This window comes from Heterodontus francisci, unplaced genomic scaffold, assembly GCF_036365525.1.
Source record: "Heterodontus francisci isolate sHetFra1 unplaced genomic scaffold, sHetFra1.hap1 HAP1_SCAFFOLD_106, whole genome shotgun sequence".
NCBI classification, from domain to species: domain Eukaryota; kingdom Metazoa; phylum Chordata; class Chondrichthyes; order Heterodontiformes; family Heterodontidae; genus Heterodontus; species Heterodontus francisci.
The window spans coordinates 5,095,567-5,167,655 of record NW_027140940.1 but is presented as its reverse complement, the minus strand read 5'-3'; the positions used below and the strand labels follow the sequence as shown (position 1 = coordinate 5,167,655).

The following is a 72,089-nucleotide window of genomic DNA, read 5'->3' as shown; positions in this document are numbered from 1 at the left end:
CAAGTTCACTGTAAGAAAGAGACGAGATAAATCATGTTTTAGTGGCTATTTGAAATGTATTTGGCAATACCTCTTGATAGCGTTTTACTCCATTCAGTCTGATTATATAGGATTAGCTGTGGAGCCATTTCCTTGGAAACCTGACCATATATTTTAATAAGCTGCTGTAGAGCACACTGTGCATGGGTGACACTTGATTGTTTGTACAGGACCTTGAAAGAACATTGTAACATCAGTAAAGCTATCATATTAAGGGAAACAGCAAGTGTGGACACCCAGTTCAAAATTAGTTGCAGTAAGCAGCGACTGTGTAATGCTAACACCAGGGAAACACTTTTTCTTATTCTACCTGTTGCATAAACAGCAAGATTGTCAACACAAATTACAAATAAATAGTTTATAATGGCTCACCAGGGACACCCACGGCTGCGACAATCGGATAGTAAATGTCCTTCATCACCAGAATAGCTGGTTTCCACATTTTAACTAAGAATAGATGAATCCTGTATGAGTTGAAAGACTGGTGCACGTCTGAGTGAATGTGAGAGAACCTACATTTATACAGACATTTATCCTCCAAGGAGTTAATCAGCTTTAATCATAATTAGCATTGGTTGTAGTCATTTAACAAATAGATGTAGTAAGTAATATTTTTCTTGGCAACTCAGAATTCGTGAAATGGTTAATGCTAAGATAGTTTTGAAAACACAAAATTAAAATCCAAGGTTAATACATGAATGTGGATCCTATTCCCACAGGATCAGCCAATGTAATTCTCTTACCATGAATCGACCTGACACTGTCCTTCTGTCCAACATTGATTCAAAACCTGACGATCAGGCAGCAGAAGAAATCCTGCAATATTGTGATGAAAATAGTCCTTTAGCAACACTGGTGATTTTAGTCTTCTGAGACTAATGGGACCAGTACATGTATACAGAGATTTGTATGCGTATCCTTGCTGGAGTTATACCATATTCACACTGGCGGTGGTCATATTCCTCCAGTACTTGTGGTACCCTACAGTTATGCAAGAGGTGAGCAGGATATCACTGTAATAGTGGTATAACATCATTTACTCCAGAGGTGACCAGGTTCCTCTGAGACTAAAAGCACTTACGATTACAGTAAATGTGTCCATCTTCCTCTGTATTCGTGGCACCTATACTTAGAGGAGATGGGATCATGCTGCTCCAGTACTAGTGGTTCCCTACACTTGCATTAAAGGTAATAGCCCTTTTCTGATACTTCTGATTCCCTTTATTTACTCCAGACATGGCCACTGGTGCTAACCCTACACTTACGTGAGATAAAACAATACTCCTCTGGTACTTGTGCTCAGCTATAATTGCAATGGCGGTAACAGCACCCCTTGGCGACTAATGGTTCCCTGCACTTTCATTAGAACAAAAGAACATAGGAAATAAGAGCTTTCAATGATGGCGCTCCACAATCCTGTGGGGTACAGAATTCCAACGATTCACAACCCTGTGAGTGAAGAAATGTTCTGCTTCAATGAGATCAGTTTACACAGTCTGTCATCATAGGACAACACACTCATCCCAGGAACCAATCTAGTGAACCATCACTGTCGTGCTCACAAGGCGAGAATATTCTCCCTTAGATATGGAGACCAAAGCTGCACAAAGTACTCCAGGTGTTGTCTCACCAAAGCCCTGTACAATTGTAGCAAAGCATCTTTATTATAGTGCTCCAATCCCCTTGCAGTAAAGGCCAAACATGCCACTTGTCTTCTTAATTGCTTGCTGGTCCTGCATACTTTTTTTTTGCATTCCTTGTACGAGTATAGCCACGTCCGTCTGAACATCAACATTTAGCTGTTTCTCACCTATTAAAAATCAGCTTTTTTTCTTATTACCAAAGAGAATAACCTCACACTTCCCTCCATTATACTCCATCTGTCACCAGGTTGCCCTTTTACTTAACCAGTCTTTATCTCTTTGCAGTCTCGTTGTGTCTTCCTTACAAATGAAAGGTGAATCTGTTACTCCAGTACAAGTGCAGCAACCACAATTACACTGGAGGTGATCGTGCTTCTCTGTACAAGTGACACTCTACACTTACACTGAAAAGGTTTTCTTACAGTTTGAGTGGTAGATCCGCACATGAAGTAGAGGAGATCATGCTGCTCCAGTACAAGTGGTGATCTAAACTCACACAGTAGAGGCACCATTCTTCCTTCAGTACTAGTGGTAATCCAACATTTACAACTAGAGGTAAAAATGTTCCTCTCGTACTGGTGGAATACAGTAGAGATATTTATGCTGCTTCAGTACTAGTGGTATCCTACAATTACACTAACGATGACAGTTTTTCTCTGGTAGGAGTGGTAAACTGAACGTTTATTGGAGAAGATAGGGCCCAACTTCTGTTACTAGTGGTGCCACATCAACTGCACTAGATGTGACCATGCTGTTCTGGTGCTAACAATTCTCATACACATAAACTAGGTGTGGCCGTACGACTGGTGTCTCTACATTTCCACTGGCTGTGAGCGAGGCCCTAAGTTACTAGTGGCTCCCCCCCCACATGTATCATAACTGACTGTGTTCCTCCATAACTTGTGGTTCCCCTACAAAAACACTACATGTGATGGTATTACTCTGATGCAAGTGGTATCGTAGACATGCACTATATGTGACTGTATTCCTGTGATAACAGTTGTAGCCTGCACATGCATTATATGCAACCATACCCTTCTGGTATTAATGGTACCCTACAAATACACTATATATGACCATATTCCTCTGGTGCTAGTGATGCCCTACACATACACTACATGTAACTGTGTTCTTGTAGTACTAGTGTTGCCTACAGTTATGTTAGAGATGACAATGTTCTCTCTTTCCGGCAGATGCTTCTATTCCTTTTCTAACCCCCGTTGTGTTGATCTGACTGTGACCAAACTACTACAATACTGCTGATGACCAGTTTTGTAGCTCCGTTGTTGCACTTGTTGATGGAACACAAGTATGTCAAATTTTTCAGCACTATTGGTACGCTTACGACTGGATATAGAGCTATGCCTCAGCCTCTGCAATGCGGACACTAATCTTGCAGCTCCACTGTAATACCCCACAGAAAATCTTTGTAATCCTTTGCTATCTACTATTGTCGATCCTTGAATGATCCCTTTCCCAATGTAGATTAAATATGAGTTCACCTCAATGGCTCCGAATCAGAATACCCAAAAGATACTGAATGAATGAATTACTATGTTGTTGCTAAATCTTCAAAGAAGTCAGTCTATCATGCACTACCGATTGTTTATGGTCTACAAAATCATAATTGCTACTTTAGCATAAATAATGATCTTAATACTTAGATATTAGTTGTAAAAACCTAGCAATTTCAATAACGGATAATTGATAGGCATTTGCTTGATGAAATTGATAACAGTTTATAAATGAAGCTCAGTGTTTCACCGCACTTCAGTATTAGTTTGATTGCTGATTATCAAATTGTAGTAGAGATCATTTTCAGAGACTTCAATGGAAATGATCATCGGGTGGTGTAAAAGCGGGCAGCCAATCCGCCGCTGCCCATTTTGTAACATTACCCAAAACGAATTTCTATTCTAATCTTTGTATTGACAGTTGGCAATATCTGCAGAGCTTATTCTGCATCATGATTTTGAGAGGCGTCTTTCAGTTGATCTACTTCATGCCCTGGGCTGGTCTCATTAGTTTCCAGAATGTTGGCTTGAAAGGGTTAGAGTTTGTCTCCTAACCTCTGCTCCTGACTGAATCCACCATTTGAACTGACAGATGTACCTGTTGTGTTGCAATATTCTTATGACAGATAATCGTTCGTGTTGAAGTAGGCTCCTCGAGTTAATTTCTTGGTGAATACTCTAAATTTGATATTATCTATTTTCGCACCAGTGTCAGTGTCAGTTTCTGAATTCTAATTCGGTAATGGCGGCCCAGTTGGTTTGTCAGTTTTATTCTTTAATTAACCAACGACAGTGAAGGTGAATTTCACTGCATTTCTCAGCTTCTCTCGGAATTTAGTCCGTGTTAGCGCATATATGCAAGAGATTGTCCAGCAGCTGAGAAGCTGCAGCGCGAGAGACTTTCACTGAGGACAAGGAATAAGGTTAAGTTCTTGAAAGTGAATTGTTTAATTGAACTGAATATCATGATATGCACCATCCGCAGAAGTATAAAACTTCTCGATGTAACACCGAACCAGCATTGTGTATGTCACTGTTCCATTACAAGCAGAGCCCTTCGCATTGTCTACTGGTGATTGCTGTGAAAATGACTGTTACCACGTGAAACAGCAACACCAGCAAGAAGGGAATTAATGGGTTTAATAAACGGTCATTGGTTCATGTAACCAACATTTTGCTTCAGCTAACAGTGCTTCTTTCGAGTGTAAGCATTCCTGTGTGTAAAATAAAGCTGGACGTTTTTAAACACACAGCAGCAAGCACAATATTACCGGGACAGCAGCCGCAACTTTCTCACTGTAATGTTTCCTTTTGAACTGCTGGGAGCAAAGGGGAAGAAAGCGACCGTGAACCAGACAGAGCAAGCGATGGTGGTACAGCACAAAACCAGATGGATTGTGCACTGCGGAGAGTGAAACAAGGGAGTAAAAGTGTAATAAATCTAACTGATGTGCCACAGTAATACACAATGAATAACGTTCGTCTGATCCGCTATTCCCATTGCTACCAGTTAACCAGTGAGGCATTTGGAGAAAATACATTTTCCTCGGGTCAGGATGAGAATCACCAACTAGATGACTGTGAAAATGAGAGAGAGAAAATAGTCCACAGACGAGAGAGGGGAGGCGGGGTGGAAATCACAGGCAAAAACAACTTGATTACAACAATCTTTTTCGAACAAAAAGGCACAGATATTAAATATGTGGATTGACAGGCTTGCTCGGCAATTTTAGTGGGCAGTAAAGATTCAACAACGTTGCTGTGGGTCTGGAGTCACATGCAGGCCAGACCAGGTAAGGACGGCAGATTTCCTTCCCTATAGGACTTATATTCGCTTTTGTTGAAAAGGGATTGGTGTAAAAGAGTAAAGAAGCTTTACTAAAATTACACAACCCTTACCTAAGGAAGGAAATACTTGCTGAGAGCGAGTGCAACTGAGGTTCACAAGCCTGATTCATTCGTGTTGAGCTACAGATTGTATAATCATACTGGTTTCATCATTCTGGGATTATACACTGTTTGACCTCACTGGGCCCATTGTCCAAGGGCCCATTGTCTGCCTGTGTGTTCGGTTTGAAGGTTTGTTTTTCTCTCTCAGTGGAAGTGTAGCCATCTGAGACTGCAGCATTATTACTCATGTACATAGAAATGTGCCATTGGCTGTAAACTGCAAACTCACACTTCTCAACCCCCATTCCCAGGTTGTCCTCTACATAATGAACCGATTCAGCCCATCCCCTGAGGTTTATATATCATATTGTGTTCTGTGTTATGGACCTGTATTGTCCATTCCCTGTGGTTTCTGTCCCAAATCATCCCTGTATGTTGGCCCGTTTCAGTCAATTTCCCCTCGGATCAATATCGTGGATCATCACCTTTATCGTGATCTGGTTCAGTCCGTTCCGTGGGGTTGATAGAAATGTAAAACATAGAAAAAATACGGTTCTGATGGAGGCCATTAATACCATGGATTCGTCTGATTTCACAGTCTTTTCGTTTAGGACACCAAACAAAAAACACCTTTCTTACAAAAGGATCTCAATGAATTAGAATCATCATTGGATTCACAGCACAGGATATTTTCCGTGTATCTGATGTTGTGTACGGGCCCCATAAATACAACAAAAAATTCTCTGTTTGTACTTAAATAAAGCGCAGATATCTGGGTTGTCAGTTTTGACTTGCCATAATAGGACAGCATTGCTGGCTATCCCGTTAAAAACGGTCAGGATAAATTTGCAACTTTACACAATAACGTCTTATCATTTTCTTGTTAAAGAACATCAGAATCTGGGAAAGCCTGTCACTGCCATGGCTGAAGGTTCAAACAAGGGTGTAGATTCAACATGCGCAGGACAGGGTATAAGTAGAAAGAGAGAAATGAGTGACCATCTGGAGGGACATCACTGTCTCAGGTGGAGGGAGCCCCTGAGTACTGGAACTGTCCGATAGATACCTGGCATTGCAGATTGAAAGGTGGATAGAAACGGATCTTCCTGAGCAACAGTGTGGCACCATGGAGCAGGAGAGAATTCCTGGCATCATCTGGTTGATGGAAATGAGAGGAGCAAATGGCCATGGTCCGAACCAATAACCCAGTTAGAAGTACATTTATAAGGAGCATATGAGGGTTTTAGCTCTAAACTAAAACAAGACATCATGGTGGTGATCACCAGACTAGTTTCCACTGCGCTGCTTGTGGAGGGAAATATAAGGCAGGTGTGGTAGCAGCGCTGGAGCAGGAGGAAAGGGTTCACCTTCTTCAGGCACTAGAGTGAGGTTGAGGGGGAAGGGAAGGGAGGGGATCACCGTGATCTGAACCGATCAACAAGAATGGTTTTACAGAAAAGGTGCATGGAGTAATGGGAAGAGCATCAGCTGATATGACTGGGTGGGTGGGGGAGGTCATATCCGGATCTGAGACTAGAGCGTGGAATTAATGGTATTGTTGGAACAAAATATAAAATCTACAAAATAGTGAAAATTTATCAGCAGGTGTAAGGACGTTGGCTTTGAAATAATGAGAAAGCAATGCTGGTTACTCTAACAAAGTCAACATTCCTGAAAATTGGAGTCATTGCTGAGTGTTATGTTTTTTTTTATTATTCGTTTGTGGGATGTGGGCGTCGCTGGCAAGGCCAGCATTTGCTGCCCATCCCTAATTGCCCTTGAAAACTGATTGACTTACCAGGCCATTTCAGAGGGCATTTTAAGAGTCAACCACATTGCTGTGGGTCTGGAGTCACGTGTAGGCCAGACCAGGTAAGGACAGCAGATTTTCTTCCCTAAAGGACATTGGAGTTGTCTGACATTTGGAATGTCAGGAGCACGAGAGATGTGAGTTAGTATCTATTTGTTACAGCCTAGGTTTTCGCAGGACTCAGACAGAAATGTTCCTGTTTTCCCGACATTTTGAGGGAAAATAATTGTGAACCCTTGTATTATTCCAGCGTTTCATGACTGAACGAGAAAAGATACAACAAACATACATTTATACAACAAAAACAAAATACTGCAGATGCTGTAAATATGTAATAAAAGCAGAAAGTGCTGGAAATACTCAACAGTTCTGGCAGCATCTGTGGAGATAGAAGCAAAGTTAACGTTTCAGGTCTGTGACCTTTCATCAGAATTGGTGCATTTATACAGCACGTTTCACATAGGACAACGACCCAGGGCGCCTCACAGGAGCATCAAGCAATATTTGGCACCTACTCACATACAGAGATATTAGGACAGGCAACTAAAGATTGGTCAAAGACGTCAGGTTGAAGAAATATCTTGAAGGATGATAGAGATGTAGAGAGAATTTCCAAGGATTTGTGTCAAAATATAATCCAAACTATATGCAGTTCAGCAAGAGGAAGGGTAATGGTACAATTCACGGTGGGCTTTGCAGGCCAACAAGCAGTGAAGGTGGAATACAGGGAGAACGCGAAAAAATAGTTGTCGAGGGTGACGTTTTGGATAGATTAAAAAAAACCTTTTGTTTCGTAAAATGATGGTGGAAGTGACAAAGTTGGTTTGCTGGAAGCAGATTTGGTCCATACTTAGAGATAACTGTGGAGAAGAATGTCAATCTAACAAAAACAGCCTAAGTGGATAAGACACAGGGACCAGTGATAATTCGGACCAGGCTGTGACAGGAAGTCAGAGAGGTGACAGCAGGGACTGTGAGCACAGTATTTCAATCCTTTATTAATATCAATATATTCAACTTAACTTGGACTGAAGGAACCCAAGTAATGACTCTGTTAAAATAGGGAGACGGGATGAACTGGGTAACTGGATTAGTCTACGTCCATTGTGGGCAAACGCCTCGAATCTGTCAATCCAGGTGGAAATAATAGAGATTTAGTTATACAGGGGATGATGAGGGACTGTCAGAACAAATAATCTGTTGACATTTCGTAGTTGACAAATGTATGAACATAAGAATATTGAGGAAGAAGTAAAAAGCCTTGGATCCACCCAGCCTGTCCCACACATTTGCGAATAGTTGTGTATCACAACATATACACTCCCCACTCCAACCAAAACCTGTCATCCCCTGGGAGAGGGGAAAAAGCAGACTCGGAAAACAGGCCAATCTTTGGGAATATACCTTTGAAATTCCTTTCTGTACCATCTATGCGATCACAACTAGTTCTTGAGATCACCCTGACTCCGAATTTCCTGGAATTTTTGTAGAAACTAATGTGCCTCTCAGCCAGAAACAGATTCAACTCTCGCTTGAAGGATTTCAGGGAGTCAGTGTTCACCACACGAGATGACAGTCTGTTCCAGCAGGTCACTATTCTCTCGGATAAGAACCACCTCCTGACATCTAAACTAGATCTGACATTAATCACTCAAACAATGTGAACCTACTCCTCCATAACCTATTTAATTGGAATGAGTTGTTCCACTGGAACACAACCTAATCCCTTCATCACATTGTGAACCTCAATCAGACCAGCCCTATTTCTAGGCTTCTCTGATGTGTAGAATCCTGACTCTGTTATTCTACCTTGACAACTAAGATACTGTATACTGCGAATTAGTTTACTTAACATCCTCGGCACACTTTTCAAAGCGTAAATATTACCTGTCATATGAGGAGATTGAAACTGGACACTGTATTGCCTGTGAGACCTGGCCTATATCTTGTGCCAGGACAAACAGAATGCATCGTCTTATGATCAATTGTCTATTAATGCACCTTTATATCCTATGTACTCTGTCACTTCATGGCACTGACATGTACCTTTGTAGATCTATGCTCTAGAATGCCCACATCTCTTCCTGTCTCCAACTTCTTGAATAATTTTCCCTGAAGTGTGCATGAATGCTGAGAATTCGCCCTGCCCACTGCCCACTGCACATATCCATCGTTTGCCAGTCATGAGCCCAATATTCCAACACATTAAGATGAAGGTTTGTTCATACAGGTTATGTAGATTGTTTGAACGTCACACATTCAGTGTTTTTACACACCACTTGGGCCTCGTTAGATGGGATCTGTGGTCTCAGAAAACGCCATCAGTCTATTGGGCTGATTCTACAATAATATAAAAGAAAAATAGTCCAGATTCTGGAAATCTGAAATAAAAACAAGAAATGCTGGAAATTCTCAGCAGCTCTGGCAGCGTCTGTGGAGAGAGAAGCAAAGTTAACGTCTAAGGTCAGTGACCCTTCATCAGTTCTGAAACGTTAATTATTGCTTCTCTCTCCACCGATGCTGCCAGACCTGCTAAATATTTCCAGCATTTCTTGTTTTTATTATGAGTTATTTTATGGCTGATTCTACAACCTGCCCTCCAGTCCAATGAGGCTGCACCAAGAGCAGGCCTGGTCACGTGACCCTGTAAAACCACAAGTGGGCGGGGCTTGTGCTGACTGCTTTGTGATTGGTTCCTGGCTCCATTTGTGATGTCACCTTGAGACAGATTTCAGCCCCTGGTTACAATTCATCAGTTTCAGTTCCCGTGGGCAGGAGCTGGAGTTGGCAGCTGACACTGGGAGTTCAATCCATATAAAGAGGAGAAAGGGAAGTATAATTTAATGTTAAAGTACTTGAATAGCATGTTATTAATTACAAAGATGGTGTATCAAACATAAGCAAAGTTTCTAAACATAGTTTTATTGTATTCCAGGTACAGATTCTTATTCTAACCAGCCGCTAGCAGTTGTAGGACAGGCTGCCCAGTATCTCTGGTTCTCCTATTCCTCCAGGTAAGCACCTTCCCATTAGAGTTACTATTGTGAAGAGGAGGCTCAGGGTGAACCCAGGACCTGCCACCCCACGGTTTGGATTTTAGCACATGAACGCCCTGCATCAAACGCAACTTCAATCATGGTAACTCACCTTTGTACAGCGTTCTGCAACATAAGGAGAGATGTCTCAGCAGACTTTATCTTGCAGGGAACACAAACTGGGCAGCAAGCTGACAGAGAGTAAAGACGCATAGAGTTCTGAGTGTCCAGTCAGAGAGCCGGACACTGAGAGAGAAAGGGCACCAAACGAGGGTGGGGATTGAAGTTAGGAAATATTAATACACACAAAGGTTCATTGAAGCTTGGAACGCTCTTCACAAATTTCAGTTGATGTTAGGTCAAATCGTAATGTTAAATAGGGGATTGAAACAAATTAGTTAACGATATGGGACAAAGGCAGTTATGCAGAGTGAGGTCACAGATCATACAAAATCTCAATGAATGGTAGAACGGACAAGAGCCTATTCCTGACCGTATGTTCCTATGAGCTCCAGATACCCCGGGTATAGTTTTTTATTAACTAATATTTGCTGAGGTCGGAGCAGAGAGGAATAATCTTGTTCCACAGAAACATCCAGTGGAGTGGAGAGTATGTGCTGTGATGCATGGCTGGAAGGGATTACATGGAAAATATAGCAACATAAAAATAGGAGCAGGAGTAGGCCATTTGGCCCTTCGAGCCTGCTCCACCATTCATTATGATCATGGCTGATCATCCAACTCGGTAACCTGTTCCCGCTTTCACGCCATACCCTTTGATCCCTTTGGACCCAAGAGATATATCGAACTCCTTTTTGAAAACATACAATGTTTTGGTCTCAACTGCTTTCTGTGGTAGCGAATTGCACAGGCTCACCATTCTCTGGGTGAAGAAATTTCTCCTCATCTCAGTCCTGAAAGGTTTACCTTGAATCCTAGGACTATGACCCCTGGTTCTGGACTCCCCCAACATCGGGAACATCCGTCCTGCATCTACCCTCTCAAGACCTGTTAGAATTTTATAGGTTTCTATGAGATCCCCCTCACTCTTTTGAACTCCAGCGAACATAATCCTAACCGACTCAATCTCTCCTCATATGTCAGTCCCACCATCCCAGGAATCAGTCTGGTAAACCTTTGCTGCACTCTCTCTATAGCAAGAGCATCCTTCCTCAGATAAGGAGACCAAAACTGCACACAATATTCCAGGTGTAACCTCACGAAGGCCCTGTATAATTGCAGCAAGTCATCCCTGCTCCTGTACTCGAATCCTCTCGCTATGAAGGCCAACATAACATTTGCCTTTTTTGCTGCCTGTTGCACCTGCAGGCTTACCTTCAGCAAATGGTGTACGAGAACATCCAAGTCTCGCTGCATATTACCCTCTCTCAGTTTATAGCCATTCAGCCTTCCTGTTTTTGCTACCAAAGTGGATAACCTCACAGTTATCCACATTATACTGCATCTGCCATGCATTAGTCCACTCACTCAACTTGTCCAAATCACCCTGAAGATTCTCTGCATCCTCCTCACAACTCACCCTCCCACCCAGTTTTGTGTCTTCTGCAAATTTGGAGATATTACATTTAGTTCCCTCATCTAAATCATTCATGTATATTGTGAATAGCTGGGGTCCTAGCACCGATCCCTGCGGTACCCCACTAGTCACTGCCTGCCATTCAGAAAAATACCCATTTATCCCTACTCTTTGTTTTCTGTCTGCCAACCAACTTTCTTTCTATCAGAATACACTATCACCAATCCCATGCACTATATCTTTACACGCAAAAGGAGATAGGTAGGGAATCAGGCACAAAGGATTTGTAATAGGCAGGCAAGGATCTTCAAACAAATTTACTGGCGCAATGAGAGCCAGCGAAAGTTGGCACAAAGGCAGTGAACAGGTTTGTGGGACTTTATCCAGGACAACCCTTGCCCTCTGACATTGAGAATCGGTATAGTTTGTGGAGTGGGGAAGTGAGATGTTGGTAGAGAGAGCTTGGGGAGATTAATCATCGAGGTGATAAAGGATGGAATTCGGGTTCAGGCAGTAGAGAGGTTGAACAGGTAATGTTTTGATGGTGGCTGGTAGTGGATGAGCTGTAGGAGAAGAAACTGAAATCGGGGTCGAATAGAGCACCAAGGATCCACGCATCTGTGTTTAGCCTGGGTTTTAAGTAAGGAGACTGATAGAGTCAAGACAGTCTTTGTGATGGTGTTTGTGGGAAACAGAGAGCCTGGTGCCAGTTTCGTCAACATTTCTCTCAAATAAATGTTGTCTCATCCAAATCTCAATGTTAGTTAGACAGTTGGAGAATGGCAACACCCTGGGGTCAATAGAGGAGGAGGAGGGAGTGACATTGGTCTGCTGACAGAAACTGATCACACTTCCTGATGGGCTGAGAGGGTTCATATATCAGGTACTAATAAAATACCTAAGGCTACATCTTACATGGACAGGAGAAATCGTTGAATGAGACGAATGCCCTGATAAGCCTCTTCGATGCATCTGGCAAATGCTTTGTTCCCATGTCAAAGCAGAGGAAAAGGAAGTGCAGACTCACGATGCTGTCTCTCCACCTGTGGGATATCCAAATTGCCCTGTGGAAGTGTGGTGTAGAGTTTGTGACTTGACATCACAACGGCAGTGTGATTAGAGGGGTGGGGATGCTAACAGTGCCTCCGAGTAGATGTTTCTTCAGGTAGGAATATTTTGAAAGGCTGCATGAGGAAGTTATCAGCAGCTCTCTTGGCTCGCTCTCTCTGATTGGGGGTATTGTGAGTGATTGGCAACAAAGTATAGGAGATCTAAAAAGGTCGGTAGTAATCCATCCGCACCCCTGCAGGAACCTCAGACGATCTTTACAACTGTCCAACCAAGAGAATGGTGACAGATAACTGTAAAAGAAAAATACTCTACCACATAACAAAGAGAATCCTGGCGCCAAATTATAGAGTGGAGCAAATTCCGCTAATTGCAAATTTATTTTTCTGCATTATTGCAGCTCATGCCTGGCAGAATTCTTTTTCTTTAATCTTACTACTTTTATAGTGTTGGATGTTTCCCTACTGGTCTCTGGGTTTTATGTTGGAATCAGCAAAATATCTGGATGCTCCTGGGATTGGCGGACTCATCGCTGTTTTTTTCCCTTTCTGTTCTACAGGTTCATAAAATAAATGCTCAGTGGAAAAAGTATACGAGGCAAAAATCTCAACAGAAGTTGTTAAATGTCTTGCCACATCGTCAAAGGATGAATAATAGGTGGTGGAGATTGCTGTTTGGGGTAAGTAGTTTCCTTCTTGATTTAAATTGTTTTATCTGACTGACTGATACGATGATTGACCATTTAGTTTATGTACACGTATTGGCTTGTAATCTGGTACATCCCACACACTGGCAGAGAAGGGCATAAAACAACGAAAATTCCCATTCACAGGAACTGACCCTGGAAGAGTGTAGTAAAAAATCTGTGACTCCATTCGCAACCTCTGGGGTTCATCCCTGTGTGTCCTATTCGCACCTATTCTGCATTTCCTGTGATTGCTTCTGATGTACTGCGAGTGTATGACATGAAGGACAGGTAATATTCCACCGTTTTCCTCTTCAATTTTTATTTTGGCTCCTTTTCGATGACCCCGTCCGTCCTTCAGATGTCATATATTTCCTGACTGCACATTTTCAGAGCAGAGAAAAAAGACTGATGTCAAAGAGGTCAGACTTATCCAATCACGAACATCAACATCCATCTTGCTCATTTAAATCTAAATACAGCAGCACTGCCCTTGGAACATTTTTCTCTATTAATTGCTGCATCCTGTTTTGAACAAAAAAAAATCATCTTGCCATTTCTTTGGTTCGATCAAGCAACAGGTGGACGTGTGGTGGGGCAGACATTGGAGATTGAGGTTTCACATTAAAGTCGTGAGAGAAGATTGATAAGGCTAATTATTGAAGGCTGTATTCTTTACAAGGGCCATGTTTAGACAGGACCTGGGGTAGCTGACACAGCCTTCACTGTATTGGGTTGATTCTGTAACCTGCCCGTCAGTCCAGTGCGATTGCAGCAGGACCAGCCTGGTCATGTGACTCTGCAATACAGTGAGAGGGCGAGGCTTGTGCTGGCTGCTGTGTGATTGGCTTCTGTTCTTTTCGTGATGTCACCTGCAGACAGGCTTTAACCCCTGGTTGCAATTCATCAGCTGGAGTTACCATGGACAGGAGCTGGAGTTGGCAGCTGACCCTGTGAGTGAGTTTAGTCCATATAAATAGGAGAAAGTATAATGTTAATTTGAACAACATTTTATGAATGACAAAGATGGTGAAATTAAGTATAAACAGAGTAGTGTAAACGACAGTGAAGGCAAGAGTTCCTAGAGTATGTTCAGGAAAATTTTCTCCAACAGAATGTTGTCAGTCATTGTATCATAAGGTTTAGACTGACTGTGGAAAAGGACAAAGAGCAATCCAGTGTAAGAATAATTAACTGGGAGAAGGCCAACTTCACGGGGGTAAGAATGGAGCTGGGGTGAATAAATTGGAGTCAAATGCTGACAGGAAAACCAATCGATAAACAATGGGTTACGTTCAAAGAAGAGATAGTTCGGGCACAGTAAAGGTATGTTCCCTCGAAGGGGAAAGGTAGGGCAAATAAATCCAGAGCTCCCTGTATGTCAAAAGAGGTAGAGATTAAGATAAAGAAGAAAAAGCGTGCTTATGACAGATGTCAGGTAGAAAATGCTATTGAAAATCAGCCTGAAAATAGAAGATCCAGAGGGGAAGTGAGAAAGCAAATGAGAAAAGCAAAGAGAGAGCATAAAAAGAGACTGGCAGCTAGCATTAAGGGAAATCCCAAAGTTTGCTGTAGGCCTATAAATAGTAAAAGCGTGGCAAAAGGTGCAGCGGGCCCGATTAGGGCCCAGAAATGGGATTTACACATGGAGGCAGAGGGCATCGCTGAGGTATTAAATGAACACTTTGCATGTGTCTTCACCAAGGAAGAAGATGCAATCCAGGCAATGTCGAAAGAGGAGTTACGTCGGACACTAGATTGGTTTAAAATTGATAAAGAGCAAGTATTAGATAGTCTCTCTGTACTTAAAGTGGATGAGACACCAGAACCAGATGAGATGCATCCAGGTATACTGAGGAAAGTGAGGGTGGCAAGCGCAGAGGTACGAGCCATAATTTTTCAGTCTTCCTGAGACTCTGGGGTGGTGTCAGAGCACTGGAGAATTACAAGCGTTACACCATTGTTCAAAAAGGTCGGTAAAGATAATCCCAGTAACTACAGGCCAGTCAGTTTAACTTCGGTGGTGGGAAATCTTCTAGAAACAATAATTTGGGACAAAATCCATCGTCATATGGACAAATACGAGTTAGTTAAGGAAAGCCAGCTTGGATCTCTTAAAGGGAAATCATGCTTAACTAACTTGCTTGAGTTTTTTTGAGTAGCTAAAACAGAGGGCTAATGAGGGCAATATAGTTGATGTGGTGTACATGGTCTGTCAAAAGGCGTTTGATACAGTGCCACATAACAGACATGTGAACAAAGTTATAGCTCATGGAATAAAATGTATAGTGGCAAAATGGATACAGAATTGGCTGAGTGACAGGAAACAAAGAGTGGCGGTGAATGGATGTCTTTTGGGCTGGAGGAAGGTTTGTATTGGAGTTCCCCAGGGAGCAGTGTTGGGACCCTTGCTTTTCCTGATATATATTAATAGAACAAAGAACAAAGAACAGTACAGCACAGGAACAGGCCATTCGGCCCTCCAAGCCTGCGCCGATCTTGATGACTGCCGAAACTAACACCTTCTGCACTTCCAGGGCCCATATCCCTCTATTCTCTTCCTTTTCATATATTTGTCAAAAGATGTCTCTTAAACGTCGCTATCGTATCTGCTTCCTCCACCTCCCCTGGCAGCAAGTTCCAGGCACTCACCACCTCTGTGTAAACAACTTGCCTCGCACATCCCCTCTAAACTTTGCCCCTCGCACCTTAAACCTATATCCCCTAGTAACTGACTCTTCCACCCTGGGAAAAAGCTTCTGACTATCCACTCTGTCCATGCCGCTCATAACTTTGTAAACCTCTATCATGTCGCCCCTCCACCTCCGTCATTCCAGTGAAAACAATCCGAGTTTCTCCAATCTCTCCTCATAGCTAATGCCCGCCAGACCAGGCAACATCCTGGTAAGCCTCCTCTGTACACTCTCCAAAGCCTCCACGTCCTTCTGGTAGTGTGGCGACCAGAATTGCACGCATTGATCTAGAAGTAGGTGTACAGGGCACAATTTCAAAGTTTGCAGATGATACAAAACTTGGAAGCATTGTGAACTGTGGGGAGGATGGTGTAGAACTTCAATGGACATAGACAAGTTGGTGTAATGGGATTATAAGTGGCAGATGATGCTTAATTCAGAGAAATGTGAAGTGATTCATTTTGGTAGGAAGAACATGGAGAGTCAATATAGAATAAAGGGTACAATTCATAAGTGAGTGCAGGAGCAGAGGGACCTCGGTGTATATATGCATAACTCATTGAAGGTGGCAGGACAGAATGAGAGACCAGTTAAAAAAAAACATTCAGCTTCCTGGGCTTTAGAATTAGGGACATAGAATACAAGAACTGATATAAGACATTATTTCGGCCTCAGCTGGAGTATTGCATCCAGTTCTGGGTATTGCACTTTAGGAACGATATGAGGTTATTGGCGAGAGTACAGGAAAGGTTCACGGTAATGGTTCCAGGTATAAGGAATTTCAGTTATGATGATAGATTGGAAAAGTTAGGACTGTTTTCCTTGGAGAAGAGAAGGCTGAGAGGTGATTTGATTGAGGTATTCAAAATCATGAAGGGTCAGAAAGACTAGATATGAAAAAAACTTCCCACTCATGAATCGATCGAGAATGTAAAAGTAATTTAAAGTAATAGGTAAGAGAAGCTGAAGCAACATGAGGAAACCCTTTTTCAATCAGCGAGTGGTTGAGGTCTGGAATGCGCTGCCTGAGAATGTGGAGGTGACAGCTTCAATTGAAACATTCAGAAAGGAATTGTACTGTTATATGAAAAGGAGGAATGTGCAAAGTTATAGGGAGAAGGCGGGAAAATGGTTCAAAGTGAATTGCTCGTTCGCAGACCCAGTGCAGGGACGATGGGCCGAATCGCCACCTTCTGTGCTTGTATGATTCTGAGAGAGGGATATCAGTAGAGACAGATAGACAGAAGGAGACTGAGAGACAATAGAAGAGAGAGGAGGGGATTGTACAAGTGTGTGAGAGAGCGGCCTCTGAAACTTTTAATTTGATCCATTCTCCCTGTGATATTGAAAGTTATTGGTTCCTGTGAGATGAATGAAGATGGTCCATCCAATAGCTATAAGGATCTCAGAAGGTTAAATATAAATGGTGCTCCTTTGTAAAATGTCCTTACGACTGCATTCTGGCATCAATCAAGAAAATTAAACTTTGAACGCAGAATGAATACAGAGGGATTAAAGTGTCTCTCGTGGTGGAGACAAAATAAAACCATGACAGTGGATGAAGGCATCGCCTCATCATTGTGAGGAAAGTAAACACAATAAGAATCCTTCCGAGCTGCAAAAGGGATGGTGGGTGAGGTTATGGAACTCGCCAGTCTGTATGAAAGCAGTTACAGTTAAAAGTCTGCGAGTTGGATCTTGGAATGGAGATGCTTCTCGGCAGTGAGACGAGCTGCCTTCTTTTGCAGCTTCTGCTAATGGGGACACCCTTAAAGCTCTGAGCTGAATGGCATGGGATTCAACGCCTTTCACTTATAATAAAGTTGTTAATGTGGGCCAGTCATCTGAATACTCCAACTGGAGTAGCTTCATGGCCAATAATATGGAGTAGGGGTACTACCTGACATGTAACAGTGGGATCACCAGTTATAATGTTATAATAGAGTCACCAACAGCCATGTTGGAGTATGATGACCACCAGCAATTTTAGAGTAAGGTTACCATCAGTAATGTTACAGTAAAATCACCACGTTAGAATAGGGTCACTATCGGGAGTAGAATCACCACCAGCAATAATGGAGTGGGCTCGTCACAAATAATGTTACAATAGGGCTGCTAATATTACTGTTTTGTAAAGGTCAACAACAATACAATTAGAATAGATTCACAATCACTGACGTTCGGGCAACGTAACTACTATTGATGTAAAAGGATCACCACCAATGATGTTAAAGTAGGGTGATCGCCAGTAATGTTAGTACAGGATCACCATCATTAATGACAGGATGTGGTCATCACCATTGATATCAGTGTATAGTTACCTTCAGTTATGTTTGACTGGGGGCAGTATTAGTAATGCTGAAGTAGGGCATCACCAGTACTGTTGGTGTGTGGTCACTATCAGTAATGTTAGATTAAATTCGTTACTGATAATGTCTGAGTAGATTAGCAACAGTAATGTCACACTAGCATTACCATCATGAAGGTTAGAATATGATCATTACTAATAATGTTAGAAGTGAACCACAATCCACAATGTTATTGAGAAGTCATCATCAGTGATGATAGAGTCCAGTCATCGCTACTAATCATCCAAGTGTAGCATAAATCTAAATTCTACAATGAATCAGTGAAGACTTAACAGAACTGATATAAGGCTTCGAGAACACAAAATAGTTTCCAGGTGCAATGTTTCGTTGAGCGTTCAGAGGGCATGCGCAGCACACATTCCCTCGAGAACTACTTGCTGTTGATATAATTTAATGGCAGTAGTTGCAAGGACTGAGCGGCACAATTTCCCCATGGCTTTCCAGTTTGTGAAGTGACTGTAACAAATGCTAATTATTGTGTCACCTCATTTTCTCACTTGGGCACGGATTGTTCTATAAAGGGGGAGCATTGATGGATTTCGGATATAGTGCAGTCAGAATTACGAAGCTGGACAGAATTCGCACCTTCTTCGACAAAATGCAGTGGCCAATAATTCTACAGGTAAAGGACGTTTACTACCCTCTTATTGCTACCTTTGGTGCCCCAGGTAAGTCCTGTTGTCCAATAGCTGTTGATTATCTCACTGTTAATGGTTATTTAACGGATCACGAGAATGTCTTCATTGCAGAGCCGGAATGTCAGCGGGAATTTCACCAGATTGAACAACGGTTGAGGCACTGTTCCAGTTGGTGTTTCGTGAATATAAGACGTTTAATTTTCTCGTTATACTGCGGGAGGGCAATGTTGTTACCGTTTCTCGCCAACAGCTCACAGAAGAATGTGTTCCTTGGAGTCCAATGTAATTATTTATTTTGTAGCGTTATTCCTTCTCTACTTAAGTTGACAGTTCTTCGGACTACAGGCAAGTCCAACTAAGAGAGATTGGGAAATATTTTTTTTCTAACGATTGCAGCTCAGGGAGCCACTCCCCTTCCCTCGGCTGAAATAACCTTTCTTCTTCCACCAGCTCCCGCTCCGTTCCCGAGCAGCTCCTTAGAGCCATTAGAAATGGAAAACGTGCCGAAGATTGAACTAAATTGAATGTTTTGTCTCAGCTAAAAGTTCTTTTTGAATTCATGTCCTTGCAGTAATGGTTTGGAAATTGTACTGAATACTGCATACATCTGATGCTGTTAGCGAGATTCCTATCTCCAAATAAACTGAAGAAGTTAATGTAAAACTCCATCTATCGCCGCATGGGACCGCACTGGTATCATATCAAACTGGGCTGTGGAATCACACGGCACAAGCCTCATTGCAAGATGGCTTTACTGTTGAACACAGGAATAAAATATGTGTTTGAATTTATGTGTGGGAATCCATCAATTTATTGACAGCTAAATATTAACAATTTATAAAGCCATCTAAAGTTTCCCCCGAATGGACTATTATTTACAACAGTACTGTCTGTCTCTGTGAGGTACTCTGCCTTGACCTGGGCCGCAGATTATAGTAATGGAGCTCAATCTGCTGTGGAAATTATACTGGCAGAGAAGAATGATGGACACTGATATGATAACTCTGGTTTACACTCCCGCCCAAAGTCAATACACCCTCTGTGACTGGGTGGTGGTGGGGGTTGCTTTCCATTGCCATTCATGCTACGGCCTCTGGGCAAACCTCGTCCTGTGGCCTTGATATGGTCTGAATGAAGTATGCTGGAAGGGTAGTGAGGTTATAATCATTTATTGGTTTGAAAGAAAAGCTGTCAATGCTTGTCAATATTATAAATAAGATTCAGTCTAAGTACAAACACACATATGTCATTTTGCTCACAACATGCTCTAGAAAGTGTCTGCCTGTCTCCGTAACTTAAATCTTCTCCCTCTTTCTTGCAGCAAACCTATTGACAATTGTAATTCTCTCCAGAGGAAATTGCGGCCTCTCCAAGTGTATTTCTGTCTACATGGTGGCCATGGCAACAGCAGATCTACTGGTCATGCTCTTTAATATAATCGGGGTTAATATTTTGAGTAAACGCTTTCCACATTCATTCCTCTCCTACACTGCCGTCTGTAAGTTCATGATCTACATGCTTTGTACCAACCACGGTATGTCGGTGTGGTTTACAGTCTCCTTCACATTTGATCGACTTGTAGCTCTATGCTGTCAGCAGTTAAAAAGAAAGTATTGCACCGTGAGAACTGCAGTGGCAGTATTAACAACCCTTTCCATCCTGATATATTCACAGACCATCCCCTTTTGGTTTGTGTACGAACATAAGCAAATAATTAACAATATTCACTGGTTTATCCGCCCCAGTGTGGCTTTTATTTCATCGCCTGCAGGTGCAGCGTACCTCCTCTTACAGAATATCATTTATACATGGCTTCCCTTTGCTCTGATATTACTGTTAAACGTTTTGACAGTCAGACGTATTTTAATAACTAGTAGAGCGCGCAGGGGACTCCGGACTCACAGCAGTGAAAGTCCGAGAGATCAAGAGATGGAGAATAGAAAGAAATCCATTATTTTACTGTTCACTGTATCGGCCAGTTTTATATTGTTAAATCTACCGTCTGCCGTGAGCCATGCAACGAGCAGCATAGCCGTGCATTACCGACCCGATTATACATCTCCTGCATACATCGCCGATCAAACCGGAATTATGCTTCAGTATTTGAGTTCCTGCACAAATACGTGTATTTATGCCGCTACTCAAACTAAATTCAGGGAAGAGCTGAAGAAAGTGGTGAAATCTCCGTGGACACTGGCTGTGAGATTGTTTTCAAAATGAAAAAAAGAATCCAAGCAAAACGTCCTGTCCTAACTAGAGTTTAGTTCGACCCCGTGTTCAGTTTTAGAATGACATTCTTTATGTTTTACGGAATAGGATTGTTGTTATGAAAATGAGCAGGTATAAGAAAACATTGCTTCCATTTTCTGCCGTGTGTTTGATGTCTTCTGCTTTCCCCGGATGAACAGAATCGTTTCCTGCTAAAGCAGCGAATATTCCTCTCAGTCTTCAAAGATAATATTCAGGATTGATCTTCAGCAGAACAGCGTTACCATCCTCAGACCGCAGGCACTGGAATGAGATACATCTGTTTAATTGAATGAAAATGTTCCCTTTAGTGAATAAACAATGTATTACAGTCGTGGCTATGGGAAATGGTTCTAAGTTTTGGTAAGAATATTGCTGACTCTGGTCTCCCCATCAGATTCACCACCATTGTAACCTGGACCAGTAGAACGGGCCACTGTCTCCTGATACAGGGCTGGTGCTGGAAGACTGGAGAATTGTAAATTATACATACTTGCTCAAAGAATGGTGCAATGATAACCCCAGCAAATACAGGCCAGTCAGTTCATCTCGGTGATGGGAACGCTTTTAGAAAAGATAAACCGGAAGAAAGTTAACAGTCACTTGGACAACTGTAAATTAATTAAGTAAAGGCAGCAAGGATTTGTTAAAGGCAAATCGATTTTGACTAGAGTGGATAAATATATTGATCTCGTGACCGAGAGTAATGAGGGTAATGGGGTAGATGTGGTGTACATGACATTTCAAAATGCGTCTGACAAAGTACCACAAAACAGGTTTGTGAGAAACGTGACAGCCCATGGAACAGTGGCAGCATGGATATAAAGTTGGCTCCGTGGCTGCAAACAATATACCGGTGGTGGTTGCTTTTCGGGCTGGAGAGAGGTATAGAGTGGCGTGTCCCCAGGGGTCAATGCTAGGATCACTGCTATTCTTGATATATGTAAATAACTTAGACTTGGGTGTGCAAATCAACATTTCAGAGCTTGTTGATGACATGAAACTTCGATGTACTGTGAACTGTGAGGAGGGCAGAGAGAGATTTGAAGAGGACAAAGGCAGTCTGGTTGAATGGAGAGACACGTGGCAGATGAAATGCAATGCAGAAAAGTCAGTAAAGTGCAGTTAAGGTCTTTAATTGTTAGTTTTCTCTGGGAGATGGTTGTGTTCTTGCTTTTGCTGAGCAATGAGAAAAATATATTTGAAAGCTTGCCCTCTACTGGAAACATCAAGTTCATCCAGCAGAGATTGTAATCAAACAAGTTCAGACCCCTGGATCTGAGAAAGATAACCAGAAAGGAGAGGAAGGACGTGTATCGGATGTCTCATGCTGGATGATCTTGGGAATCGCTGTGTGCAGTAGTGCACATGAAACAACCAATCTGAGACATGCATGGTGAGGATGCTCCGAAGAACGGGCCCAAAACATGGCCAGTCACGCTGACAACACCATGACAAGAAATCTGTACTGTGGCTCTGGGCAGTTCAATATGTAAAGACCTGGGTAGGGATCTGTGCAATAGAATATTTCGAGATTGTCATATGATGTTGATGAAATGTTGTTTAGAGATGTCCTTAAATATTCTAAAGCCATGTGATTGGGACACTTTGAGCTGATGGTTAATCATACCATGCTGAAGTCTGACAATATTATGCTGTATTGTTTTCTTTATATTTTAGAATTATCAATATTTAGTCTTTGCCTATTAAACAGGGAAGTATGTTACCCTGAAGTACCATTGGATCCTTATACCAGGACTGAACCTACAGCAGTGCTTAGTTTCAGGAAGTGAGAAGCATCATTGAAAACTTGCTGTTGTATTCCGATTCATAAATTTCAGAGAACGTCAATCAATGGAAATCTTGTGCGAAGGTCCTAGTTCTGCAAAGGGAACATATGTCATACTTCATCATTTGAAGTGACATCAATGATAAAGAGACAAAGTTAGATTGATAATTTCACCTTTCACTTCATAGAGTTGTAATGATATAGACCAAAATTGAAAGTACCGGTGAGATAGAGAACTAGCGTTATAATATTGGTTAGACCAATGTAAAAACAGCTCGTTCAGCAAGGAAGATTATCGTAACTCATAAAGAATAAGTAAATTAAATTCTCCTTAAATGAAGCTGAATTTTAACTTTGATATAATAATGTAACACAGAATGGTCTGGAATTCCACATGGTGGACTGAGAGAAACACATCAAAACGATTAGTTTGTAATGAGCATTTGACTTTTATAAAAGCCGAAGGCACTGAATTCAGAATGGTCACAAGATTTAATCCCCAAGCATCCGTCATCTAGTGTGGCTGTAATTTATACATTTCACCTCTATGTTTACATACTATTGCATGTACTGAGTGCTCAATCAACAAATGTAATCTCACTCCTATATTCCAGAAACTTATTAAAAGCCATACACCCAGCACAAGACTTACTTGAAATGTGAATGGGCTCCATTTAATAATGGCTGCATTTGCTGAAAACGCAACCACTAGGTGGCGCGGTACTGGCGGATGCGCAAATGCAGCCTCGTCACTACCATGTCTCAGGCAGCTTCCAGTCAGACAAATGGCGCTGATCAATTTGTCACAAAAAAAAATTAAAGCCAAACGTCCTCAATGGCTGCAATTGCCGCTTCCATCTCACCCCCAACATTACCCCACTCCATCCTGCCATCACGCTTCTCTTCAACGTTTACCTCCCACACCCATCTGCACGCACCACCACCACCACCCCGCCCCGCCTCCCCCACCTCGCTGCTGCCTTCCCTCAGCTATTCACTCCAGGCCTTGCCCCTTCCCCCGCCGCCCTTCGGCTGCTCACTCCCGCATTGCCGCTTCAGTGATTCGTTCCCTGCCGCTCTGCTCACACTCTGTGTTTTCAAGCATCACTCCGTGAATATAATTTTATTCTTAACTTTCATAGTAAAGCATGGATAGAGCTTACGAGCTGAATTTTTGTTCTTCAATGGAACGTATTTGTTTTGAACAGTTTGAAATGTTTCTTTAAATGTTCCCACTGTTTTTTTTTACCGCCATTGTGATTACTCCCTTTATCCAATCAACCTGAGTCAGCTCTCCCATCATACCTGTGTAATTGGCTTTGTCTAAGTTTAAGATTCTTGTTTGGGACTGGCGAATGTCACTCAAATTTAAAATGGAATTCAATTGTATTGTGATCACTCTTTCCCCAGCAGATCTTTTACTATGAGATTACTAATCAACGCTGCCTCATTGTGCTTCTACACAGGGCAATAATGGTGATGGTGCTTTGATACTGCTGCTCAGCCATTAGCCTGTGGCAAGTCTAATTTATCCTGAATAAAATATAACCACTGTCACCAATCAGGTTATCACTTTGTATCATTTAGGAAGGGATTAAATGGTTAATTGACTGTTACTTCAAATTTCATCGACAGCCAAAGTTGTGATGACACAAAGATAGGTGGCATAATAAGCAACGTAGCTAGTAATATCAAATTACCAACAGTTGTTAATATATTTTTATTTTTTAAGAGATACAGCACTGAAACAGGCCCTGAAGTCCACCGAGTTAGTGCCGACCATTAACCACCCATTTATGCTAATCCTACACTAATCCCATATTCCTACCACATCCTCACCTGTCCCTGTATTCCCCTACCACTTATTTATACTGGGGGCAATTTGTAATGGCCAATTTACCTATCAACCTGCAAGTCTTTTGGCTGTGGGAGGAAACCGGAGCACCCGGAGAAAACCCACGCAGACACAGGGAGAACTTGCAAACTCCACACAGGCAGTACCCAGAATTGAAGCCGGGTCGCTGGAGTTGTGAAGCTGCAGTGCTAACCACTGCGCCACTGTGCAGTAAGTAAATGGGCAATCTCTGGAAAGTGGATTTCAATGTAAAGAACTGTTTGGTGTCACCAATTTAGACCTAAAGAGGATAGAACATGTAAACTCTAAATGAGTAATAGAAACAGTTGAGGCTCAAAGAGATTTGGGGATCTATGTGCAACAATTGTTAAAATGTCATGAACAGGTACAGAAGATAATGAAAAGAGCAAATCAAATGCTAACCTTTTATATTGTGAGGACTAGAATACAACGAGATCGAAGTCATGCTTCAGCTATACAAAGCCCTGATGACACCACACCTGAGCAGTTCTGGGCACCACACCTGAGGAAGGATATATTTGTCTTGAGGGAGCGGAGGGTAGATTTACCAGAATTATACCTTGGGTCCAAGTTTAAATTACAAGGATAGATTACACAAACTGTCTTGCATTTCTTGGAATTTCGCAGGGTAAGGGGTGATTTGATTGAAGATTTCAAGAGATAAAGGGGAACTGATAGGATAAGTAGAAACTCTGCTGGTTGGGATTCTCAGATTTGGCAGTCTAGTCTAAACATTAGAGCCAGGCAGTTCAGGACTAAAATTAAGGAACACTTCAACACATAAAGGATGGTAGAAGTTTGGAACTTCCTTCCACAAACAGCAATTGATGATAAATCCGTTGTTAATTTTAAAACTAAGACTGAGAGGTTTTTGTTATCCAAATGTATTCAGGAATCTGAGGCAAAGGTGGGCATATGGAGCTAGGTTGCAAATCAGCCATTTACCAGAAGGTTCCAGGGATTTTAGTCACAAGGTTAGGTTGGGAAAGTTGTGGCTGTTCTCCTTGGAGTTTGAGGGGCGATTTGATAGAGATATACAAGATTATGACAGGCTTTGATAAGTTTGACAAGGAAAAGCTGTTCCCATTAATTGATGGTACAAGACCTAGGGGATACAAATTAAAGGTTTGGGGCAAGAGATGCTGAGGGAATGTGAGGAAGAACATTTTTACACAATGACCTGGAACCTGCTGCCCACAAAGGTGGTGGAAGCAGATAATTTCAAAATGAAATTAGATAGACTTCCAGGGCTACAGGGATCGAGCCAGGAAGTTGGACTGACTGAATTGCTCTGCGAGAACCAGCATGGACTTGATGGGCCGAATACCTTCCTTCTGTGCTGTATATGACTTTATGACCTCACTGAATTTCGGAACAGGCTCAAGAGACAAAATGACCTCCTGCTGTTCCTTTTGTTCCCACTATATCTGGTCATCTCACTGACCTGTCTACAATTGTCTCAACAACAAACATCTTCATTCAAATACACATATCCTTCACAACCCACTTCCAACACCACTTCTGCTTGTGTCTGTCACTGCACCAAACTCTCCCCTCAGTAATTTACTATGATAATTTTAAGTTACCAACTATTGGCTCGGCATTTGTCATAATATTTCTATTGCTGTCGATCCCCCAGTGATGACCCGGATCCCAGTAAATTCCTTCTGGTCCGACCTCCATCTTCGGGATTCAAATGTATCTGGTGCACAACTGGTTCAACCATCCATCAGCAGATCTGACTGAACCACATCAAACACTAACTTTATGTAATGGAGACATTCAGATAAAAATGCTTCGAAATCGCACAAGCAGCAGGTTTTAGTTTCAACAAATTCCGATTCAACATATAATTGTTTGAATAAATTGCCAGGAGTTCCTACGACTGAGAGCATGGGAAAATAAATGGGCTAATACAGTAATCATGGAGAATTCTAAATTTCATACAGAATGGGCAAACCATATTTGCAGTAATAATGTGGAGCATGAAACATAGAAACATAGAAAATAGGAGCAGGAGTAGGCCATTCAGCCTTTCGAGCCTGCTCCGCCATTCATGATGATCATGGCTGATCATCCAACTCAGTAACCTGTTCCCGCTTTCGCCCCATACCCTTTGATCCCTTTCGACCCAAGAGCTATATCTAACTCTTTCTTGAAAACATACAATGTTTTGGTTTCAGGTGCTTTCTGTGATAGTGAATTCCATAGGTTCACCACTCTCTGGGTGAAGAAATTTCTCCTCATCTCAGTCCTACAAGGTTTACCCTGTATCCTTAGACTATGAGCCCTGGTTCTGGACCACCCACCATTGGGGACATCCTTCCTGCATCTACCCTGTCAAGTCCTGTTCGAGTTTTATAGGTTTCTATGAGATTCCCGCCTCACTCTGCTGAACTCCAGCGAATATAATCCTAAACGACTCAATCTCTCCTCATACATCAGTCCCGCCATCCCAGGAATCAGTCTGGTAAATCATCGCTGCACTCTCTCTATGGAAGAATAACCTTCCTCAGATAAGGACACTAAATCTGCACACAATATTCCAGTTGTGGCCTTACCAAGGCCCTGTATAATTGCAGCAAGACATCACCGCTCCCGTACTCGAATCCTCTCGCTATGAAGGCCAACATACCATTTGCCTTTTTTACCGCCTGTTGCAGCTGCATGCTTACCTTCAGTGACTGGTGTATGAGAACACCCAGGTCTTGCTGCATATTCCCCTCTCTCAGTTTACAGCCATTCAGAGAATAATCTGCCTTCTTGTTTTTGCTGCCAGGTGGATAACCTCACATTTATCCACATTATACTGCATCTGCAATGCATTAGCCCACTCAGTCAACTTGTCCAAATCACCCTGAAGCCTCTCTGCATCCTCCTCACAACTCACCCTCCCACCCAATTTTGTGTCATCTGCAAATGTGGAGATATTACATTTACTTCCATCATCTAAATCATTAATATATGTTGTGAATAGCTGCGGTCCTAGCACTGAACCCTGTGGTACTCCACTAGTCACTGCCTGCCATTTGGAAAACGACCCATTTATCCCTACTCTTTGTTTCCTGTCTGCCAACCAATCTTCTATCCATCGCAATACACTACCCCCAATTCCATGCGCTTAATTTTACATGCTAATCTCTTATGTGGGACTTTGTCAAAAGGCTTCTGAAAGTCCAAATACACCACATCCACTGGCACCCCCTCATCAACTCCACGAGTTCCATCCTCGAAGAATTCTAGTAGGCCTGTCAAGCATGATTTCCCTTTGATAAATCCATGCTGACTCTGTCCCATTCTACCACCGGTCTCCGAGTGCTGTGCTATAAAATCTTTGAAAATGGACTCTAGAATTTTCCCCACTACCGACGTCAGGCTATAATTCCCCGCTTTCTTCGACCTTGCTTTTTAAATAGTGGGGTTACATTAAATACCCTGCAATCTGGAGGAACTGTTCCAGAGTACAGAATCTTGGACGATGACCACCAATGCATCCACTATTTCTACGGGCACTTCCTTAAGTACTCTGGGATGCATACCATCAGGCTATGGGGATTTATCGGCCTTCAATCCCATCAATTTCCCAAACACCATTTCCCTACTAATACTGATTTCCTTCAGTTCCTCGCTCTCACTAAGCCCTGTGTTCCCCAACATTTCTGGTATGATATTTGTGTCCTCCTTTGTGAAGACAGAACCAAAGTTTGCAGTTAGTTGGTCAGCCATTTCTTTGTTCCCCATAATAAACTCCCCTGTTTCTGATTGTAAGGGACATACATTTGTCTTCACCAATATTTTTCTCTTCACATACTTATATGAGTTCATGGTATGTCTCCAAGATAGTTATCTTGATCAGTATGTTGATGAACCACCTGGGAACATGCTATATTGGATCGTGTATTGTGAAATGACGAAGAATTCATGAATAACCTGTAGTAAAGAGGCCTAAAAGGAAGGATTTTATATTTAGTTTGGAAGTGATTTAATTAAGTCCACAACTGAGATCCTAAATCCAAGCAAAGCGAACGGCACAAGTATGTTGGGCAAATTGGTAAAGGTAGTTTGAAAACTACATTAAAATATATGATGATGGGAAAGCAATGGGTAGCATGTAATAAAATAAATGGATAATTTGTAAGAAATATGCATTCCTTCAAGGCATAAAAACTGTGTTTAAGAAGGGGAGTTAAATATACTATTAGTTCAAAAGAATAAGCTTATAATGTTGCCATGATGTTACTACAGAAAGGTGAGAGGAGTATAGAAAGTGTGGGGGGGGGGGGGTGGTGGTGGGGGGCGGTGAAATCAAAAAGGAAATGAGGAAAGCAAAGAGAGAGCATGACAGAATATTGGCAAGCAAAATCAAGGTGAACCCAAAGATGTTTAATCAATACGTTAAGAGTAAGAGGATAACTAAGCAAAGAGCAGGGCCCATAAAAGACTAAAAACGTAACCTATGTGTAAGGGCGAAAGATGTTGATATTGTTCTTAATGAATACTTTGTGTCTGCATAAAAGAGGAGGACAATGCAGGTATTGTAGTTAAGGGAAAGGCATGTGAAGGATTGGATGTGATAAACATAGGGAGAGAGGAAGTATAAATGGGATGAACATCCTTGATAAATCACCAGGACCGGATGAATCGTACGCCAGGCTATTAAAAGAAGCAAGTGATGAAATAGCAGAAGGTCTGACCATCTCTGCCTACATGGTAGCGATAGCAACAGCAGATCTACTGGTCATGATTTTCCATATAATCCTTAGTCACATTTGTACATATCATTTCCCACATTCCTTCCTGTCCTATACTGAAGTTTGTAAGTTTATGATTTACATCAGTGCTACCAGCCTACATATGTCCGTGTGGTTTACAACCATGTTCACATTCGACAGATTTGTAGCTATATGTTGTCAAAGGTTTAAAACAAAGTATTGCACAGTAAGAAATGCAGCTGTGGCTATAACAACAGTCTCTGTTCTAGTCTTTTCACACAGCGTCCCATTTTTCTATGCATTTCAATCTGAGAAAATACTTAACAATATCGATTGGGGTTGTCAACCCAGTCAGGACTTCTTTTCATCGCCTGCAGGAGTCGGGTTCTTCTGGTTACAAAGTATTTTAGTGACTTGGATTCCTTTTTGTTTGATATTATTGTTTAATTGTTTGACAGTCAGACAGATTGTTGTTGCAAGTAAAGCGCGCAGGGAATTGCGGGGTCACAGCAGCGAGAACCAGAGTGATCCAGAGATGGAAACCAGAAGGAAAACCATCATTTTACTATTCAGTGTATCGGGCAGTTATATAGTGCTGCGGCTGACAAATATCATTAGTTTTTGAACTACCGGACTGGCAGATACAGCACATTACCGGGGCGATTATGCAGTCCCTAAGTACATCGCCACTGAAACCGGATATATGCTCTTGTATTTGAGTTCCTGTTCAAACACGTGTATTTATGCGGCTACACAAACTAAATTCAGGGAAGAACTAAAGATGGTGCTGAAATATGTTTGGATATTTAGGGTATTGGGTGAAACAAAGAACAAATCAAACGAAGATTTCTTGTCCGAAAACGTGTTATAATTACAGGCGGTGTTCATTTTCGAATGGCCGTTTTTCTGCGAGGACAAACGCGGATTGTTGTTGTGAAACTGTACAGGTATCAGAACATATTTCTTTCACTGCATGCCGTCTGTATGATGTCGATATCTTTATCCGGATGAACATAATCACTTCCTGGTGCCGAGTCAGAGCGGACAGTAATGATTGAACTTCAGTGAAGTAGAGTATATGGGGTGTCAGCGGTAACTGCCCTCGACCTCAGCTACTGGAATGAGAGGCTCAGTTTCATTAACTGATAACCTTTTCTTTATTGAAGAAGCAAAGTCTTACAATCATAGTCATTTTGTAATTCTGATGTAATTTTAATTTGAATGGTGCAGGCTCTGGTCTCCTCATCGGACTCTGACCATCCCCATATGGGACCCTCACCCGCCCCCACGCCCCTTGTCCTTCGTGCAATAGAACGGGCTCCTAATAAGTATCTAATGCTGGAAAAAGTAGAAATCTGACTTGCTAATGTGACGTTAGATAGCTATGTTCATTTATATTTATTCAAACTCTCAACTGCTCATCCAAACGTTGGAATGTTACCACAGGAGAAAAATCTGTGCGACCCAATCAGTCCAAGTCGACGTTTACCCTCCACCCTGACAAATAGTTCACTTTACCATCTCTGTCTCAACGTATCTTTTGTCTATTTTTATTTGACCATCTTTTCAATATAATCTTGAATATAAATATAATTTCTGCCTCGGTTAATTCTACTGCCTCACAGCTCTCCATATAAGAAAGTCTCTCCTACCCTTAGTTCTAAACATTTTACATTAAATCTTCAATCACGAGCCGTGCTTTACAGATGCCTCAATAGGAACACACTGCTTCCATATCCTTTCATATTCTTGCATAACGTAAATCACCTGGGCAAGCCTCACCAAAATATATCAAACTTGTCTCAATGAACAAACTAGCGAATGTCAAGAAAGTGTATTTAAAATGGCGAATTGACAGATTTCTGTTGGAAATGCTTCTATCCTTGCTTGTGCTGGAGAATGAGAGGAATATATTTGATAGCTTGTCGCTTTCGGAATCATCAGGTCATGTGGGAAGAGATTCTAATAAAATGCTTCCACATCCCCATTGATAGAAGCCCGAAAGGTTAGGAATAGCTTGAATCAAATGTCTTATGCTGGATGACCTTGGGATATCAGTGTGTGTGCAGAAGTGATGTGTTACCCGTGTCACACTCGGCTTGTAATGTCATGATGAAGATGGTCCGAGGAACGAATCCAAAACGTGGTCACTCAGGCTGATAAGACCACTCCACGAAATGGTTAATGAGTCTCTAGATAGTGAGAGCTTGTTTAAAATGAATTGATAGAGATCTGCGCAAATGATTAGATCGAGATAGATCTATGATCCTGATGACATGCTGTTTAGTGATGCCTGAAAATACTCTAATGTTTCTCGGTATATTATAATAATGTTAAACTTTTGGCATTTTCCTGTTAAACAGGAAAATACGACTCCATTTAAGTCACAACTGGGCGGTTGGACCAGGCTGTAATAGTCATTTTCACGATAATTAATAAGACATTTTACGGAAGCCATGCCAGTGTATTCATAACTTTCAAAGAATTTTAATCATTTGATAACTGGTGATAACTAATTCTGCAAAGGCAAACATTTGTCATATGTCATCATTTGCAATTGTAAGCAATGATACAGAAACAAGGAAAAAAACTAAGAATTCAAAGTCTAACTTGGTATAATTGTACTGAGATAGATCAAAAGTGAAACTATCGGTAAATAAGGAACTGAGGCTATAATATCTGTTCGGCCCATGGAGGAACAGCTGGCTCAGTGAGGGAAAAATCGTTATTGATAAACAATAACTAAACGTTATTCTTTGTATAATTACGTACCACAGAATTGTGTGGATTGCCACACAGAGACAGTGAGAGAAAATGATTCAAAAAAACGACCATTTTGTAATGAGTATCGTCATGAACTCAGAACGGTAAAGCACTTAAATTCCCACGCAATCATCACCGTGTGTGAGCGAAATCTAACATTTTAATTGTGTATTTAAGTACTATTACGTGTTTCTTTTGGGCCTCCTTATCTCGAGAGACAATGGATACGCGCCTGGAGGTGGTCAGTGGTTTGTGAAGCAGCGCCTGGAGTGGCTATAAAGGCCAATTCTGGAGTGACAGGCTCTTCCACAGGTGCTGCAGAGAAATTTGTTTGTTGGGGCTGTTGCACAGTTGGCTCTCCCCTTGCGCCTCTGTCTTTTTTCCTGCCAACTACTAAGTCTCTTCGACTCGCCACAATTTAGCCCTGTCTTTATGGCTGCCCGCCAGCTCTGGCGAATGCTGGCAACTGACTCCCACGACTTGTGATCAATGTCACACGATTTCATGTCACGTTTGCAGACATCTTTATAACGGAGACATGGACGGCCGGTGGGTCTGATACCAGTGGCGAGCTCGCTGTACAATGTGTCTTTGGGGATCCTGCCATCTTCCATGCGGCTCACATGGCCAAGCCATCTCAAGCGCCGCTGACTCAGTAGTGTGTATAAGCTGGGGGTGTTGGCCGCTTCAAGGACTTCTGTGTTGGAGATATAGTCCTGCCACCTGATGCCAAGTATTCTCCGAAGGCAGCGAAGATGGAATGAATTGAGACGTCGCTCTACGTGTACTGCGTGTTTAATAAACATGATATCTCACTTCCGTGTTCATGAAACTTATTGAAAACATTATGCCAACAATAACCTTAGCACTATAAATATGAATGGGCATCATTTATTAATTTTGATTAAATTCCCCCTTTACCTATCACATTTGCTCCACGCCATTCAGAAGTTCAAAAAGCCAAACTCCACACAATTCCATTTGCCCATGGATCTCAGGCTCTGCCAATCTGGCTGATATCCAGCTTCTGTGGGAAATGGTGGTGAATTACGAGCAGTTTTTCTTTGTACCCATAATGGACACATTCTCATTTAACTGAATCCAGACGATCAACAGGATTACGGCAAGAGCCAGGCAGCAGGCAGATGCTGTAATTCCATTGATTATATCAATAGCAATGTATCTGCACCCAACTACAATCGTGAGAAGCCGTTATGTCATCATTCACATCATCCAAAATCAACACGCAAAATAGAAAGCAATGGCATGAAGATGTTAACTGTTGCATTACTACGTCAATTTTATTCCCATATGGTTGTGATACAGCCACCCCTGTTCCTAATTTAAAAGTTGTCGTGTTCCCTTGAGTGTCTTTATTTCTAATTAAACAGTTACTGTGTTCTCCTGACATTCCGTGCCCTCTACTTGTTATTGAAGAGTATCTGTGTTCCCTTGTCACCTACTTCGATAGACATGGTGTCTGTTCCTTGCGCCCAATTCCTAAACTTCTAAAAATTCTGAACTGAACAGTTACTGTGTTCTACTAAATTTCCCTGTTCTCTATTTCTCTATTAAACCGTTAGTATGTTTTCCTAACTTATCCTGTCGTTTATTTCTAATTTAGCAGTGATTATGCTTCGCTAAACTCATTATTTCTAATTAAACATGCACTGTTTTCCGAAATCTCCCTGTTCTCTATTTCGAATTAAACAGTTACTGTACTCCCCGAAATCTCCCTTTTTCTCTTGCTCATTGAAACGTTACCGTGGTCCCCCTAAATCTGCCTGTTCCACATTTCTAATTAAACTGTTACTCTATACCACTAAACTCACGTTTATTTTATTTCTAATTAAATTGTTGTTGCAATCCTCAAAATCCCCTGTCCTTTATATCTATGTAACAGTTACACTGTGAGCGAGGAGGTAAAAGGGCAGATGCTATACATCCTGTGATTGCTTGGGAAGGTGCCATGGGAAAGGGTGAGATGTCAGGGGTGCTGGACAATGAGACCAGGAGGTCACGGCGAGAATGGTCCCTTCTGAATGCTGAGAGGGAGTGGACATGTTCGGTAATAGCATCACCATTGATGTGTCGGAAACGATGGGTGATAAGCCTGTAGATCAAGAGGCTGATGGTGTGGAAAAGGAGGACAATGGGAACCCCATCCCGCTTCTGGGGGGGAAGGGAAGGGGTGAGGGTTGAACTGCGGGAAATGGGTGGACACTGATGAAGGAACTGTCAACCAAAGTGGAATAGGGGGAAGGGAATGCTCAGTTGACGGAAAATGAAGCATATTAAAAGTGCTGCTGTGGAAGGTGGCATCATCTAAACAGATGTGATGCAGATGGAAAAACTGGGAGCATGGAATGGAGTCCTTACAGATGACAGAGTGTGAGGAGGTGTAGTCAAGGTAGCTGTGGGAGTAGGTGGGCTCATAATGAGCATTACTACACAGCCTATCCCCAGAAATGGAGACCGAGAAGTCGAGAAATGGAAGGGAAATGTGATGGTGCAAAGGTGAGAGAAGGGTGGAAATTGGAACTGAAGTTGATGAAGTTTTCCATTTCGGGAAGAGAACAGGAACGTCACTGATACAGTCATCAATGTACCGAAAAAGGAGTTGGGGGAGTGAGCCTGAGTAGGACTAGAACAAGGAATGTTCAACATACCTCACAAAAAGACACGCATAACTAGGTCCCATACAGGTACCCATAGCAACACCTTTAAATTCGAGGAAGCGAGTAGAATTGAAGGAAAAGTTATTCAATGTGAGAACAAGTTCAGCCAGGAGGAGGAGGGTGGCGGTGGATGAGGGCTGTTTGGGCCTCTGTTCAAGGAGGAAACCAAGTGGTCCCAAGCCGTCCTTGTGGGAGATGGAGGTGTAGAGAGACTGGACTTCCAAAAGGAAGAGTTACATCCAGGAAGTATGAAATTTGTGCAATGGTGTAGGCCATCAGAAGAATCACGGATGTAAGTTGGAAGAGACTGGACAAGGGGAGAAATATAGAGTCAAGCGAAAAAGAAATACATTCAGTGGGGCAGAAATATATACAGTGGGGTTCACCAGCGATTGTTGTTGGGACCCCTGCTTTTTTGATACAGATTTAAGGCCTAGATTGGGTACACAGTGTACAGCTTCAAAATATGTGGATGAAATAAAACGTTGAATTAGTGCCAATTGTGAGGATGATAGTGATAAACTTCAAAAGGATATCGGGTGGTGGAATGGGTGAACAAGTGGCAGATGAAAGTTAATGCAGAAAAGTGTGAAGTGATTCATTTTGGTACAAAGAATGAGGAGAGACAATATAAATTAAAGGATAGAATTATAACGGGGTGTCAGACCAGACGGACCTTGGGGATAAATATTGAAGGTTGCAGGGCAAGTTGAGAAAGCATATGTGATCCTGGGCTTTATAAATAGGGGCATACAGTATAAAAAAGCAAAGAGGTTGTGATAAACATGAAGAAACACTTGTTTGGAGTCACCTGGAGTATTGTGTCCAATTCTGGACAGCGCATTTTTGGAAAGATATTAAGGCATTGGAGAAGGCGCAAAAACAATTCACGAGAATGATTCCAGGGATGAGGAAGTTCTGTGACGTATAAAAGTTGGAGATGCTGCGTCTGTTCTCTGTGAAAAGAAGATTAAGAGGAAAGTTGATCGAAAGTTGTTCGAAATCATGAGATATCTGGACAGATTAGATAGGGAGAATGTGTCCCCACTGGCCGAATGATCCAGAACCAGAGGGCACGGATTTAAGATGATTGGCAAAAGGAGCTACTGTGGCATGAGGAAAAACATTTATCCACCGCGAGTGGTTAGGATCTGGAATGAACTGCCTGAGATTGTGGTGGAGGCAAATTCAATCGAGGCCTTCAAAAGAGAACTGGATAGTTATCTGAAGAGAAAAATAATAAGTGGCTACAGGGAAAAGATGGGGAGTGGGACTTATGTTATTCGCTCTTGCAGAGAGCCAGCACGGACCTGACGGGTCAAATGGCCTCCTCTGCTGTAACCTTTCTTTGATTCTTTGATTTTATATTCAAGAGCATTCAGGTACATCTGAATGCAAATATTTTCCAGTCCTTTGCCATTCAAACATTAATCTGTCTTATTTAAAATTATTTGTCTTATCAAACTGGATAACCGTACACTTTGCCACATTATATTACATCTATCATGTTCTTGCCCACTCAACAACTCTGTCTACATTCCTTTGCAGCCTCTTTGCATCCTCCTCACTGCTTACTTTCCCACCCAACTTTGTATTGTCAGCACACTTGTGTACCTTACACTCAGACCTTTCATCCAAGTCATCGGTATAGATTGCAAATAGCTGAGGCTCAAATACTGATCCTTGCAGTGCCCCACTAAATACAACCTGCCAACACATAAAGTCCTGTTTATTGCTCCTTTCTTTTTTGTAGATTAACGAATTCTAAATCCATGCTCATATAATACGTCCATTCCCATGGGTCCTAATTTTGTGCAATAAACTCATGTATGGCACCTTATGGATTGATTCTTGCAAATATATAAAAACTACATCTGCTGATTCCCTGTAAACCATCTTAGGAGTTACATCCTCAAAAAATTCAAACAGGGTTGTCAAACGCAATTTCCATTTCATTAATCCGTGTTGACTCTGCATAATCATATTATGATTTCCCAAAATCCCTGTTACCACATTCCTTCAAGTAGATTCCAGCATTTTTCCTATGACTGATATCAGGCTAACTAGTTCCCCATTTTCTCTCTTCTATTTTTTTCAACTAACCAGAATGTCTTTGTTATTATTTAGTCCTTGGCAATTGTCTAGAATCTAGAATTATGATTCCACCAGACTTGACTTCCAATGTTATTCTATCCGATCTCCCATCTTCCACTCTCCATACAATTGGAATTACAGTTCTGGCCAGGTGGTCAGGGGTATGAGTGGTTTGCACAGTTCACTTCCCAACTGACCGCAATCGTGTTTTATTTAAAATAATGAATTAGTCCCTGAGTGTTTTACTCGCCAACTAAACAGAGAGAGACAGGTTTTCTTGTAAGTTTTAAACAGAAGTTTAAGTATTTAATGAGCAACATTCATTCCCCGAAATAGTTGCAATAACATTCACGCAAGCATTCACTCTCACATGCGCTCTTGAGAGAAGATATACAGAACATCAAGGGTGAGTTTCAAGGTGTGGTAGCTACGTGTGGTTTATGGTAAACCTGCTGAATCTTCTAAGTAGAACAGACTCATTTAAAAATGTAGGCCTGGCTTGTTTGTTGTCTTGACTTGCTGAGGTGTTGTTCATTTCTGGTGATTAGGATTTCAGATTGATTGTGATGGGTCACTTTCAGTTCTCTGCTGCACCAAGTTGAAGTATAGAATTCACAGCAGGGTTCCTTCTTTGTTTTGGTTATATCATTTCACAGCCCCCTGGCTCGACTACCTTCTGTGATGTTGCTTTGATCTCCCCTCGCTCTCTGTCCAGAGAACTACCTTTTAAGATAAATCCTCTCACGTTAGCTTCCGTCAGGAGTTGCATGGCCTTCTCCCATGTTGTGACCACACAATGCACCAGGATGTAGAAATCATGGCCATCAATTAATGTGTGCTTGGGTAAAATTCAGGGGCAACTTCACAGCGTTTGTGATTCAGAAGTATCCATTCAATTCAGGAATATCCCTTGATGTTTCAGGAATGGTGTAGTAGACATTTCTTAGCCCGAAATGTATCTTTTTATACAGAGGCCAGGTCGGCTGATCACCAGCGGCTGTTTTTGCAACATTGCCCCACATTTTTCAAAAGGTAAAGTCAATTATAAAATAGTCCACCTCGAATAAAGTTCGTATCTTAAAAGTAACAATATAATATCTCTCTACTGGACATGATATTACCAAAAGTTGCTGCTTAGAAAGTAACCGGCATGAAGTCCCATTCACGCATCACTCCTGTACCCATTGAACTGCATTGGCTCTCAGCACAGCAACGTATAGATTTAAAAATCCATCCTCGTGTTTAAATCCCTGCAAGACATAGACCCTGCAGACCTCTGTGACATTATGCAGTCCAATAAACTTCAGAGAAGTCCGATCTCTTGTGCATGAGAAAATTTCTTTGCCCCGCCATGGGAAGCTTGACCTTCAGCTGTGCATTCTCCAACCTCTGAAATTCCTCCCTAAAGCGTTCTACCTCATTCGCCTTTGGTAAATTCTCCTTAAAACCTATGGCTTTGTCCATTCTTTTGGTCAACTGACCTAATATCACTTTCTTTGGCTCAGTTTCCCTCCCTGCATTTTTTTACGCTCATGTGAAGTGCTTTGCGGCATTTTCTTAAGTTTATGGCGCTACATAGATGAAAGTTGTTGTTGGTGTAATGAACAGCCATTCATGCCAGTCCTCTCGCCTATATGAATCTAGAAGAGCTAGTGAATTTACAGTGACCAATGGGGTTGGACTTGCAGTATTAACTCTTTTGCAATGAACAGCTCTCATTGGCACGTCCCAACAGCCACATGCTTCTCACTTGTTCCGTCAATTTACAGTGATCAGTGGAGTTGGGCTGTACTGATTCCACTAGTGGTATTCAAGCAATGAGGAGGATAGGAACAGACTTTAAGAGAACAAAGACACTGGTGAAATGCCAGACACATGACAGAAGAAACCTAATATAGAGATGCGTGAAGTAATACATTTTAGTAGAAATTACAAGGGGAGACAATATGATCAGAATGGTACGGCTTTAAAGGTGTTACAGAGTCAGAGATTTCAGGAGGCGTATGTATATTAAAAGATTACAGGATAACTTAGCAAGGCTGTTACAAAACATATAGGATCATTCGCTTTATTAACAGAGGAATAGAGTGCACAACCAAGGAAATTATGTTAATCACTTATAAAATTCTGGTTCGGCTTCAGCTTGAATATTGTATTAAATTCTGGACATCACTCTTTAGGGAGAATGTCAAGGCCTTAGATGAGGTGCAGAAGAGAATTACTAGAATGGCACCAGCGATGAGGGTCTATCAACATCCTAGGGGTTTGGGGACACTATCCAGGACAAAACAACCTGCTTTATTGGCACCCCATCCACAACCATTCACTCCCTCCACCATCGACGCACAGTGGCAGCAGTGTGGACCATCTACAAGATGCACTGCAGCAAAACTCCAAGGATCCTTAGACAGCACCTTCCAGACCCGCGACCTCTTCCTACCAGAAGGACAAGGGCAGAAAATGCATGGGAACACCACCACCTGCAAGTTCCCCTTCAAGTCACACACCATCCTGTCTTGAAACTATATTGCCGTTCCTTCACTGTCACTGGGTCAAAATCCTTGAACTCCCTTCCGAGCAGCACTGTGGGAATACCTACCTCACATGGACTACAGCAGTTCAAGAAGGCAGCTCACCACCACCTTCTCAAGGGCAATTAGGGATGGGCAATAAATGCTGGCCAAGCCAGTGAGAAGGCTGAGGGGAGATATGATTGAGATGTATAAAATTGTGAGAGGCCCGAACAGAGTGCATGTTAAGGGCCCATCTATCTTAGCAGAGAGGTCAGTGACTAACGGGTATAGATTTAACGTGATTGATAGAAACATTGGAGGTGAGACGAGGCAAACAAGTTTCACCCTGAGGGTGGTGGAGGTCTGGAACTCACTGCCTGAATGGGTAGTAGAGTTAGAAACCCCCAATTCATTTTAAAGGTGTCTGGATATACACCTCAAGTACCATAACCTGCCGGGCTATGGCCCAAATGTTGGAAGGTTGGATTAGGCTGGGTGTCTCATTTTGCAGCCAACGAAGACATGATTGCCCAAGGGGCCTCTTTCTGTTCCCTGAATGTTTGTGATTCGATGCGTCTGACTCAGGAGCTTCAACAGGATTCTTTCGTTAAATGACCAGAGAGTGAATTCTGGGAGCATCTCAGAGAAATCCATTTTGCTGCAGAATAAACACAGAGCAAAATAAAATGTCTCTACTGGCAGAGAAACAATAAGATGTTGGCAGCAAATGAAGGCATTGCCACGTCTTTGTGAAGAAATTAAAAGTAAAACATTTGCTCCCCAAAGTTGTAAGAGGGATTATGTGTGAGGTTATTGCTCTCGCTGTTCCATGCTGCATCCTTTCTCCCTGCACCGTTATCACAGGACATTTTCACGTTGCTCTGGCTCTCGGGCTGGTGTGGCACAGCCTTGCCTGTGCCTTTTGCCTTTTATTCTCTGATCTGTCAGTAAATCCTTAATGAAGATCTATTGGAGGATAAATCTAGGGCGAACAACCCGGGTAATTCCATTTGTAATAGTCGGTATTTCAGGTGTTGCAGCTATAAAGCTGGGAGTTGGATCTTGAAGTGAAGCTGCTGGTCGGCAGTGAGATGAGCGTACTCCTGTCCCAGCTCCTTCCTCTTGGGACTCCCTCGATGCTCTAAGCCGAGTATCCCGGGGTTCAATACGTTTCAATGAAAATCAAGTTTCTAAAGCAGGCTGGTCATCTGAATACTCCAAGTGAAGGAATGGAATAGGACTCTGGGTCTATTTTGCGGGAATGGTGAAGTTGGACCATGATTCACTGGGTCGGCCTGGTCCATTCATTTCAGGATATTTCCAAGAATATCAAGAACAGCGGTCAAAAGTTCAAACAGAGCAACGTGCATTTATATCACATCGTTAACACAATGAAATGGTCAAAGGGGCTTCACTGAAGCCTAATAAGACAAGTATCGACACGGTGTCAAAGAGCATTCTTTGTTGGAGGTGAGACCAGTGGTAGAGGAGGAACTGAGTTTACAGAGATTAATTTGCTCCTGCAATTGTGTGTTACATTTCAGAATGATGCTGGAATAGTGAGCAGGTTTGGCGGAGGAGAACAGGGCCTGGTGCTGTTTGATGCTGTTCAGCCAGGTATGCCGATGGATGGTTGAAGCAGTTGTTGACTACATACCTTTATGTGTTTTAGGCTTGGAATGATAAAGGCAAAGTTAGGGCAGGGTTAGCAGAAGGAACATTAGTAGGAGAGAGTAAGGAATTTACTGCAGTCTACATTGTCAAAGGGGCCGCGGCATATTGACAGCAACAGATGGATTACAGAATTGTTTCAGTGCAGAAGGAGGCCATTCGGCCAACCGGCTGGCTGAATGAGCATTTCACCGAGTGCCACTCCCCACCTTCTCCCCGTAAGCCTACACATTCTTCCTTTTCATAGAACAGTGGAATTACCTTTTGAATGCTTCAGTTGAACCTACCTTCACAACACTTTCAGGCAGTGCATTCCAGACCTTAACCACTCGCTGCGTGAAAAAGTTTTTCCTCATTTGGCTTCTGCTTCTTTTACCAATTATTTTAAATCTGTGCCCTCTTATTCTTGAACCTTTCATGAGTTTTTCGCTGTCTGCTCTGTCCAGACCCCTCATGATTTTGAATACCTGTAACAAAATTCCTCTCAACCTTCTCTTCTCCAAGATAAAAAACAGTTCCAACTTCTCCAATCTACCTTCATAACTGAAGTTCCGCATCCCTGGAACCATTCTGGAGAATCTTTTCTGCACTTCTCTAAAGCCTTCACATCTTTCTTAAAGCGTGGAACCCAGAATTGGATGCAATATGCCAGCTGAGGCTGAACTAGTGTCTTGTACAAGTTCAACATAACCTCCTTGCTCTTGTACCCTCTGCCTCTGTTAATAAAGCCTAGGATACTGCATGCTTTATGAACCACTTTCTCAATCTGTCCAGCCACCTTCAATGAACTAACACACATACACATCCAGAGCCCTCTGCTGCTGCACCCCATTTAGCATTGTATCCTTTATTTTGTGTCGCCTCTCCATACCCTTCCTAACAAAATGTGTCAATTCACATTTCTCTGCATTGAGCTTCATCTGCCACCTGTCTGCCCATTCCACCAATTTGTCTATGACCTTTTGAAGTTTTACACTTTCGTCTTTACAGTTCACAATGCTTCCACGGTTCATATCATCCATCAACTTTGAAATTGTGCCCTGTACACCAAGGTCTAGGTCATTAATATTTCAGGGCCCCAACACTGATCGCTGGGAACTCCACTGTAAACCTTCCTACAGCCCAAAAACATCAATTACCCACTGCTCTTTGTTTTCTATCACTCAGTCAATTCCATATCAATGTTGCTGCTGTCCAGTTTATTCCATGAGCTACAATTTCCCTCATAAGTCTGTTATGTGACACTGTATCAAATGCCTTTTGGAAGACCATGTAGACCACATCAGCTACATTATCATTATCAACCCTCTCTGTTATCTCTTTAAAATACTCCAGCAAGTTCGTTAGATAAGTTTTCCCTTACGAAATCCATGCTGACTTTCTTCAATTAACTCAAATTTGTCCATGTGACTATTAATTTTGTCCGAACTATTCTTTCTAGAATTTTATTCACCACCGAAGTTAAACTGACTTGCCTGTAGGTGTTGTATCTTTACACCTTCTTTTTGAATAAGGGTCTACCGTTTGCAATTCTCCAATCCTCTGTCACTACCCCCGAGTCTAAAGAAGACTGACAAATTATGTCCAATGCCTCAATGGCTAAAGGGTTGGCAGCTGAAAGTGTAATTATGTATTACCTCAGCTGGAGTTTATTTCAGCAGAAAAGGAGATGAGGAGTGTGAGTATAAAAGACACCTGGAATGATCAGAGATGACCTTGACTGTTGTCAAGGCAATAGGATTAGACAGGCCAGTGAGACGGCCAGCACTGGGCTGATCGTGAATATGTTTTAAGAAGTTTATTATGAGAAACGTTCAGAGACTTCAGGAGGACAGTTTAAATAAAATCACCATAACTAACATTATAGTAGGATCAGCAAAGCTTATGTCAGAGTTCAGTCATCATCGTTAATGTTCGAGTATGACCATGACCAGCAATGATAGAGTGCAGTCAACACCAGTAATACTGGAGTACGGTCATCACCAGTAATAATGGAGTACAGTGATCACCAGTGATGGAGTACAGTTATCAGCAGTATTGTGTACAGTTATCACCAGTAAAGATGGAGTACAGTGATCACCAGTGATGGAGTACAGTCATCAGCAGTAATGATTGAGTACAGTCATCACCAGTAATTATGGAGTACAGTGATCACCAGTGATAGAATACTGTCATCAGCAGTAGTGATGGAGTACGATCATCACCAGTAATGTTAGGGTATGACCATCAACAGTAATGATGAAGTACAGTCATTACCAATAGTGATGAAGTACGGTCTTCACCATTAATATTGGAGTACAGTCATCATCAGTACTGATGGAGTGCAGTCATCACCATTAATATTGGAGTACGGTCATCACCAGTGATGATCGAGTACAGTCATCACCAATAATGATGGAGTAAAGTCATCACCAATAATGATGGAGTACGGTCATCAGATGGCTCCTGGGCTGGAAGCTCCCTAGGAAGCTCCCTTGCTGTTCAACTCTATCCATGGCCATCTGCTCCCATCCCTAACGTTTTCTCCCCCAATCTGCCCTCTTAAACTGTTTAAATTCCCCTGGCTCTTTAAATCAGTTCATTTTAGCCCTATCTAAAAGTTAACAGTTAGTTTAGTGTATGTTACCTGGGCCCACTGCCCTCCCCCAGCCACACCTGCTCTTTGTTTTCTCAATGAAATTGATCCAGATGAAACTGACGAGAACAGCTGCCGATACTTTAATCTCCGATCCTGCTGTCTTCACAGTCCAGAGTGTCTGCAGCCACGGCATGCGGTAAGTCCATTGAGGTGAAGAAGGAGCTGCGGGACCCGAGAGAAGTCCTGGGAAAAGGTGCCCCGAACACCCAAAACATCCACGAACGGCCCCCCCGGCCGCAACTTCAAAGCGCCCGCGGGAGATGGCTCGGAGAGCATCTGCAGCGCACTGTCGGCAATGCTGCATGCCTTTATTTAAACCACTGCAAAAAAAAACCCTTAACAAATGTAATCACCTCTAAGTCTGCCAAATGATGCTTCACCTCCCGAAGGACGTGGATGAGCTTTCCGGACGTCGATGGTGGGCACTGAGGAAATGGCTTATTACCTGCACCAGATTCCACCCCCCCTCCCCCCCTTTACCCCTCTTCCACCCCCCCCACCCCCGTCCCCTTCCCTGCTCCACCCTCTCAGCTCACCCCCTCACAACCCCGTCCCAGCCCGCCACCCCCCTCGCACCATCTTCACCCCGCACCCCCTTCCCCTGCACCCCCCCCCACCCCCTCCCTCTACCCCTCCCCCTTGCATCCCCTCCTCCCACCGGCACCATCCTACACCTGTGTAGGGGCCCCAACAACCCCACTGCCTTGTGGGCGTCTCGGGAGAGACCAAGGCTAAGGGAGTAAACCCTAACAGAAAATCCGGAGCGGAACCCCGTGGGCGGTCATGTGTCACCTTTGGCATGTTTCCGGCAGTTCCTGCAGCCATACTGGTGCCAAACGTCGTGTCCTGCACTCCTTTGGACCCCACCAGAAAGGCCGAGAGGGGGGTTTTGACGACTGGGCAACTCTCAACCTCCATAAATTTGCCCAGGCATGCGCCATGGAGAGGTCACTCCATAGTTGCCTCACAACGACTGAAACAACACGGAAGGCAGCAGTTACGGGTTATAAGTCCAGATAAATTGGCGTAGAAACTGGGCGCCACGGGTTGCCTTTGTCGGTGGGAGAGGTCATTGCACCTCACTGGACAGCTACCGCCCGCCTCAAACCGGGCAGCCCCCGGACAATAAGGTTCTGTCCCGCCACAGTCTGCCTGCTTCAATGGGTGCTTGGAGCTCAGGGTCATTGCCCGAAAGGTGGACTGATACACCGCACCAAACAACATGAAAAAAGGAAAGAAGGTACCAGCCCTTCGCTTTGCAAGCTGGAACGTCAGAACTATGTGTCCTGGCCTGTCGGAAGACCTTACACAAATCAACGATTCTCGGAAGACCGCCATCATTAACAACGAGCTCAGTAGACTCAATGTGGACATTGCAGCACTTCAGGAGACTCGCCTCCCCGCGAGTGGCTCTCTAGCAGAGCAAGACTACACCTTCTTCTGGCAGGGCAGGGATCCTGAAGAACCAAGACAGCATGGAGTGGGCTTCGCCATCAGAAACTCCTTGCTCAGCATGATAGAGCCTCCCTCAAATGGCTCGGAACGCATACTGTCCATCCGACTGCTCACCACCTCTGGTCCAGTACACCTACTCAGCATCTATGCTCCAACACTCTGTTCCGCACATGAAGCTAAAGACCAGTTCTATGAACAACTCCATAACATCATTAGCAGCATCCCCAACACCGAACACCTATTCCTGCTGGGGGACTTTAATGCCAGGGTTGGGGCCGACCATGACTCATGGCCCTCCTGCCTTGGGCGCTATGGCGTTGGAAGGATGAATGAGAACGGGCAGAGACTGCTTGAGTTGTGTACCTATCATAACCTCTGCATCACCAACTCGTTCTTTCACACTAAACCCTGTCACCAGGTTTCATGGAGGCACCCAAGATCACGTCGTTGGCACCAGCTAGACCTCATTGTCACAAGGCGAGCCGCCTTAAACAGTGTTCAAATCACACGCAGCTTCCACAGTGCGGACTGCGACACCGACCATTCCCTGGTGTGCAGCAAGGTTAGACTCAGACCAAAGAAGTTGCATCATTCCAAGCAGAAGGGCCACCCGCGCATCAACACGAGCAGAATTTCTCACCCACAGCTGTTACAAAAATTTCTAAATTCACTTGTAACAGCCCTTCAAAACACTCCCACAGGGGATGCTGAGACCAAGTGGGCCCACATCAGAGACGCCATCTATGAGTCAGCTTTGACCACCTACGGCAAAAGTGCGAAGAGAAATGCAGACTGGTTTCAATCTCATAATGAAGAGCTGGAACCTGTCATAGCCGCTAAGCGCATTGCACTTTTGAACTACAAGAAAGCCCCCAGCGATTTAACATCCGCAGCACTTAAAGCAGCCAGAAGTACTGCACAAAGAACAGCTAGGCGTTGCGCAAACGAGTACTGGCAACACCTATGCAGTCATATTCAGCTGGCCTCAGACACCGGAAACATCAGAGGAATGTATGATGGCATGAAGAGAGCTCTTGGGCCAACCATCAAGAAGATCACCCCCCTCAAATCTAAAGCGGGGGACATAATCACTGACCAACGCAAACAGATGGACCGCTGGGTTGAGCACTGCCTAGAACTGTACTCCAGGGAGAATGCTGTCACTGAGACTGCCCTCAATGCAGCCCAGCCTCTACCAGTCATGGATGAGCTGGACATACAGCCAACCAAATCGGAACTCAGTGATGCCATTGATTCCCTAGCCAGCGGAAAAGCCCCTGGGAAGGACAGCATTACCCCTGAAATAATCAAGAGTGCCAAGCCTGCTATACTCTCAGCACTACATGAACTGCTATGCCTGTGCTGGGACGAGGGAGCAGTACCCCAGGACATGCGCGATGCCAACATCATCACCCTCTATAAAAACAAAGGTGACCGCGGTGACTGCAACAACTACCGTGGAATCTCCCTGCTCAGCATAGTGGGGAAAGTCTTTGCTCGAGTCGCTCTGAACAGGCTCCAGAAGCTGGCCGAGCGCGTCTACCCTGAGGCACAGTGTGGCTTTCGTGCAGAGAGATCGACTATTGACATGCTGTTCTCCCTTCATCAGATACAGGAGAAATGCCGTGAACAACAGATGCCCCTCTACATTGCTTTCATTGATCTCACCAAAGCCTTTGACCTCGTCAGCAGACGTGGTCTCTTCAGACTACTAGAAAAGATCGGATGTCCACCAAAGCTACTAAGTATCATCACCTCATTCCATGACAATATGAAAGGCACAATTCAACATGGTGGCTCCTCATCAGAGCCCTTTCCTATCCTGAGTGGTGTGAAACAGGGCTGTGTTCTCGCACCCACACTGTTTGGGATTTTCTTCTCCCTGCTGCTTTCACATGCGTTCAAATCCTCTGAAGAAGGAATTTTCCTCCACACAAGATCAGGGGGCAGGTTGTTCAACCTTGCCCGTCTAAGAGCGAAGTCCAAAGTACGGAAAGTCCTCATCAGAGAACTCCTCTTTGCTGACGATGCTGCTTTAACATCTCACACTGAAGAATGCCTGCAGAGTCTCATCGACAGGTTTGCGTCTGCCTGCAATGAATTTGGCCTAACCATCAGCCTCAAGAAAACGAACATCATGGGGCAGGATGTCAGAAATGCTCCATCCATCAATATTGGCGACCACGCTCTGGAAGTGGTTCAATAGTTCACCTACCTAGGCTCAACTATCACCAGTAACCTGTCTCTAGATGCAGAAATCAACAAGCGCATGGGTAAGGCTTCCACTGCTATGTTCAGACTGGCCAAGAGAGTGTGGGAAAATGGCGCACTGACACGGAACACAAAAGTCCGAGTGTATCAGGCCTGTGTCCTCAGTACCTTGCTCTACGGCAGCGAGGCCTGGACAACGTATGCCAGCCAAGAGCGACGTCTCAATTCATTCCATCTTCGCTGCCTTCGGAGAATACTTGGCATCAGGTGGCAGGACTATATCTCCAACACAGAAGTCCTTGAAGCGGCCAACATCCCCAGCTTATACACACTACTGAGTCAGCGGCGCTTGAGATGGCTTGGCCATGTGAGCCGCATGGAAGATGGCAGGAGCCCCAAAGACACATTGTACAGCGAGCTCGCCACTGGTATCAGACCCACCGGCCGTCCATGTCTCCGTTATAAAGACGTCTGCAAACGCGACATGAAATCGTGTGACATTGATCACAAGTCGTGGGAGTCAGTTGCCAGCATTCGCCAGAGCTGGCGGGCAGCCATAAAGACAGGGCTAAATTGTGGCGAGTCGAAGAGACTTAGTAGTTGGCAGGAAAAAAGACAGAGGCGCAAGGGGAGAGCCAACTGTGCAACAGCCCCAACAAACAAATTTCTCTGCAGCACCTGTGGAAGAGCCTGTCACTCCAGAATTGGCCTTTATAGCCACTCCAGGCGCTGCTTCACAAACCACTGACCACCTCCAGGCGCGTATCCATTGTCTCTCGAGATAAGGAGGCCCAAAAAGAACGGTCATCACCATTAATATTGGAGTACGATCATCACCAGTGATGATCGAGTACAGTCGTCAGCAGCAGTGATTGAGTACAGTCATTACCAGTAATGATGAAGTACAGTGGTCACCAGTGATGGAGTACAGTCATCACCAGTAATGATGGAGTATGGTCATCACCATTAATGTTAGAGTATGACCATCAACAGTAATGATGGAGTAAAGTCATCACCAATAGTGATGAAGTACGGTCATCACCACTAATGATGGAGTACAGCCATCACCATTAATGTTAGAGTTATGACCATCACCAGTTGTGATGGAGTACAGTGATCACCAGTAATGATGGAGTACAGTCATCACCAGTAGTGATGGAGTACAGTCATCATCAGTAGTGATGGAGAACAGTCATCACCATTAATGTTAGAGTTATGACCATCACCAGTAGTGATGGAGTACAGTCATCAGCAGTAGTGATGGAGTACAGTCATCACCATTAATATTGGAGTACGGTCATCATCAATAATGATGATAATAGCAGGGTCTCACCAGTAGTGTTACAGAAGGGTTACGGACAATAATTCCTGCAGTAGGTCAATCACTAGCAATGTTAGAATCGAGTCACCACCAGTAATGTCAGACGAGGTTCACCACCAGCAATGTTACAGTAATGCCCGCCAGCAGTCATGTTAGAGTGGGAATATCACAAGTAACGTTACAGTAGGGTCTCACCAGTAATGATAGTGTAGTGTTAGCACCAGTATTTTTACAGTAGGTACAGAACCAGTTGTGTTGGAGTTGGATTATCACCAGTAATGTTACATTTGGTCTCACTGATCGTGCAGTGTTACCACCAGTAATATTGCAGTAGATCCATCACCAGTTAAGTTAGAGTCGGGTTACCGCCAGTAATGTTATAGTAGGTCCAGCGCCAGTTATGTTAGAGTGGGGTTATCACATGTAATGTTACACCACGGTCCACCAGTAATGATCGATTCATGTTACCACCAGTAATGATACAGCAGGTCCATCATCAGCTCTGTTAGAGTGGGGTTATCACCAGTAATATTACAGTAGGTTCGCACCGATAATGATAAAGTAGTGTCACCACCAGTACTCCGTCAGCAAGCACATCACCAGTGCTATTAGAGCAGCGTCAGCACACAGAATGTTACAGTATGCATAGAATCAACAGAAGTAAAGTTCGTCAGTAGTAATGTTCGAGTCAGGTTATCTCACGCAATGTTAGAGTATGGTCAGCGCTAGCAATATGACAACATTATTCATGTTACTGTAGCATAGCATTCAGTAATGTTAGAATAGTAGTACCACCAGCAATATTAGAGTGGAGTGATCACCAATACTGTAAAGGAGTAATGCTAGCGTAGAGTGTCAAACATCAATATTAAAGAAGAGTGTTCGAGTAGGATCACAAGCCTTATTATGGAACAGGAGCACCACCAGCAGTATTTTAGTAGGGTTATCTGAGGTAATGTTGGAATAGGGTCCTCACAAATAATTCTACTGTACAGTCATCACTAATTATTTAAGAGTTAGATCAGCAACAATAATGATAGACTAACACCATCACAAGTAATGTTAGAGTTGCTTTATCACCTTTAATGTTAGACTGGAATGCTTATCAGTAATGTTAGAGTAAGCTTACTACCAACAATGATAGAAAGTGTCTTCTCTAGTAATGTTAACTGAGGTCACCACCAAGAAGGTTAGAGTAGGCTTACCACTAGGAATGGTAGGTTGGATCGGACCAGTAATTATAGCGGATGGTCATCACAAGTAATAATACAGTAGAATTAACTAACAACAACGTTAGAGACGTGGCACAAATTGTAATGTCCGAACAGAAGCAACACCAGGAATGTTAGAACAGAACCACGACCAGAAACGTTATGGTAGGGTTGCCATAGTGATATTGCAATCTGGTCTTCATCAGTAATGTTAGGATACAGTCATCACCAGTACTGATAAAGTAGTTTCATCTCCTGTAATGATGGAATGGCGCCCTCACAAGTACTGTTCGAGTAGTATTATCATCAGTAATATTATATGCAATCCACAGCAATAATGTTAGTGTATGGTCATCACCAACAGGTTGCAGAAGGGTCCTTCTTAGTAATGATACCGTACGGTTACCAGTAGTGTTGCAACAGGTCCATCACCAGTAATATTACAGTAGTGTCCCAACAGTCATGATAGAGTAGTTTTACGACCAGTCATGTAATAGCAGGTTATAACAAGAAATATTACAATACCTATCACGCCAAGCAATGTTTGAGTAAAATCAGCACCAAAAATATTCATGTTTCGTGATCACTGGTAGTGTTAGAGTACGTTCACTACACCCAATATTAGATAAGTGTCACCAGGAGCAATATTACTGTCGGGTCACCACCAGCAATGTTAGAGTAGGATCAACAGCATTTCTATTAATGTAAGGTAACCAGCAGGAAAGGTAGAGTAAGATCACCAGAATTTTAGTGTAGGGGCCTCACCAGTAATGGTACAGTAGTGTTGCCAGTAATATTAGATTAATGTCACCACCAAGAACGTTATAATAAAGTCAACGCAAGCAACGTTAAAGTGGGTTTGTAACCACTAAGGTTAGTTTATAATCCTCACTAATAAAGTTAAAGCAGGGTTACAGTTTGTAATGTTAGAATAATATAACAACCAATCACGCACGAGTAAAATCCTCACCAGCAGAATACAGAACCAACATGGATTTATTAAAAGGGAAATCTAGTTTAAAAAAGCTGTTGGAGTTCTATGAGGAATTTTATGAGAAACAGATAAAGGTGAAGCAGTGGGTGTGGTGTATTTAGATTTTCAGGAGGCTTTTGATATGGCCCCACACAAGAGGTTAATCAACAAAATTTGAGCACATGGGGTTGGGGTAATATACTGGTATGGATTGAGAATTGGTGAACAGACAAAATACAGACAGCAGGAATAAATAGGTCATTCTCAGCATTGCAGGCTGTTACTAGTGAGGTACCACAAGATCAGTGCTGGGGCCACAGCTGTTCAAAATCTATACAGATGATTTGGGGACATGGTCTCAGAGTAAGAGGTAGGCCATTTAAGACTGAGATGAGGAAGAATTTCTTAACGCAGAGGGTGGTGAATCTTTCTAATTCTCTGCCCAAGAGTTGCATCATTGAGCATGTTCAAGACCGAAATCGATAGATATCGAGATACTAATGACATCAAGGAATATTGGGATACCGCGGGAAATTGGCTTTGAGGTAGATGATCAGCCAAGATCTAATTGAATGGGGAGCAGGCTCGACTGGTTGAATGGCCTACACCTGCTTCTATGTTCCTAGCAATATTAAAGTACAGCATCCACAGATAATGACACAGTGGCGCAGTGGTTAGCACCGCAGCCTCACAGCTCCAGCGACCCGGGTTCAATTCTGGGTCCTGCCTGTGTGGAGTTTGCAAGCTCTCCCTGTGTCTGCGTGGGTTTCCTCTGGGTGCTCCGGTTTCCTCCCACATGCCAAAAAGACTTGCAGGTTGATGGGTAAATTGGCCATTATAAATTGCCCCTAATATAGGTAGGTGATAGGGCAATATCGGGACGTGGGAGGAATATGGAATTAGTGTAGGATTAGTATAAATGGGTGGTTGATGGTCGGCACAGACTTGGTGGGCCGAAGGGCCTGTTTCAGTGCTGTTTCTCTAAATAAAAAAAAATCAATAATGTTAGAGTTGGATCAACAGCAGTAATGTTTGTGTACAGTCACCAACATTGCTGTTAGAGTTGTCGCCTCACCAATAATTTTACAGTGGGGTTAACACCTATAAAGTTGGACTCGGTTTCTTCCCAGTAATGTTAGAGTTCCCACAAGCAGTGATAAAGTAGTGTCTCCACCATTTACATTTGAGCAGGTCGCCACTAAAATGTTAGTATAAGTTCCTCATCAGTAATATCAGGATAAGATTGCACCAGCAATATTAGAGTAGCATCACCAGCAGTAATCTTCGAGAAGGCTCACCAACATGAACGTTTGTCTCATGTCATCAGCGGCAGAATTCGGGTAGTCAGCATCACTGATGTTACGGTCGGGTCACCACTATTTAAATTCGTGCTATGTCTTCAGAAGTAAAGTTAAAATAGGATGTACCAATAATTTTAGCTTCTGGTAAAAGTTAGAATCCATAAAGATTAGGGCAGAGATAGCGCCAGTATTTTAGAGCAGTGACATCATCAGTAATATTAGAGAAATAACAGCACAAATAATGCGAGAGTAGGATCACCACCAGTGATGCTATACTATGGCCGCCAACAATAATGTTCGAATAATTGTCGCATATATTTGCGACAATTTGCGATTAATGGTCGTGTATATTTACCAACAGCAATATTAGAGTCGGGTTAACACAAGTAATTTCAAAGTGTGCACTTCTTCAGCAATGATCCAGTATGCTCCTCACCAGTAATGTTAGAACAGGGTGACTAACGGTAATGTTAGAAGAGGATCACCCCAGTAATGTCAAAGTAGGTTCATCCTCAGTAATGGTAGAATAAGGCCGTTACTGATAATTATAGAACAGGATTATCTGCAGACATGCTAAAGTACAGTCATCACTAGTGATACTAGAACTGAATCATCACCAGTAAGGTAAGAGAAGCGTCACCAGTGGTGTTAGAACGTAATCACTGTTATCATCACAGTATATAACAATTTAAATTTACAATGGATGTGAATATTTCACTGAATTATTATGGGGCCCCAAGAACCTAACGCAGTGTCAGGAAGGTATGCTACCTTCAGAGTTCAGGGGGCAGACACAGCGCACCTACCAGTTGGGGTAACTTTCCATTATGAATTTCTAGGGCAGGAGTTTCATGGACTGAGCAACACCATCTTTGGCTTTCAGGGCGTACTGAAACGGACAGCAGCTCCTTGTTTGTTCAGTGACTGTAACTAACGTTCCTAATTGTGCAACTTTGCTTACCCAACAGGGCATGAATTTTCTATAAAAGGGTAACGTTAATGATTTCAGCCAAACGGGTGTTGGAAACGTAAAACTGGAAAGAGTTCCAGAATTCACACTAAAAATGTTACCGCCAATGATTCTACTGATAAGGGACATTTACTAGTCTATTCTCACAGTCTTGGGTGCTCCTGGTAAGTCGATATATCCTGTTGTCCAATAGCTGTTGACAACATAACTGTTAATGGTTACATAACAGATGCTGTGAATGCCCTCATTGCTGAGTCATATATCTGAAGGGATATGTGGGTGAATATCAATGGGAATCCTACTGGTCTGCGTGGCTGGTGAGTCTCTGTTCTGGTCAGTACTTGCTCGCACGGGGTGATCAGCTGTCTTATCCTGTACTGAGGGAGGGCGATGCTGCTTTCTCGCCCTTCAAACGGTGCATAAATCATGAAAGAATGCTTTATTGACTGGCCATGACATTTATCTCACTGGTATGGTTGCGTCTTGTCTATTTACAGTTGCTAATTCCTGGGCTTGCAGCTTGCTCCACCTAACAGGGACTTTGAAAGATATTTTGAGAAATAATTGCGGCTGAAGAAGCTGCTTCTCTCCCCTTGGCTACAAAGAGCTTTTGCGGTTAAACTCAGTTCCTGAGCAGTTCCATCGGGCAGATTATGAATAGAAAAAGCACAGACTTTTGAATAAATTGAATGTTCTGTCTGAGCTGAATGTTTTAGTTGAATTCATATCTTTGCAGCAATTATTTTGAAATTGTATTGAATAATACTAAGGGCGGCACAGTGGCTAGCACCACAGCCTCACAGCTCCAGCGACTTGGGTTCGGTTCTGAGTACTGCCTGTGCAGAGTTCACAAGTTCTACCTGTGACCGCGTGGGGTTGCTCCGGTTTCCTCCTACGTGCCCAAGATTTGTGGGTTGGTAGGTAAATTGGCCATTGTAAAAAGGAAATGCCCCTAGTGTAGGTAAATGGTAGGAGAATTGTGGGGATGTGAGAGCGAAAAATGGGATTAATACAGGATCGGTATCAATGGGTGGCTGATGGTCGGCACGGACTCGGTGGCCCGTAGTTGGCCTGTTTCAGTGCTGTATCTCTCTATGACTCTAATTTGATGCCGATCCAGAGATTCCGCTCTCCAAATGAAGAAAGGAATTAAATGGAAATTTCAAACATGTATTGGTCCATGGCGCCGCAATGTTAACTTATAAAAGGGGGTCGGTGTCTTGAATGGGCCAAGTCTCGTGTCAGATGGTTTTAGTGTTCAACACTGCAATGAACTATATATTTGCATTTATGTTCGGGAACCGGTTTGTATATTGACGGTGAAAATTAACAAGTCATCGAACAAGTCAAAGTTTTGCTTTAAGCGGGTTTTCTCCAGAACTACACCATTTCTGCGAGTTTCCCTGGCTTGGCCAGGACCGCACATTATAGGGTAAATGAAGCCTCAAACTAGTATCCGAGGTGATAGTCATTGAGATTAAACTGACAGAGACGTATGACACATGACTGATATAATGTCGTCATATTTATTATACCGCCCAAAGTGCATTGTATCCACACTCAGTCATCAGTGCCTGGGTGTCGGCAGTAGTGGAATTGTTTTCTCTCACCATTAATAAGACTGATTCCGAGTAACCCTCCCCTCACTACTCTGACAATATCTGATTGAAGTATGCTGGAAGGACGGCGGCCTTCCAGTCTCTCTATATTGTGTTTAATGGTTTCTTTCTTTCGAACATCATGTCGTCACAACTCCTCTAAAACATTACAAATCACTGTCCATAACCCTAAGTAGAATAGCATGCCAACTGTTATCGATTGTCCTCTTTATTTAACTCTTCTCCCTCTTTCGTGCAGCAAACCTGTTGACAATAGTGATTCTGTCCGGAGGAAATTGCGGTCTTTCCAAATGTATTTCGCTCTTCATGGTGGCCATGGCAACAGCAGATCTAATGGTCATGATCTTCAATGTAATAGTTTATCACATTTTTACATATCACTTCCCACATTCTTTCCTATCCTACACTGCCGTTTGTAAGTTTATTCTGTACATGAATTCTGTCACCCTGCGTATATCAGTGTGGTTTACTGTCTCTTTCACATTTGACCGATTTGTAGCGATATGTTGTGAGAAGTTTAAAACAAAGTATTGCACTGTGAGAACTGCGACCACGGTTGTAACAATGGTCTCTGCCCTGTTATGTTTACAGACACTTCCGTTCTTCTTTGCATATTAGCCTGAACAAATAATAAATAATATTCATTGGGGTTGTCACCCAAGAATGGATTTTTTTTCATCGCCAGCAGGTGTTGCCTATTCCTGGTTGCAAACGGTGTTAATTCCATGGCTTCCTTTTGTTTTGATATTATTGTTTAATTGTTTGACAGTCAAATGTATTTTAGTGGCCAGCAGAGTTCGCAGGGGATTCCGGACTCACATCGATGATAATCAGAGCGATCCTGAGATGGAGAACAGAAGGAAGTCCATTATTTTACTGTTCACAGTATCGGGCAGTTTTATACTGCTGTGGCTGACATCAGCGGTGAGTTTTATAGCTACCAGTCTGGCAATTCTGGAGCCTATCACTCCAGAATTGGCCTTTATAGCCACTCCAGGCGCTGCTTCACAAACCACTGACCACCTCCAGGCGCGTATCCATTGTCTCTCGAGATAAGGAGGCCCAAAAGAAAGAAAGTCTGGCAAACACAGCACATTACAGAGGTGACTATGCCGCTCCTGAATACATCGCCACTGAAACTGGATACATGCTCATGAACATGAGTTCATGTACAAACACGTGTATTTATGCAGCTACACAAACTAAATTCAGAGAAAAGCTGAAGAAACTGCTGACAGCTCCTTGGGCATTTATTCTAAAATGGATTTTAAAAATGAAAACTGAAACCAAAGCTTCCTGTTTTAAGTAGCACTCAATTGCAGTCTGTGTTCCATTTTAGAAAAGGCAGACTTTCCGTTAGGACGGAATTTGATTGTTTAGTTAGAATGAACAGGTATCAGAAAAATATTTCTTCCACTTCCTGCCAGGCGATGAATGTCTGCTACTTTCCCGGGGTGAACATCACCATTTCCTGATGAAACAGCGCGCTCCCCGCTCAATATTCAAAGATTTTAGTCACGATTGTGTTTCGGCGGTTTAATAGAAGATGCAGATATTGGAAGCAAACACCAAATTAACAGATGAAGTGTCCTTTAGTCTCGGAACAATAAAGATGGTTCCTTGTTATTTTTCTGTATTCTTGTTGTGAATGTTGCAGGCGCTGACGTTCCCATTCGTCTTCGTCTTCCCCAAGCCCCAATTGACTCCTGCATCAAATAAACAGGCCTGTATCCTGATCAGTTTCTGACCCTTGAGGCAGCATTTCTTTCAATCTCAACTGGGCATCAAAATGTTTTCATGTTTTATCTGGGAAATAGACGGTTGTGCTTGTCCAGTCTTTGCGGAAATTGCAAGCTCAAGGAACAGCATCTCATCTACCGATTAGGCACACGTCAGCCTGCCGGACTGAACATTGAGTTCAATAATTTCAGAGCATGACAGCTCTCCATTTTACTTTCATTTTTAGTTATTTTTTCTTCCTTTTTTATTACATTCCTTTTTACATTTTTTACAATCTTTTTTTTCCATTTATTTCATTTCATTTTAGTTTGTTCAGTTTGCTTACCCACTTTTTTTTCAGGTTTGCACTTGCTGTTGTTCAATATTCAGTGTATTAACACCTAATCTGTGCTCATGCTTTGTCTTTCAACACACCATTAACATATTGTTTGCCTTTGCTCCGTGACCTTTTGGTCAGATATGTGGCCTGGTCCAATCTAGACCTCCTTTGTTATCTCTTGCCCCACCCCCACCTCACTTGCTTATAACCTGTGACTTTTCTAATATTTGTCAGTTCCGAAGAAGGGTCACTGACCCGAAACGTTAACTCTGCTTCTCTTTCCACAGATGCTGCCAGACCTGCTGAGTGGTTCCAGCATTTCTTGTTTTTATTTGCGGAAATTATATTCGGCACTAACAATTACTTCCAATCATTGTAACAGCCCACCTCATCATGCCTTCAATATATTTTAATTTATGGGTCTTTTCAATTTAATATTTAATAATGACGTTGTTTCTACCACCGTTACTTTCATTGCCTCAACCATGACCGTTTAAAGGGGTTTCTCTTATCCGTTGTCCTAATTCTTTTACATTATTATATTTTCTGTGGCCGTTAATTCTTGATCTTTCAGCTAATGGAACAATCAGCCTCTATCGATCCTGCCCCATCACATCTTGGCCTTAATCACCTGAACACGACTGGCCAAAATATCTCAATATAATATCATTACAAAATCAAATGAAAACCAGGAAAATGCACTCACGCCAATTAATTGATAGTGTTTCCTTGGAACTAATTGAATCATTACTGATACGAAGCAAAGTGAAAGATTGTTTTCTTTTGCTTATCTCTATCTCTAATAGCAGATAGATAACCAGAAAGTGCAGCTGTAGCCTGCATAAGAAATCTCGTGTTTCTGATTTTGGGATATTGCTGTGTCTGGAGAAGTGACATATTGAGCATGAAAGAACAAGTGATATGCATGATGAAGATGCCCTGAAGAACGGGCCCAGAATATGATCATTCACGCTGTACCACCCTGAGATTAAATGGTTAATATGACTCTGGAGAATGAAATGGTATGAAAAACAAATGGATGAGATCTGTGCCCTCCAGTAGAACTAAATAGATAGATGACCCTGATCGGATGTTGATAAAGTTAGCCTGATAAAAAATACGCCAATAAGTGGGGGAGGGATCATTGGCTATGAGGAATGCGTTAATCAGATTTGTTCTGGCATTTGATAATGTTCTCATTTGTTGGCTTCTTTTTAGATTGTAGAAATATTATCGTTTAGCCCGTTCTTGTTAAGCAAGGAAGTACAAGTTAATTTAAAACACCACTAGGTTGATGAAGAGGGATGTATGACAGGGAAATGCTTGTAATAAGTATTTAAATTTGTTCAAAGCCTAAGATACAAAGCTCAGAACAGTAACACGTTTCAATCGGTAAAAAAGCAACATTAGTGGCTGAAATTTGTAAGTTTCAAGTCTATGTTTAAATACTGTATGTAGTGCGTGTTCAACAAACCCGTGACATCTCATCACAGTGTTCAGAAACCTTATTGAGAACCTTACATAAACATAATTCTTCCATTGGGAATGCGCTTTGTTTATTAATTGTGAGTAACTTCACCCTTTCCTCGCCATCTTTTAATGTTTCTGATCAACCCGAGGCTCAAAAGCCAAACCCCACACGCGTTCCTTCATCCCTTCAACTGTGGCTCTACCAATCCAAAAAATACCCCCCCCCCCCATAAAGCGAGTCTAATGATGGCCATGACACCACCGTCAATTATTGTAAAAACTCATCTGGTTCACTAATGCCCTTTAGGGAAGGAAATCTGCTGTCCTTACCTGATCTGACCTACGTGTGACTCCAGATCCACAGCAAGGGGGTTGACTCTTAAATGCCCTCCGAAATGGCTTAGCAAGCCACTCCATTGTATCTAACTGCTACGACGTCAATAAAGAATGAAACCAGATGGACCAGCCGGCATCGACCTAGGCACCAGAAACGACAACAGCAAACCCAGCCCTGTCGATCCTTCAAAGTCCTCTTTATTAACATTTGATGTCTTGTGCCAAAGTTGGGAGAGCTGTCCCACACACTAGTCAAGCAACATCTGACATATCTATACTCATTGAACCATACCTTACAGACAATGTCCCAGACACCGCTATCAACATCCCTGGATATGGCCTGTCCTACCGGCAGTAAAGACCCAGCAGAGGTAGCGGCACAGTGGTATACAGTCGGGATGGTGTTGCCCTGGGAGTCATCAGCATTGACTCCTGATCCCATGAAATCTCATGGCATCAGGTCAAACATGGGCAAGGTAACCGCCGACTGATTATCACCAACAGCCCTCCCTCAGCTGATGAAGCAGTGCTCCTCCATGTTGAACATCACTTGGAGGAAGCACTGAGGGTGGCAAGGGTGCAGAATGTACTCTGGGTAGGGAACTTCAATGTTCATCATCAAGAGTGGCTCGGTAGCACCACTACTGACCGAGTTGTCCGAGTCCTAAAGGACATAGCTGCTAGACTGGGTATGCGTCAGCCAGTGCAGGAACCAACAAGAGGGAAAAACATACTTGACTTCATCCTCACCAATCTGCCTGCCGCAGATGCACCTGTCCATGAGAGTATTGGTAGGATTGACCACCGCACAGTCCTTGTGGAGACGAAATCCCGCCTTCACATTAAGGATACCCTCCATCGTGTTGTGTGGCACTACCACCATGTTAAATTGAATAGATTTCGAACAGATCGAACAATGCAAAACTAGGCTTCCATGAGGCATTGTGGGCCATCAGCAGCAGCAGGGTAGTACTCAAGCACAACCTCATGGCCCAGCATATCCTCCATTCTGCCATTATCATCAAGCCAGGAGACCAACCCTGGTTCAATGAAGAGTGCAGGAGGGAATGCCAGGAGCAGCACCAGGCATACCTCAAAATGAGGTGTCAACCTGGTGAAGCTACAACCCAGGACTAATTGCGTGCCAAACAGCCTCAGTAGCATGCGACAGACAGAGTTAAGTGATCCCATAACCAACGGATCAGATCTAAGATCTGTAGTCCTGCCACATCCAGCCGTGAATGGTGGTGGACAATTAAACAACTTACTGGAGGAGGTGGCTCCACAAATATCCCCATCCTCAATGATGGGGGAGCCCAGCACATCAGTGCAAAAGTTAAGGCTGAAGTATTTGCAACAATCATTAGCTAGAAGTGCTGAGTTGATGATCCATCTCGGCCTCCTCCTGAAGTCCCCAGCATCACAGATGTCGGAATTGAGCTAATTCGATTCATTCCACGTGAAATCACGAAACGACTGAAGGCACTGGATACTGCAAAGGCTATGGGCCCTGACAGTATTCCGGCAATTGTGCTGAAAACCTGTGCTCCACAACTTGCTATGCCCCTCGCCAAGCTGTTCCAGCACAGCTACAACACTGGCATCTACCCTACAACATGGAAAATTGCCCAGGTATGTCCTGTGCATAAGAAGCAGGACAAATCAAACCCGGCCAATTACCGCCCAATTAGTCTACTCTCAAACATCAGTAAAGTGATGGAAAGTGTCAGTGACAGTGGCATCAAGCGACACTTGCACAGTCATAATCTGCTCGGTGACACTCAGTTTGGATTCCGCCACGGCCACTCAGCTCCAGACCTCATTACAGCCCTGATTGAAACATCGACTGAAGAGTTGAACTCAGGAGGTGAGGTAAAAGCAACTGCCCTAACATCAAGGCAGCATTTGAGTGAGCATGGCATCAAGGAGCCCTAGAAAAACTGGCGTCCATGGGAATCAATGGGAAGATTGTCCGCTGGTTGGATTCAAACCTATTGCAAAGGAAGATGGTTGTGGTTGTTGGTTCAGGACATCACTGCAGGAGTTCCTCAGGGTAGTTTCCCAGGCCCGACATCTTCAGCTGCTTCATTAATGATCTTCCTTCAATCATAAGGTCAGAAGTGGTGTAGTTCGCTAACGATAGCACAATATTCAGCATCATTCGTGACTCCTCAGATACTGAAGCAGTCCGTCCAGAAATACAGCAAGACCTGGACAATATCCAGGCTTAGGCTGATAAGTGGCAAGTAACATTCGTGCCACACAAGTGCCAGGCAATGACCATCTCCAACAAGAGAGAATGTGACCATCACCCCTTGACATTCAATGGCATTATGATCGCTGAATCCCCCACTATCAACGTACTAAGGGTTACCATTGACCAGAAACTGAACTGGAGTAGACATATAAATACCGTGGCTGCAAGAGCAGGTCAGAGGCTAGGAATCCTGCGGCAAATAGCTAACCTACTGTCTCCCCAAAGCCTGTCCACAATCTACAAGGCAAAAGTCAGGAGTGTGGTGGAATACTCTCCGCTTTCCTGGATGGATGCAGCTCCAACAACACTCAAGAAGCTTAACACCATCCAGGAAAGAGCAGCCCACTTGATTGACACCAGATTCACAAACATTCACTCCCTCCACCACCGATGTACATTGGCAGCAGTTTGTACCATCGACAAAATGCACTCTAGCTAAGCACCAAGGCTCCTTAGACATCACCTTCCAAACCTGCGACCTCTACCACCTAGAAAGACAGGGGCTGCAAATGTATCGGAACCTTCAATTTCCCCTCCAAGCCATCCTGACATGGAACTATATTGCCGTTCCTTTACTGTCGCTGGGTCAAAATCATGGAACTCCCTTCATAACAGCACTGTGGGTGCATCTACCCAACATGGACTGCAGCGGTTCAAGAATGCAGCTCACCACCACCTTCTCAAAGGCAATTAAGGATGGGCAATGAATGATGGCCTGACCAGCGACGCCCATATCCACATGAATGCATAAAAAAATCCGGTTATCGGGGGTAGCCGGGAATGTGGAATTGAGATTGCAATCAGACCAGCCATGATCGTTTTGGATGGTGGAGTCGGCTGGATGGGTCAAGTGACCGACTCGTGCTTCTAATTTTTATGTTCGTATGTAACTGAACACCTGCAACCCTGTTATCAGGGCTATTGGGAGCTCTTCAGGTTCAAGAAAAGCCTACTAAATTAATTCTCAACGCCGCTTGAAAAGAACTGTTCTAACAGATCCCAGTAACCCATCTGAGTATACTCGGAGACCAGAATGTATGTCATTTTGGAACACAACATATCTCCTGTGCTGTTTTTTTCAGGAATGAGCAAGTATTCAGCGCAAGTGTTTTTGTAGCTGTAACTGAGCACTAAACAAAAATCCCCTTCAGTTTTCCGTTTAACTGGTGTACGTGTGTACGTGTGTATGTGTAAGTGTGAGGGGATGAGATAAAAAGGGAACTGTAATATTTCAATCTGTATGTTTATGTTTCACTTCATTACTGATTGCGACTTGTTTTATAATAAACTGATAATTGTGTTGCTTATTCAAGAAATCTGGGTGGTGTGTTTTACTCTTGGAAAAACAGAGTTTTTGATTAACCCTTATCAGTAAGTGGGAAAATTTAAATATATGTTGTGACTGGTGGAGAAGTGGGACTAGAATGACATTGCACTCCTCCTGCCTCAGTCATAACAATCTACTCTCCCATGAATGTTTCCAACAGAGCTAAAAATATTTTATGGTTACTTTTCCAGTTGTGGGACAGTCCACTCTAACATCTGTATCGTCCCGTTTTCTCCCAGCGAGCTCATTTAACTCTTACAAAGTCCTATTCACAAGGACATTATTTCCCGGTCAAATCCATCATTGTGAGAATGCTGGCTGTCCCTTATTTGGTACCTCAGAATAAAGACCAACCTGTCTCCAACTTTCTAATTCATTTTGTTTTGCTTCTTTCATTAGTGTGATGGAAAGGTGGATGATGACATGGTTGGTTTCCACTGTTGACCTTCCAACTGACTGTAGACAGTGTTTTTGTGTTATTGGTGTTTGAACCCCTGAATTTTACTCACCAAATAAACAGACAGTGACAGGTATTCATGCAAGTTTAATAGAGAATAATTATTTATTAATTATATTATTGATATTATTTAATTATTAGAGAATATTCATGACTTGAAATGTTCACAAAGCCCATAACACACGCATTCACCGTCACATGCACTCTTTAGAGCAGATGGATAGAAGACAAAGGGTAAGAGTTCAGGGGTAAAAGTTTGTTGTTTTAGGGGAAAAAACTGTGTGATCCTCTCAGAAGGTGGATATTACAGTTGCAGGCCTGGTTGCTGGTTCTTCGGTTACTGCTGGGCTGTTGCAACCTTCTGGAAGTCCTCTTCGGGCTGATGCCTTAGTTCAATTCTCACAGGTAGAAGCTTTCAACCTATCTCAGCAGGTTTCAACTGGGTTAGCTGGATCAGAGCTCTCTCTCTCTCTTTCCATCTGCCTCACACTTGCTGGCATTCAAGGTGGTTTCAGCTGGTTATTTTTCTCTGTGGCTGAGGATAAGTCAGTCTGATCCAGCTCCACCACTCACCCCCCCATCCCCACCCCCCACGTCCCCCACCCCCCGACCTTTGATCCTCAAAAACATTTGATGTGAAATGACAAGTGTCCGTTTTACCCATATGACTTTCGGTTCCTTTCTTGCTGGGCTGCACTATGACATTTGATGGCCGCGTTTTGCGGAGAAGCGGACTGTTCACACCTCATTGTAGTGAATGTTTGTTGCAGAAGAAACGTCTGGGGAAGGCATTTCCCTTAGTTTGTTTAAGTATAGCTCACATCCATTTTTAATTCTCTGCCTTATTTCCATGCAGACAGAGTTGATTGTTTTTCAGTCTTAGTACACATTGGATTTGGATTACAATGCAGGAGGTGGTATGAATCATGACTTGTGCTCCATTTTATTGGCAGCCAATAACCAAATCTTTCAAATTTCCTGCAAGTTTTATAACTTTTCAGTTTGATTTTGTATTGGATACAGGCTGGATTTCATTTTTTAATGATTGTTTCTTGGTCTAGAAAGAAAGGAAAAAAATAAGTTATATGGTCACACCACTAACACATTCATTTCATACACTCCTCAGGCTTCCAGCCCTGAGCCTAGTCCAAGCGGTTCTTGATACAGTGTTTTTTCTTACATCCTGGACATTACATTGGCTTACATTGCTCCCGCCTCCGCCCCCCGAGCTCCCCCCGCTATGTTTGTAGTTGTGAGGTTGAGTAGCTGGGGGAGTAAACTCCATCGAAAAAGCCAGGCATCTCTAACTCGATTTTTTTTCTAGGTATGTTAACGGATTGTGGTCTGTGCAAATTGTAATCTCTTTGTGTCCATTATTCGTGTAGACCTCGAAATGCTGAACAGATAGGAGGAATTTCGATGCTTCTTTTTCTCGAGTGCAATATTTATTTTGATGTTTGTTCAGTTTTTGTCTTATAAATAGCCAAGTTCTCTTTCAAAGCTTGAATCATCATCTTCGAGTAAAATTGTGCCTACTCCAACATCACTGACATCAATGGTCATTTTAAAAGTTTTGTTGAAATTGGGGGCTGCCAATACTGGGTCGTTTGTGAAAATGTCTTCATCATTTCGAAAGTTAGCTGGCACTGCTCTGACTACACCACTTTTGCTCTTTTCTATAACAGCTCTCTTAGGGAGCAGCTAAGGTGCTGAAATTGAGAGCAAATTTTCAGCAGAACCCATACATTCCTCGGAAATACATGCTTTCCTTCTTGATTTTTGGAATGGGGAAGTCTAACATTTCTTGCACTTGGCTGTCCTTGGCAACACTCGACATTGGCCTACAATGTGGCCTAAATAGTTTTACGTTGGCTTTGGAAAATTCGCTTTTTGCCAAGTTATCCATTAGTTGTGCCATCTGTAGACCTTTGAGACGTTCCCTTCCATTGTTTAAATGGTCTTCCCAGGTGTTGCTGAAAACTGGCAGGTCTTCGAAGTAAACAACGCAATTATTTCACGCAGCTACCACCAGATTCATTAATATTTGAAGCGTGGCTGGGGCCTCTTTCACACTGAAAGACATTACTGTGTACTGCAATAAGCCATTGGGGTTGACAAAGGCTCAGATTCCCTTTGCCTGCTGGGTCATTGGAACTTGCCAGTATCCTTTTAATAAGTTTATTTTGCTGATTAAGGTGGCGTTTCCTACTTGGTCTGTGCAGTGTTCAATACGGGGCATTCAATATCTGTTTTTGTAATTGTATTGACCTTCTGATAATTACTACAGAGTCTGGTTTGGGAACTAACGGTATAGGTGTGCTCCAGTTACTCTGGCTGGGTCCAAATAAATCATTTTCCAACATGTACTGTATTTCCAGGTGGACCTGAGCTAGCTTATTGGATTCAATCTATTGGGATACTGTTTTATTGGTGGGAATTTCCTACCGCCATATCGTGTACTGTTAATGGTTTGCAACCTTATTTATCCCTTCAGACTTCCTGGAACTCCTTTCGTAATGTGGTTAGGTCCTGTCTTTGTTGTTCAGAGAGATAGTCCAGCGTTGTATCGAACCTCTTTGAAATGTGGGTGTTTTCCAAATTGGCAATCAGGAATAAATTTTAGAATTTTCATTGTTCTTGTCCTCGTCAAGTTCTTTCTCACTACTGCTTTATCACTTTTACTGCTTGGCACACACTTAGTGATCTCTCTGGTTCCTGACTGCAGTATCTTTCCATTCATGTTAATATGACACAGTTTTTTAAATCTTTCTGTCGGGTGTATTAATTAATTCGTTTACCTTTAGTCTACCTTTTTCTGTGCACTATATGAACCATTAAACCTGACTTTTAAACGTTTGCCATGCAAGGATTATAACACCAGAATTTAGTCAACTGGTTTGAACTCATGGACTGCAGTGCTCGTATATGCCTGCCTTTTCAAGGTTTTTTCTGAGGTTTTGCGGTGTTCCTTTGTTACCTCATGGACCTAGAAAAGTCTTTCCCGGCAGATGAGCACATAATTTAGTATTGAGATTTCCTCCACTTGTCCTAGCAATTTTTCTTTATGAATTTTAGGAGGCCTCTCACCTCATATCCGAAGATCAATTCGAAGGGGGTAAAACCTGTGGATTCATTGCGAGTATCTCTGGTAGCAAAACAACAATACATTACCCCATTGTCCCAGTCGTAGGGGTATTCACTACAGTATGCTCAGAGCATAGTTTTTTAAGGTCTGATGGTACCGTTCCAGATTCCATTGTGTTTGTGGGTAATACTCTAAAGATGTTATCAGGTGTATGACCTCCTGGAACATTTGGTTCCCTGATTGGACAGTATTTCTCTAGAAAGTTCTTGTCAGATGAAAGACTGGGTTAACTGCTCGACTATGGCTTTGGTAGTAATTTTCCTCCAGGATATGGCTTATGGGAATCTGGTGGCCAAATCGATTGTATTTAAAAATTACTGATAACCTGTCTTGGTTTTGGGTAGGGGTCCAACCAAATTGATTAGAGCTCTACTGAAAGGTTCCTCGAAAGCAGGAATGGGGATCAGTGGTGCAGATTTAATTGCAATTTGGAGTTTCCCAACAATCTGGCAGTGATGGAAGGTCTGACAAATTTTAACCACATCCTTCTGGATTTATGACCAGTAAAACTGTCGACTAATCTGTCCCTGGGTCTTCTGTATACCCAGTGGACCAGCAGAGAGATTTCATAGGAAATTCACGGAATATCTCTGCAATATTTAGTGGAAGCACAATTGGGTGAATTACTGTCCACTCCTCCTCCGAGGGTCACTGTGGGGATGCCCACTTCCTCATTAAAATTTCATTTTCAATATAGCAGCACTCAGGCAGCCTTTCTGCTTCTCCCTCAGAGTACAGCGTCTGTGTTATTCCTGTTAAATCAGGTTCTTCCTTTTGGACTTCAATTAAAGAAGGTTTACTGTATACTTCCGTTTGCTCCCCTAAATTCAGAATAAATTCTTCGGACTGCCAGACCTCTGAGTCATCTGACTAACTTATTGGCTCAGCTCTCTCTTTGTGGAGCTTGCTTGACCATGGCCCTGGTTACTACACAAGCAGGAAATATTCCAGTGAATTCCTCCTACATTTGTTCTGTCTTCTTGGCCTCATCTGTCTGGTCTAAGACCACTGGGGCTGCTACCACCATCCCTCCAGCCAAATCATTACCGATCAGCAAGTCTATGCCGGCCACAGGTAGACTAGGGCCAATCCCAACAGTAACCGGGCCATAAACAAAGTTGGATTGCAAGTGGAACCGATACGGGGGTACAGACATGGATCGATCTTCAATCCATTTTACCACAACCTTCGCTTTTAGCATGCTGTCTTGCAGTAAGTTCGTTCCTTTACTCAGTATAAGGGATTGAGTGGCCCCGTGTCTCAAAGCAGGACAATGGGGTTTTCTGCCTCCCTAGAAAGGTATGGAGACAACTTTCCTTTCGAAACAAGATACTGATAGCCTTCTTTTTCTGCCATACCTACGATGGCATTCCTTGAAGGGTATTTTGCCATGGTCAGGGCAACAAGCGGATCTTCCCTGTTACCTGCCTGGTATCCATTTCTTTGCTAACCATATTCGTCCATACAAAATTAACTGCTTTTCCCTTTAGCTTTCAGCAGTCAGCTTTCACACGCCCTGCTTTGGTGCAATGGGAACACACAGGCCTGTGGTATACATTCCAGCCCTTTGCATTTTCTTTCCTTACTGATGAGCGGCTTCTTGCATGCTCACTTTCTCTTTCCCCATCACTAACACTCCATCTTTTTATCACTTAACTATTTTCCATCTCTTCCGAACCACTGGAAATTACTTTGGAAAACATTTTCTTAAGAAAAAGGTTTATTAGCAAGCTCAGAGTTGGGGGCCTTTGCTGTGGCTTCTCTCACCCCAGTAATTATTTGATCCTAAATATGGGTTCTTATATTAACTTGGATGCTATTTTTAAATTCATCAATTCGAATCATCTCTGTCAGATTTCCATGGGAGTATTCTAGCTTGAGAGATTGTATCCAACGATCAAAAGCCACGTGTATAGTTGTTTCAAATTCAATGTAAGACTGGGCAGGTCTTTTCCTAGTGTGTCTGAATTTCTGTTGATAGGCTTCAGGTATCAACTCATATGCATTTATAATTGCTGCTTTTGTTTGTTCATAGTCAGAAGAACTCTCTTCTGATAACAGGGGAAGAAATGTTGTGAGCTCTGCCCAGAAATTCGCCTTGCAGGAGGATAGCCCAATTTGTTTTTGGCTATTTTAGTCTCTTAACTAGTTATTTTCAAACGAGATAAAATATGACTCAATCTCTTCTTCAAAATGTTGCCACGAGTCTTGAGTGTCTCGTAATATCACCGTTTTGTTCCAAATTGGGGACACAGTTTGAATTGCTGGCATTCACATTTTGGGTTTTCCAGCCTTTCTAACTCAACTCTCTGCAGTTGCACTTCCTCTATTTTCAAATGAAACTCTCTTTCTTTTCTTTCTTTTTGAAGCTGAATCTCTCTCCCTTTGCTTTCCAAAGCTGAAAATCTCTGTCTCTTCCTTTTCCTTTTGAAGCTGAAACTCTTCCTCCTCCTTTTCGTTTTAAAAAATACATTCCCTCTCCTTCTAGTTGCATTTCTTCCCTTTGCTATTGAATTTTAGCTCGGACTATTTTCTCAGACTCAAATTCTATGTTTTTTTCTTCGAGTTTAGCGGTAAGTTTAAAATGGATAGCTGGACTCTTCAGGTTCATTTGCTTTTGTTTGAATGTGACTCTCATCTGGGTAAACTTTGGGCCATTTAATTTATCATGGGATTTGTCTCCCTGCTCTACAAATACCTTCGCATTAAAGGTGGCTATGTCCTTTGTTTCCATCACCATAAAGGAAAACAGAAGAATGCAAAGAAAAAGCACCTGTTTTCTTTTATTTTTCCAGCTTTAGATGTCAATTGTCCTATGTTCCCTCCGATGTTGCTATCCCAGATGAGCCGCCAGTTTGCTATGAACAGGTGGGTGGTGGCATGGCTGGTTTCCACTCTTCACCTGCAAACTGACCACAGACAGTGATTTTCTTTTACTAGTGATTTAATTGTCAAATAGACAAATATTCATGTGTTTTCTTGTAAGCTTAAAACAGAAGCTTAACTATTTATTTAAAAAAAAAATCGTTACCCAAAATGTTCACAACTTATGCATGCATTCACTCTCACATGCACACTCAAGAGAAGATAGATAGAAAGTTAATAGTAAGAGTTCAGGGTATAAAAGTTTGTTGCATCAGGAGAAAACTGGGATCCTCTTGGAAGTTGAATGGTATAGTTGCAGGCTTGGTTGCTGATTTTCTGGTAACAGCTGGATTGTTGCAGTCTTCTGGCAGTCCTCTTCAGGTTGAAGCCAGTGATAATTGTTAGTTCAATTCTCACAGGTAGAACAGCAATTTTTACAAAGGCACTCTTTTGTCTCTGCTGTCGCTGGCTTCCAACTTGTCTCAACAGGTTCAACTTCTTCTGCACCCACCATAAGCTCTGTTTCTTTGCAACTTTATTTCATGCCCCTCGCCTCCCATTCTCTGACGCTGAAACTGTAAAAAATCTCCACATCATTTTTTTTTTGGTCTCGTTTGGAGCTTTTGATCACAAATTCTGTCATCAAAAATACAACCCGCTTCCATACATTGCCGGTCTCCATTCCTATCTTAGACCATCTGCTGCTGAAACCCTCATCCATTTATTTGGCACCCTCAGAAACGACTATTTAAATAATTCACTAGCTTGCCTTTCTTCCTACGTCACATGTACCCTGTCCTGCCTCGGTTCCACTCTGACTTCACCTGTGTACTCGCTCAATTATTGTGGATCATTGTCTTCAAACTCCCTTCCTCAAATTTAAATCCCTTCATGACCTGAACCTTGCATAACTCTATAATCGGTCCCTGTTCTACAGCTCTGCGGTCTAACTGGAATTCTTCTCTCCTCATGATTTTGGCCTCTTATGCATCCATTCCACTGTATCCCACCCGCTTTACCTTAGAATGTTGTTGAGCTAGATCGGTGGCAGAGGTTAGATTAGCTTAAGTATGCCTGCGGGTGTTTGGTGATTGTGATGCGACTGAATGACAAAGGAAGGTGGTTAGACTATCTTTTGTTGGAGATGGTAATTGTTTGGCACTTCTGTGTCTTTAATATTATTGAACATTCACCAGCCCAACCCAGGAGTTGTTCAGGTTTTGCTCAATGTGGTTCCAGATGTTGGGCCTAGGACACTGCACCAAGAAACTCCTTCAACAATGTCCTCAGGTTGAGCTGAATGGCCTTCAGTAACCACAGCCTTTGTATATATTATGACTGCAGCCACTGTCAAACTTTCTTCATGATTCCTATTGACTTCAGTTTATTTGCATTCCCTGATACCAGAGTCGTTCAACGCCGGCCTTGATGTCAAGGGGAGTCATGCTCACATCACCTCTCGAATTCAGTTCTTTTTTCCATGTTTTGATCAAGGCTGTAATGAGGACTGGAGACGTTTGTTACTGGTGGAACTGAAATTGAGTATTGATGAGGAAATTATTGATGAGTAAGTGCTGCTTGATAACATGATTTTAGACCCTTTCCATCACCTTGTTGATGATTGAGAGTAGGCTGCTGGGACGGTAATTGATCATGTTAGATTTGTGCTGCTTTTTATATACAGGACATACCTGGGTAATTCTGTACATTGTCAGGTAGATGCCAGTGTTTTGGTTGTACTTGAGCAACTTAGCTTGAGCCACAGCTAGTTCTAGAGTATAAGTCTTTAATTCTACAGCCACAATTCTGTCGGAACACATGGTCTTTCCTGTATGCAATGAAGTCAGTCATTTTTGATGTCATATTTAGTAAATCGAATTGGTTGGAAGTGTCTTCCACCTACAGTGCGTTCTGTGCACTTGCCACGCTCAGTACCTCCTCCAAGTAATGTTGCGCATGGAGGAGTACTGATTTATCAGTTGTGGGATGGTAGAAGGTAACAATCAACAGGAATTTTCCTTGTGCACGTTTGAACTGAACCGATGCGATTTCATGGGGACCTGAGTCAAAGTTGAGGACATTCATGGTCACACTCAGTCAAGTGTATATATCACTGTGTATCACTGCAGATAGGTGTATCATGCTAGTGGAATGGTATATCAAGGAGAATGGAAATCTGAATAATAAATATGGTTTATCTGTATGACTATTAAGCAATCATTGTAGCCCCAGGCATTGCTGCAGGTGTTACTCAGGGCAGTGTCCAAGGCCCAACCATTTTCAGCTGCTTCATCAATGCGTGTCCCTCCAATATATGGTCATAACTGGTGATGTTTCCTGATGACTGCTCAGTGTGCAATTCCATTCTCAATTCCTCATACAATGAAGCATTCTGTGCACACATGCAGCAAAACCTGGATAAGATTATATCTTGGGCTGAAAAGTGGTAGGTAACATTTGCAATGACCATCTCCAACAAGAGAAATTCTAATCATCACCGTTGACACTCAATGGTGTAACAATCTTCTAATAACCCACCATCAATATTCTGGGAGATAACACTGACCAGAAACTTAACGGGGCCAGCTAGTTAAATAGTACGGCTACAAGAAATGTCAAAGGCTGAGTATTCTGTGGCGAGGGCCCACCTTCTGACTCCCCACAGCTTTCCACCATCTCCAAGGTACACATCAGGAGTGTTTTGGAATACTTTGCACTTGCCTGGATGACTGTAGTTCCAGCAACACTCAAGAAACATGACGCTATTCAGGACAAAGCAGCCCGCCTGATTGTCCTACCCCCCACCACTTTAAACATTCAATCTTTCCACCAGTAACTGCACCCAGTGTACAAGATGCACTGCAAAAAAGGCTCAGGCTTCTTCTACTACACCTCACAAAGCCGTGAATTCTATCACCTATAAGGATACAGGTGCAAGGCTACACCGCCACCTCAACATTCCCCTCCAGTTTAGATATCATCTTGGAAGTATATCACAATTCTGTCATCATCGCAAGGACCAAATCTTATAACGTCCTACCTAACAGTGCTATGGGAGTACCTCGTCATCATGTGCAGTGCAGTGTTTCAATAAGGCAGCTCACCATCACCTTCTCAAAGCCAATTAGGGATCAGCAATAAGTCCTGGTCTTGCCTGCGATGCCCACATCATCCCATGAATGACTATAAATTGTTACAATGTTGCTCGTC

At 42.8% G+C, this 72,089-nt stretch overlaps 1 pseudogene; it reads left to right on the top strand.

Annotated features, from left to right (window-relative positions):
- Positions 1-14,140: 14,140 nt before the first annotated feature.
- On the top strand, positions 14,141-56,272 carry LOC137361449 (uncharacterized; annotated as a pseudogene).
- The last annotated feature ends 15,817 nt before the right edge of the window (positions 56,273-72,089 follow it).